The sequence below is a fragment of the Balaenoptera musculus genome, chromosome 8, assembly GCF_009873245.2.
Source record: "Balaenoptera musculus isolate JJ_BM4_2016_0621 chromosome 8, mBalMus1.pri.v3, whole genome shotgun sequence".
NCBI lineage: Eukaryota > Metazoa > Chordata > Mammalia > Artiodactyla > Balaenopteridae > Balaenoptera > Balaenoptera musculus.
Genome location: NC_045792.1, coordinates 108,723,501 through 108,792,988, shown reverse-complemented (window position 1 = coordinate 108,792,988; position 69,488 = coordinate 108,723,501). Strand labels below are relative to the sequence as shown.

Below are 69,488 nucleotides of genomic sequence, written 5' to 3'. Positions count from 1 at the left end.
AATGTCATCAGCTCTGAGCCAGACCCAGAAACGGCTTTCCGGGGAGGCCGCCCTCTGGCTCCCCAAGACCAGCCATGGGGTTAGGGCGAGAGGAAAAAGTGAGCACTGGGTGAGGCCGAGCCTGTCCGCTGCCCATGGCTGCAGACGCCTTCACACGGGTGCTTACCCACCCGAGGTTCGGGCCGCGTGCGGGGCCCATGGGAACCATGAGTGGGTCTGAGCAGAAACCCACCCCATCCCATCTCGGACCACGCGGCCTGGAGGGCCAAGACTCTCCCTCCTGCTGGCCACCCTGAGCAACCCCTCCCCTCCTGTCTCCCGCCTCCCCTCCTGTCTCCCCCTCCCCCTCCTCCCCCTCCCCTCCCCCTCCCCTCCCCCTCCCCTCCCTCCTCCCCCCACAACCACCTGCCTCCCCCATCTTCTATCACCAGCCTGTACCTTCCAGCCACCTCTCTCCACGTTGGCAGTAGGCACCTTGGCCTCCACCTCCCCAGCCCAAACCCCCAGTGCCCCATTGCTTCCTGCTAAAGGACTCCCAGGTCCCCACTGTTGGGGACCAGCTGGCAGGTGGGTCCCACTGCTTTCTCGGCATGTGGGGGACTCTTGTCAGGCCAGTGGGGAGCCTAGGGCCCATCCAGGACCCCTGTGGGCAGAACCAGAGGGCTGCCAGGGAGAGATTTAGGGGACCAGGTACCTGGGTGGGGCTCCTAGGTCTCTCAGACTCAGGCCAGAGGTGCCCACTCGAAGGTGGCAGGTGAGGCCAAGCCCACACCTGGAGGACACCCATGGCCAAGACCCTGACCCACAAAACTGCAGGAAGGGAAGCAGGAGGGGAGAGGAGTGGAGGCCGGGCCCAGGAAGAAATGATGCTCAGGCCGGTGGAGGGTCCCCTCCCCCCGGCGGATGGAGGGTGACCGAGCGCCCAGCTGGACTGCGGGCCCCAGTCCCTGGGGGTGTGGCTATCAGGTGGCGGCCGGCGCCGTGCCCACCACGCCCCACAGCTGCCATTTGTCCTTCTGGGGGCTTCCCCCCCACCTCCCCCTCAGCACACCCCACCCAGGGCTCCACCCGCACAGCCAAGGCCCCATCTCCCTGCACCCCATTCCCTCCTGACCAGCCCCCCACCTCGCATCAATGTGGCCAGCCCAGGTGTCCCGGGTCCACGATGGGCAGCTGCTTTCTCAAGGAGAGGTATTTCCGACCCTGGCCCGGCCCGGGAGAGGCCTTCCCAGGGGGCCCGGCTTCCCCTTCCTCACTAATCCTGTTTCCTGTGTTTATCCCGCTGGGCCAAGAAGGAAGCTGCCTCGGAGGCCATGGGAGGGAGGGTCCCGCAGGGTCGGGGGCAGCATGGAGCGGCCGGCGCGGGCCCACATCCCCGGAGCCATCGGGCGTCTCAGGGAGGGGCTGGGGGGCAGGAGGGACCTGAGGCGATCGAGGAGAGTGGCTGGCCCAGGACAGCGGCTGAGGGTGCCCGGCCTGAGCGGTGGGTGGCCAGCTGGGCGCGGGGGCTCCGGCTTAGATGGGAGCCGCGGGGTCGCGGGTGCTTACACATGAGGGACTCTGGCCTGAGCCACACTTGAGTCCCCAGGGTTCGCTCAATCCTTGTGGCCCCAGAGCTGCAGAATCCCTGCAGGACTGACATGGGGCTGGAGCCTGGGGGCTCTCATGGCCTCCAGCCAGGGACCCAGTCCCAGGCCCACCTCGGGGCAGCTCTGGGGGAGGCCCTCCCACCAAATGCCACCCCAGAGCCCTACTGTTCCCCATTAGGGCAGCTTCAGAGATCCCTGGGGGGTCAGTGCTCCAGGCCACTCAGGGCAGGGGAGGGTCTTGTCCAAGGTGGAGTATGCAATCGTGTCTGACAGGGAAGGCATCTCTAGTCAGAGGGCATCTGGACCCTTTACCTGCTCCGGGCTCCAGGGTCGCCAAAGGGAGGGTCAGGGCCTGAGGACCCTGCAGCGCTGGGGAAGGAGGGCGGGGCAGATGCCCAGGGGCTATCTGGCTCCAGCCCAAGTGGGGTCCCTCCTCACCAGGGTTCAGGCTCAGGGCTGGAGGGTCAGTGCCAGCCCACAGCCCCTGGGGATGCCCCCTCCTCAGCCAGAGGCCAGAGGGCCAGGATCCTGCGGCAGGCTGGGGCCCTTGGTCAGATAATGCCTAATTGTCCAGTTTAAGCCCTGATTATCTTCGAACTTGGCCTGGAAAAACAGGTCTGGCAGGGAAGCGGCCAGGGCGCTGGGGTTCCGGGGGGAGGGTTGAGCTCCAGGAGGGTGCAGCCCGGCCTGGAGGCCAGATAAGGCCTGAGGCTGTGGCCACTCGAGGCTGGTCCAGTTCTGTGACTGAGTGAGTTACCAGATATGGCCCTGGAGAGGGGTGCAGGTGGGTGGAGACCCTGCCCCCTCCCGGTCCTAGCATCCAGAGCAGGGCGTGGATCCCGCGGCCCCCAGGGAGGCCCTGGGGACTCCCCCGTGCTGGCAAGGAGAGGACACTTGGGCATCCCTGAGACCCATGGACGGGAGGAAGGGAGGCTGCCCCAAGGGTGACAGGAGGGTTCAGGGTGCCATGGCCCGAGCGGGGCCCTTCCCGAGGGGTGAGCTGCAGCCATGGTGGGTGATACCGAGCTGGCTCCCTGGGCCATGCCTGGAAGCTGGGCATGGGGGGGGGCGTGCCCAGCCATGGAAGGCTCTGCATGGGAGTGGGTGTCTCAGGAGGGACAGCCTTGCGCCTGAGGCTGGCCAGACACGGGGCCAGATGGAGCCACCATCAGACGCAGGAGAGGATCCCGAGTGTTCGGGGGGACAGGCCGTGACAAGGCCCTGGAGGTGGGGAGGCAGATACCCGATCCCCGGCCCCGGGGACCCCTTGGGGGTCCACAGCCTCTGCTGGTGGGAAGCCCGGCTCTGCTGACTCGGACATGGGCTGCTGGCTAGATGGCCTGGCAGCCCGGGTGGATGTGACCAGGAGGTGGCCTCACCTCCCACATCCGGCCGGGGCTGTCAGGGAAAGCCAGAGCCCTCGGGAAGGCCACTGAGTGCTTCTAGAGCATGGGGCTGGGACACCACCCTGCCGGCAAGGGGGGCTTCGAGTGACCCTCCAGGGTGCCACTGTGGGCAGACGTGCCCGAGCGGACCGGCTGCAGCCATCCTCCCCCTTCCCGTGCCTCATGCCCCCCGGGGAGGCCTTTCCATGAAGCTGGAGCCAAGAGAGGGAGGGAGGCGTGGCAGGACCACGCGGAGCGGACCTCACCCGCCAGCCCACGAGGGACTCTGGGGCAGCCTGCAAGAGGCCAAGAGTAGCCACAAGTGCCCACAGCCTGCACCGGCCTCACCCAGAGGCCACCAGCTGGGTGACCAGCGTGAGCTGGTGGCGGGCATAGGAGGCGGGCAGCGGAGAGGTGGGTTTGGGGGACGGGAGGGAAGACCCCGCCTCCAGTAGTTCCCCTCCATCCCATTCTGCCCCTGCCCGTCCCAAGCCGGTCCCTCCCTGGGTTAGGGCCACCTCAGAGCAGCCGAGGGCCTCGTCCCACCTCCCGCCTCCCCCAGACTTTGGGGAGACTCCTAAGAAGGGAGATTCTGGAGCCCCTGAAGTTATACCTCCCGGCCTTTGCCGGGGACCGGGTGAACTGCTTGGCCTTGTGGTGAAGGTGACCCTGGCATCGTGGCCGGGACAGGGCCCGGCTCTCCCACCTGTGTGGGGAGGTGCGTCACCCTGAGGGTGGGAGCGACCACTTGCCCGAGGTCAGGGGGGCGGGGATTCCCACCCACCGGCCCACGGGGAATCTGGAGCGGGGGGCCTCGGGGAACACACTTTGCAGGGGCACCTGTCGGGGTTACTCAGGAGGCACGGCAGCGAAGCAAGGGTCCCCACCAGCTCAGAGGACGCCCCAGCTTCCTCTCCGTCCCCGTGGGGGCGCTGCCCGCCCCGCCCAGCCCGGGCCTGTGTCCTGCTGGAGCCGCTCGCAGAGACCGGCACACTGCAGCCTGACCCCCGCACCCTGGGCTCAGGGCCGTGTGCCGGCTGCAGAGATAGATGGAGGAGGGCCCCTCCGCCCGACCCGGACCAGCCCCCCGCAGTGGGCAAGCGAGGGCAAAGGGAACCCCTGAGGCCTGTTTGCTGTCCCAGCTGGGCTGCCCGTGTGCCCCTTCCTCAGGCTGCCCTGGACCCTGCAGATCTCAGCCAGACCTGAGTCTCTCTCTGCAGCCAGGCCCTGGGGGGCAGGGGGACAGAGAGCCTCTCTTCCGGGAAGGCATGTGGCTTCCATTGCCCCCAGCTTTTCAGGGTCAGCTGGGTCAGGGAGGTGGGGGGAGCGCCAGGATCCCATCCCCCCCCTCCTCAAGGGAGCCTGATACTCCGTCCCCAGAGTTCCGGGCTCTCGCCTGCCTGGGGGCCCGCCACCACTGGAACCCTCTTCACCTTCTCTCAAAGCACAGTCTGAGCTAGAAGGGGGCTCAGTGGGAGGGCGATGGGAGACCCCCCGAGGGGATGGGCTGGTGAACTCCACTTCCCCCCGCCCTGGCCTCCCACCCCACACGCTGTGGGGAGACTGCGTGTCCTTCTGTCCCCTGCCCCGGGGAAGGGTAGATGTGTGTGACCAGCACCCCTCCTCCTGCCCCACAGCGAGCCACCAGCTGTCCCCTGAGACCGTCTCCGGCCTCTGGCTCCTCAGAAGCCCCTGCCCGTTGGGCCTAAGTGCTCAGGGTGCTTCCAGCAGCTCATGGAACCTGGGGTGCACGTGCTCCCATCTTTCTCCCCAGTGAATCCTCATCACCGGGACGTGGTCTGCACACCTCTGGGCCACACTCCACGATCCAAGGCCCCTGGAATGGGCTCCTGGGGTCCCCAGGCCATCCAGGCACTGTCCTGCTCCCCAGCTGGGGTGGAGTGGCCGGCAGGCGGGGCAGTCCTTCCCGGGACGTCCCTGCCACGGAGGCCTGGCGTGCTGGGGAGGCTGTGGGGCGGTGGGTGGCCTGAGCCTCCTGGCCTCGCCCTTTCTTATCAGTGTCCAGTGTTTAGACTCAGGCCTGGGGGGCTTAGGGCCCAGCCGCCTGGGAGGCTCGTCCCGCAGGCCCAGGCTCAGGGGTTCATGCACCGTGGGCCTCAGCCTCTGCTTCCGGGGAGGCCAGGAGCAGTGCCATGTCCCCCGAAACCTTTAGCCAATGTGAGAGCGAAGGGCGTGGCTCGGGGGCTGCTGGGGCCCAGCCTGCAGCTGGAGTGAGGGTCCTGCCGGGGCCAGATTTGGGGCTCCCTTTGGGACTGAGCGGCCGGTCTGCTGGGCCAAGGGGCTGAGGGGTCTCTGTGGCCAGCAGGAGGGTCCTGGGCTCAGGGAAGGGGAAGAAGGCAGGGTCTCACCTGGAAAGATCTGCCCTCTTTTCAGGCCTCTGGACAGCCAGGCAGAGAAACCAGAAGGGAAGGCCCGACTTGGGGGATGGTGGGGAGGGGGCCGGGGGTCCCTCCCGCCGCCCCCCCCCAAAAGCCCCACCTCAGTGGCCAAAGTGGGTGTCATGATGCCCACTGACCTCACGGGGGCGCAGGAGACAACAAAATTTCAGCTGTTCTGGGGGAAGGACATTTGTGGCCTGAGCCTTTTGGGCTGAGCCAGTTTATGGGGGACCCCCAGCTCTCTCCCCAGTATGCGGACCCCTGCCCTCCCCTCACAGCTGCTCCCAAAACCCAGAGCTTCCTGACAAGCATCTCCCTCCTCTGCCCCCGCCCCTGCAGCCGCTGGCCTCTGACCACGTCCCCTCCCCGCCCTCCCCCTCCACAGGGCCAGGCCTCGGGAGAGGAGAGCTGCGGCCCCGCCCTAGACTGAGCTGGGGAATGAGACCCCAAGGCACGCAGCTCCACCCATTCTGTGCGTTTGGGAGGGGGCTCCAGGGGCACCCTGGGGTGGAGATTGGGGGGCAGGAAGGAGGGGACTGGGCAGTTCTGGGAAAGGCCTGGGAGGGAGGGAGGGAAGGGGTGTGGCCATTGCCGGGAGCCTGGGAGAGGCAGCATGGGTGAGGCTTGGTGGGGAGGCCCTGAAGCTGGTTGGAGGCCCTGGGTGGGGAGCCATGGAGGGTTGCTGAGCAAGGGCAGTGGGGCCAGAAGCAGGATGGGGAGGCCGAGGGGCGGTCCTGGGGCCTCTGCCCCCGAGCTCAGCTGTCGGGACAGGTCCCGAGGCATGCTCCCCAGGTTCTGGTGGGCTCCCAGAGCCTCCTAGCCTGTTGGGTGCATGGGGGGCGGCTCACCCACCACTCCCGGGCTTGTCAGACTCAGCTGACCTCTGCGGATCCCCCCCGAAGGGTGCCTCCTGCGGTCCTAAGCAGACGTCCCTTCCTCCCAGGCCTGGCTAGGCTCTGACCTGGGGCCACATTCTCACGGGGGTCTCCCCAGAGAGCGCCAAACACACCTTGGGTGGGGGGCATGGGGTGGGCAGCCAGCCCCTTCCGCCTTCCTGCCTGGATGCTAGGATTTGGGGCAGAAAGAGTCCAGCCGGGGGCGAAGGAGTGGTGACGGGCTCAGCTGCTGAAGCCCCTCCGCATTTGAGGAGGGTGAGGGACAGGTGCTGGGGAGCCATAGCAGGTTGCTGAGCAAGGGCAAGGGCAAGGCCAGGGGCAGGGAGGCCAGCTGCAGGAACTTCAAGGCCCTGGGCCAGACACAGTCAGCCTGAGGGCCTGAGGCCTGGGTCAGGGGGCAGGACCCCAGCCCACCAGCCCACCTCAGCCCTATTCAACATGTCACAGGGTGGTCCTGAACCAGAGGCTGTTTCAGCCCGACTCTGGCTGAGTGGGATCTGCCTCGTGAGCTATGCCTCACACTGGCTTTCCCCACGGCCCTGTGGGATGAGGGCACGGCAGAGGGAAACGGGCCTGGAGGGCTCCAGCGGGCGTTCCCAGGCCAGGCCTCGACTCAGATCCTGGGATCACTGGCCGGTCCCTGGGGCCAAGGGGTGCTCCCTGTCCTCTTCATGCCCCTCCTCCCCCGGCCTCAGTTTCCCCATCTGCTCTCAGCTCCCGGCCAGGGCTTGGCACTGGCTGCGGTCTGGGTGGAGCTGGGAAGCCCCTGGGGAGCATCCCTGCGGTGGGAGAGCACAGGACAAGGTTCTGTCACTGTCACTCTACTTGAGAACAGGTGGCCCAGGCCCAGTCCCGTGCCGCACAGAGGGCGGAGACACTCGTGGGGTCCCAGCCCCTTCCCCATAGGAGAGGGCTGCCCGGCAGTCCTGGGGCTGGGCCGAGACCCAGGGGCTGGGGCGGGTTGGGGGCCGGGAGGGGACCTGATGGGTGTGGGCGAGTAGCCTTGGCAGGTCGCCCTGCTGGCCACGAGGCCAGAAACGAGGGGCCTTTTCGTGGAAAGGGATCAAAAGCTACGTTATCACATTTGTTTTTCTCCAACCTTTGCTTCCTGGCTTGTGCAACGCCCCCTCCCCGCGGCCTTCACCTCTGCCTGGGGTGACAGCTCGCAGGTGCCCCCGGCACCCGCCTGCCTCTGGCAGCTCGAGGGGCGCTCTGAGCCCCCGGGGGCTGCGGGGGAGGGAAGCTGCGGGCCACCTGCCCTGTCAATCAGCCGCTTTCCTGCCCCAGGCTGGCGGCAGGGCCTCTGCGGGATTTCTTTGCAGGCTTAGCCGTGGGCCGGGCCGGGGCTGGGCAGGCGGGTGCGTGTTTGCGGGCTGGGTGGGGAGGCGCCCCGAGGTCAGAGCCAGGTGGAGGCGTGCAAGTCTGGGTGTGTTGGGGGCGGTTTTAGGAGGGGCTGGTAAGGGTCCTGAGTCTTCTCAAACCTTCATCCTCCTAGACAGGATCTGGCTTGTGAAGACCGCCCAGAGGCTTTGGGAGCCAGATATGGAGAGGGCGGGGTTGGGGGGAGAGGGTGCGGTGGGGAGAGAGGCTCAGATTGGGGGAGAGGCCCAGGGAGAGTAGAGGCCCAGGTCCGGGAGGCTGAAGGTGGGGTTGTCTGTCAGCAGCAAGATCTGTTAAGGCACAGGCGGGGAACTCCTGATGTGTGCTGGCGGATATGGGGTCCCGGTCGCCCCATCTCGCCTGGACCCTGGCTCCTGTCCCCAGGCGGATGGACTCCTGGGTTTGCCGTGGCTTTGAGGTGGTAGATATTTAGATGAGAGAGCGGGGAGCGAGGCTGGGCGCCAGGGCCCCGGGCCTGGAGGCAGTGGGCCTCCTCCTCACTCTCCGCTGCCGCTTCCAGACCGTTTTTCTCGTCCCCTAAGACCTCCCAGCCTTGAGTCTCGTGTCATTACCAGGCTACAGACCCCGCCTTCCTTGCCCGTGTCCCACCCAACCTCAGGTCCCCCCACGTTCCCTGAGGAGTTGCCTCCCGCTCACCTCTGCCCTCCAACCCTCCTCCTGCCATGATGCTGGGTGATTCTCACTGCGCACCCACGATCATTCCAGAACCTGAGCCCCGCGTGCCGGGGAGTGTCCTCTAGCCTTGCCCCAGCTCCCTGGGGCAAGAGCTGACCCCTGTGCCTCTGGCCCTGGTTCCACCCCTCCTTCCCCTCGTCCAGGACCCAGCATCCTGCTACCGCCTGCTTCCCCACATCTGTCCTCACGTGGCATCAACTCCAGTGCAGCAGTGTGGTCGTCTGGCACACATCCTCAGCCGCCCCTGGACCTGGGAACCCCTTTGTCCATGTGGACCACACCCCACCCCCCAGCTGGGGCACCCCAGTCTGTTCTCTGTATCTGAGTTGTGTTTTAGATTCCGCAGGTGAGTGAGATCAGACGGCATTTGTCCTCCTCTGTCTTAGTTCACTGAGCACAATGCCCTCGTACCCTACACTCCATTCTTCATTCTCAATACTCCATGCTACAATATTAATACTCCATACTCCATACTCCACACTCCACTATTCATACTCCATGCTCCATTTCTTATTCTCCATACTCCTACTCCATTCAATACTCCATTATCCATTCTCAATACTTCATACTCCATTAGTAATACTCTACACTCCATTCTCTATCATTAATACTCTGTACTCTGTTCTCCACTATGCATCTCCCTTCTCCATACTCCATTATTAATACTCCATGCTCCATCCTTTATTTTCCATAATTCATACTCCATTCTCCATTATTATTAATAATCTATACTTCACACTCCATTTTAATACTCCACACTCCATTCTCCTTCCCTTATTCTCCACTCTCCACACCCCATTCTCCATTATTAATACTCTACACCCCGTTCTCCATTCTTATACTCCTCTGGGTCCACTTGTGCCCCTCTCTGCTGGAAGGCTCTTCCATTCCTCCCCTTTCTCTCTGGCTCCGATGCCTCCCCAGCCTCCCGCCCAACCGGGGTCTGGACCTCCGCTTTCCCTGTTGCCCGCCCCCACTCACCCCTGCCTTCCCTCCACTGCTGAGGATTAAACTCTCTGTGCTCCTCCAAAGCCAATGTCCAAGAGAGAGCAGTTCACAGCCTCTCACCTGCACCCGGAGCCCCCATAAAGGGATTAGTGCCCTTGTGAAAGGGACCCCAGAGAGCTCCTTCGCCCCTCCTCCCACATGAGGACGCAGCAAGAAGGTGCCGTCCTGACCAGGACCCTGAAAGAGGACCCTGCCAAGTCACCATATACTGGCACCTTGATCTTGGACTTCCAGCCTCCAGTTTTGTGAGATATAAATCTCCCTTGTTTAAGCTGCCCTCTCTGTGGTATTCTGTTGCAGCGGCCCCGGACTGAGACCATCACCCTCCTAACCTCCCTCCACCCCTCACCTAGACGGTCTGAGCCCCAGAATGTGCCCTTCTGAGCATGGGGTTGCCGACCCTGTCCAGTCACGGTGACCTTGGGGGGGAGGACCAGCGGGCACACACACGCTCACCTGAGTCCTGCACACGTCCCCCCAGGGCCGCGCTGGCGGGCAGCAGCTTCCTACCGCTGAGCAGACCTGCTGACGCAAGATGTCAGCCCCTCTGCTGTCCTGCTGGTCCCTGCATGCAAGGAGCCCGAGGGACCCAGGTGGCAGCCATGCCCTGTAGTTCAGGGACCCAGCACGCCCCAGGCCAGTGTGGGGGGATGGAGCACCAGCCCTGGACGGGCTTTGGGAGGGATGGTGAGAGGGCCGTGGGCCCCCCCGCTGCTGCCACCCCTCAGTTCTGGGAACTACGCATTTTCCCATTGGGAACATTGTGCCACATGAAGGTCTCTGATATACCCCAAGGATCCCCTCCAACAGGCTGCTCCAGCTGGGCCTTCCATGCCACCTTGGACGTGGCCAGGGAAACCCCTGGTGCGGGCTGTGCTGTCTCTGGAGAACGAAGAGGCCTGCCAGGCACTGAGTGATTTCTTCACAGGGGAAGCGAGACACAGCAATGTTTATTCTGAAGGTGTCCAAACATGGCCCTGACCACGGGGCCCCTAAAAACTGCTCCAGGGTCAGACCTTGAGTATCCGCAGGGCTTGTCTCACACCCACCTGAGCACTCGGGCTGCCTCCCGCTCATCTTTCCCCATCAGCCGTTAGTAATCACTCATTATGATTGTTAATAGACGATGAATGATCAATGACTAAGATCATTAGTGTTCAACTAGTGATCAACTGTCTCCCCATGCTGTATGGGAGCTGTCTGGGCACCCAGATCTCTTCTGACTACCTTTTTGTTCTTAATTCTGGTAATATACACATAACGTAAAATTCACCATTTATCCATTTTTAAGTGCACAATTCACTGGCATTAGGTACATTCACATTGTTGTGCAACCATCATCCACCTCCAGAACTTCTTCATCTTCCCAAACTGACAATCTGTCCCCATTAAACACTCACTCCCCTCCCCTCCCCCAGCCCCTGGCCCCCACTATCTACTTTCTGTCTCTATGGATCTGACAACCGTAGGTCTTCATGCAAGTGGAATCAAATAGTATTTGTCTTTCTGTGTCTGGCTTATCTCACTGAGCATAACGTCCCCAGGGTGCATCCGTGTTGTAGCCTGTGACAGGCTTTCCTTCCATTTTAAGGCTGAGTAATGTTCCATTGTGTGACTGCACACATTTTATGAATCTGTTCACCCATCAATAGACATTGGGTTACTTCTACCTTTTGGCAATTGTGAATAATGCTGCTGTGAGCACAGGTGTGCAAATACCCGCTTGAGGCCCTGCTTTTACTTCACTTGGGTATATTGCAGAGGCGGAATTGCTCCATCTTAGGGTAATTCTGTGTTTCATTTCCGGAGGAACCATCATACTCTTCCCCACGGTGACTGAACCGTATTCCATTCACATCTACAGGGCACAAGGTTCCAATTTCTCCACACCTTTGCCATCACTTGCTTCCTTTTCCTTTTTCCTCTTCTTCTTTGTCATTTTTTTTTTTAATAGGAGCCATCCTAATGGGTATGAGGTGATATCTCATCGTGGTTTTGATTTGCATTTCCCTCATGATTATGATGTTGAGCATCTTTTCATGTATCTGTTGGCCATGGTATGTGTTTTTTGGAGAAGAGTCTATTCAGGTCCTTTGCCCATTTTTAAATTGAGGTATTTGGTTTTTTGCTATTGAGTTGTATGTATTCTTTATATATTTTGAATATTAGCCCCTTATCAGATAGATGGGTGGCAAATACTTTCTCCCACCCCATAGGCTGCTTCCTCACTTCCGACTATCTTGGGAGATGGCCCAGAAGCACCTGGGCAAAGTCTTAACTGTGTATCGTCATCCATCCCATGGGGCTGAGAACTGCCGCTGACCCTCTTCTCTAACCAGCTTTGACATGAACGTACCTGACTCCGACCAGGGTTCCTGGCCTTCCCCAATCATTAGAAATTGATAAGATGCCAGACAAGAAGTTCAGGCAAAGCTTTATCGGGGCTCCTGCGGCTGTAGGGGGGAGCAAAAAGAAGTAACAGCTTCTATTGATCACTCCCCCCGGGGCGGGAAGGGGGCGAGCTGGTTCCTTATACGGGGTGAGGGTAGGGGTGTGTCCAGGGGTCGGGCTGGAGGGGCGGCTTAGGTGGTCTGCCCTCCCCCTTGGTGGTGTTCTGTGCAGGGGGCATGTGCAGTACCCTGTTTTTCTCCCAGCTCTTCAGAAGTGGCAGTTGGGTTTTTTGGTCTTTTTGTATCTGTTCATCGATGATTTGCCCCAACTGCACAAGCACACAGTTATTTTTAGTCCCTTATAGTTTCTTTGTATCTTGTAGCTCAGAAGATGTTTGTCCAGGTGCAAGCACTGCAGCAAAGGGTCCCAGGTCCCCGCCTGTCTCATACCCACTAAATCAATAGTCATGCATCACACAGCCAAGGCTTTGGCAAAGACACATGCCTGGCACATGACCAGGGACGCTGGGGGGCGGAGCCTGCAGTAGGTGACAGCCATTCTGCAGGACCCATCATTTCTACAGGACCAGACCAGTGAATAACATGGAAACATGGTCAGTATCACCATACATCTTGGTCAGTGGCACGAATCTCTGCTGCTCCCACCAGGACACAGAATGCTTCTGATTCGCCATCGTGACCAAGAAGAGTTTTGGGGTCTTACATTTGACCTTCCTCACTGGACCTTTGAGAGTGACCAGCTGTTGGGATTACTAACTGTCAAATATCTCAATGTCGATTATAAATTCAGAGACCATAAAAATGACCACTGGGTGGGTCCGTGAACCCAGTGGACCCAGTGTAACTGGACATTGACCTGGACCCCATTTATTTCTTGACCCCATAGGCCTCCAGCCTAGCAGGGAACCACAGCAACTCTTCAGGGTTAGGGTATGGGTACCCTGTGTCCTACAGCCCTACAAAGTAAGGGGTCCCCTTTCCCGAGCACAAAGCCACTCGAGTGAATGGCCATGGTTACTTTTGGGGAACAACCTAGGAACCAAGACCATAGTACTTGCTGTGATGTGCAGGGCCCTTCCCCTCTCCAAGCAGCAGGTTCTGGGTCTGAAAACAAACCCAAATCCAGCCGCAGGTCCAGGGCTGGACTTTTCGGTGGGGCAATCGCCACCTGCGGCCTCTTTCACCTCCATCCCCAGTCCCTTTCAAGAGCGGCTCTCTTGAGATACAGGCAACCTTCATATGTTTAAAGTTCACAGCCTGGTAGGTTTTGACAAATGTCAAACTTACCCGTACATATGTTGTGTAAACCGCGGCCACAGCTGGGTGGTGAATACACCCATCGCTCCCAAGGTGTCCTGGTGCCCCTCTCACCTGCCCCCACTGTGGACCTGCTCACTGTCGCATTTTCCAGAGTTTTCTATCCATGCAATCATGCAATGAGCACTCCTTTTTCCTTTGGCTTCTTTCATTCAGCGCCATCACTCTGAGATCCGTCCCTGCCATTGTGTGTACCAGTAATTCATTCCTTTTCATTGGTGAGTGGATTCTGTTACATGGATTTACCCCTGTTTGGTTTTATCTGTTTGTCTGCTGATGGACAGTTAGGTTGTCTCCAGTTTGGGGTTTTTACAAATAAAGGTATTATGAACATCCACGTACAAGTCTTTACGGGGACACACTTGTTTTCTTCTTGGGTAAATACTGAGATGTGGAATGATTGCGTCATATAGTAGGTGTACGTTTGACTTTTTAAGAAACTGCCACATTGGAATGTAAATTGGTGCAGCCACTATGGAGAACAGCATGGAGGTTCCTTAAAAAACTAAAAGCAGAGCTACCATGTGATCCAGCAACCCCACTCCTGGGCATATATCCAGAGAAAACTCGAATTCAAAAAGACGCATGCATCCAATGTTCACAGCAGCACTAGTTACAATAGCCAAGACATGGAAGCAACCTAAGTGTCCATCGACAGATGAATGGATAAAGAAGATGTGGTACATATATATACAATGGAATATTATTCAACTATAAAAAAGAATGAAATAATGCCATTTGAGGCAACATGGATGGACCTAGAGATGATCATACTAAGCGAAGTAAGTCAGAAAGAGAAAGACAAATATCATATGATATCTCTTCTATGTGGAATCTAAAAAAATGATACAAATGAACTTATCTACGAAACAGAAACAGAATCATGGACATAGAAACAAATTTATGGTTACCAAAGGCGGAAAGGATAAATTAGGAGTTTGGGATTAACAGATACACACTATTATATATAAAGTAGATCATCAACAAGGAGCTACTGCATAGCACAGGGAACTATACTCAATATCTTGTAATAACCTATAATGGAAAAGAATCTGAAAAGAATATATATATGTATGTATATGCATATATGTATATATAACTGAATCACTTTATTGTAGCTAACACAACATTTTGAACCAACTATACTCCAATTAAAAATAAAAAAGACACCACCACCCTGTGTTGGGAAGTGATTGTCCCATTTGCACCCCTGGCTATGTGAGCGCTTCTGCTTCTCCACATCCTTACCTGCGGTTATGGAGGATCTACCTCATCTTAGCCAGCCCAGTTTCCTGATGACTAATCACGGGACACATCTTTGCATGTGCTCATTTGCCAACTGTATATCTTTTTGGTAAAGTGGCTATTGAAACCTTAGACCTGTTTTTAGGTTGAATTGTTCATTTTCTTATTGTTGAGTTTTATGAGTTCTTTATATCTTCTGGATACAAGTCCTCTATCAGACATATGGTTTGCAAACATTTTCTTCCCGTTCATGACCTGATTTTTCAGTCTCTTTTTTTAAACTGAGGTATGGTTGACATATAACACAATATTAGTATCAGGTGTACAACAGAATGATTTGATGCTTATATTTATTGCAAAATGACCACACAATAAGTCTAGTTAACATTCATCACCACACACAGTTACAATTTTTTTTCTTACAATGGGAGCTCTTTAAGATCCACTCTCTTAGCAACTTGCAAATATGCACTACAGTGTTATTAACTATAGTCCCCATGCCGTATATTACATCCCCAGGACTTAATTATTTTATGACTGGAAGTCTGTACTTTTTGACCCCCTTCACCCATTTCTCCCACTCCTCATCCCCTTCTTGGGGCAGTTACCAATCTCTTCTCTTCTTGTGTCCTTTTCTCCACGTCCTCACCAACACTTGTTATTTGTTGTCTTTTTGACGATAGCCATTCTGACAGCTGTGAGGTGGTATCTCATTGTGGTTTTGATTTGCATTTCTCTGATGATTAGTGATGTTGAGCATCTTTTCATGTACCTTTTGGCCATCTGTGTATCTTCTTTGGAATAATGTCTATTCAGGTCCTCTGCCCATTTTTTAATCAGATTGTTTGGGGTTTTTTTGTTTGTTTGTTTTTTGCTTTGCTATTGAGTCGTACGAGTTCTTTATGTATTTTGGATATGAACCCCTTATCAGATATATGATTTGCAAATATTTTCCTCCATTCCCTAGGTTGTCTTTTCATTCACTGCTCATTTCCTTGGCTGTGAAGAAGGTTTCAGTTTGATGTGGTCCCACTTGTTTATTTTTGCCTCTGCTGTTTTTGCTTTTGGTGTCAGATCCAAAAAATCATTGCCAAGACTAATGTCAAGGAGCCTATGTTTTCTTCTAGACATTATGGTTTCGGGTTGTACATTCAAGTCTTTAATCCACTTTGAGTGCACTTTTGTGAAGGATGTAAGACAGTGGTCCGATTCATTTTTTTTGCATGAGGCTGTCTGTTCAGTCTCTCAACAGTATCTTTTTCTTTCTTTCTTTTTTTTAGATTTTTTTGTTTGATGTGGACCATTTTTAGAGTCTTTATTGAATTTGTTACAATACTGCTTTTATTTTATGCTTTGGTTTTTTGGCCCCGAGACACGTGGGATCTTAGTTCCCCGACCAGGGATCGAACCTGCACCCCCTGCATTGGAAGGCGAAGTCTTAACCACAGGACTGCCAGGGAAGTCCCAACAGTATCTTTCACAGAACAGAAGTTTTTCATTTTGATGAAGGCCAGTTTATCCATTAGTTCTCTTATGGACTGTAATTCTGCTCTCATATCTAAGAAATCTTTGCCTAACATCACAAAGATTTTCTCTTATGTTTCCTTCTGGAAATCTTATAGTTTTAGGTTTTACGTTCATGTCTATGATCCATTTTGAGTTAAATTTTGTGTATGCTGTGAGGTAGGGCTTGCAGTGGGTTCGTTTCTAGAAGGTACACAATTATTCCAGCATCTGTTTGTTGAAAAGTCTATCCTTTTTTCACTGTGCACCAAGGTCAGAAATAAATGGTACATAATCTAATCTATACCTCAATTTAAAAAATCAAGAGTTCTGCACCTTCAAAAAAATTAAAATTAAAAAATAAACAAATGGTACATACCTGTGAGGACTTATTTCCGGGCTCACTCTGTTCCACTGGTCTCCTTGTCCAACTTTCTGCCAACAACACACTAAGAACTCTGCTGTTGGAGAGTGTTAGTCCTCCAGCTGCTGTCTCTTTTTTCAGAGACATCTGACTTTTCTAGAACCTTTGTATTTTCGTGTGAACCTTAGAGTCCCCTTGTCCATTTCTGCTGTGAGGACGGCTGCATTTGGGATTGGGGTTGCACCCAAGCTAGAGATCAGTTTGAGGAGAAATGACATCGTAACATTACTGAATCTTTGGACTTGTGAAAACGTGATATCTCTCCATTTATTTAACTCTTCTTTCATTCCTCTCAGCAATATTTTGCCGTTTTCCATGAACAGGGCTTTTCCATCTTTCATCAGATTTATCCCTAAGGCTTTCATACTTTTTGATGCCATTGTAAACATTTTCCGGTTCAGGTTCCGCTTGTTTGTCACCAGTATTTACCCATTTCATCTAGGTCATTAAATCTGTTGGCATAAAGTTGTTTCTAATAGTCCCTCCTTACTCTTTTAATATCTGTAGAATCTGTGGTTGTCGCCTCTCTCATTTCTGATATTTGGAACTCATGTTCTCTCCATCTGTCTGTCTCTGTCTCTGTCTGTCCCTCTTCCTTTATAAGGTCCTGCATGTTCCAGGCTGGGTGATGCTGTGAGTTAATGCTTGTTATAGGCTCGGAAGCCAGGAAAGGACACAGCTCCTGACAGAGAGAGTGGCTGCTCCTGCAAGCTCACAAAGTTCAGTGCAGCCTGGAACTCAGCGTCCTGGGGGCGTCCATCCAGCTGCCCTGACTCCACCCATCAGGCTCCCAGGTTTTCCCAAGCAGGGCCGTGACTTTGGTCTAACAGCTGAAGGCTCAGACACCTGATTGTCACATTGGGGCTTATCTCCCGCTGTAGAGGCTTGTCTGTGAGCCGCAAGGGACCCGCTTTCACACTCGGTTCTCAGTCGTGTGCGAGTTGCCCTCACGTTTTCATGGTCCTTCCAGCGCGTAACTTAGTCGCAACCACATATTCCGTTGTCCTCAGGTCATCACCCCCACTTCATCACCCTGGCATTCAGATGTTGGAATCACCACTCAGGCGACAGAGGAAAGATGAGAAAGAGAGGCAACACTGGTCCCAGGGCCTCTCCCAGTTCTGTGCTCTGAGCGATATTTCTTTTCCTCTAATTCCCTTCTCCACTGCGCAGGTTTCATTCTGCAAAGGTGCATTATTTTCATAATCTAAAAAAAACAAAACAAAAAACAAAACTCGGTCTCTTTATAAAACACAAGAGGAAGTAGCCTTAGCGAGAAAAAATATTAATAATGTGTGCGAGTGACAGTGTTGCAGAAGTGTCCCCACAAGTCGCAGTGCCTGTGGGTCACCCCACCCCTGCTTGCGGGGGCCCTCGGAGCTCTGACACCACCCCCCCACCAAGCCCTTGGGGCGGCCCTGGAGGTGGGAATCCGTTAGGAGAGGCGGCTGCCGTATCACACAATCCACGTTTTCCTTCCAGCTCACGTAACGGCTCAGGTGGGTGTTCAGCAGGGCCTCCAGGTGGTGATTCCGGGACCCAGGCTCGTCCCGGTGGGTCACTCTGTCCCCTTCCATCGGCCTGTGGACGAGACGGAGCATCTCATTCCGATGGGTGGAAACCAAGGTGCTCATGGGCTGCTCCCAGGATGTCCTTTGCCCGTGGACTGGGTCACATTCAGGGCTGGAGACTGGATGGGAGAGCTGACCCATCGGGGAGACCTGGAGCTCTGAGGGTGGGCGATGTCCACCAGCAAGGACAAGAAGAGAACCAGGTCCAAGTGCGGAAGACACAACATGTTTGGGGGCCATTGAGAAGAAGGCAGTGAGGGGTAGCGTAGGAAAATGCCACCACCGGCTTTGGCCACCAGGTCCGTGGAGACCCAGGAAGGGCACTTAGAAGAAGGTTCCAGAAAGAAGAGGAAGAGGACAAGGCAGCTGGGTAGGGGGTCAGGTGTGGGCAGGGGTGGAGAGGAAGCAACGATTTATGGCTCAAAGCTACATGGAGGGATTGGCCGAGACCTGGGGGATCAGGACGTCGAGGGCAGCGGAGGGAGGGTCCTGCCACCAGCCTGCCACCCCCGCCGCCACGCACACACTCCCAGCCCCTGCCTCAGGGAAGATGTGATGGCATTTCAACTGTGGTCTGAAACTTCTCCTTGGCTTCCGTTGCCCTGGATGTGAGTGTTTTCACCCTGGAGGTGCCGGCAGGGACCCATCTGGGCAGGAACGTGGGGGCCACATTGAGCGTGTGGGTATAGGAAGACCAGACCAGAAGGGGCTGAGTGGACACTGGCCGGGAGGGGGCCGGAGTCACTGGAGAAAAAGATGATGGTGTCCTGAAGTAGGTGCCAGCCACGGGGCGAGACCAGCCAGCTGGCCACACACTGGGCCTGGAGGGCGACACCCAGCCCCTGGGCTGTGCTGGGCGTGGATGGTGTGAATTCCCAGAGCCGGCAGCCAGGCTGGGCCATGAGCAGAACTTTGCCTCTTAAGGGGTGCCTTTGAGATGTCCAAGGAGAGCTGTCAGGAGGTGCTGGGCCCGAAGGCCCTGGACTCAGGGCGAATCTGCACACCTTCATCTGGGGACCCTACTGTTTACATCATGGTTGACATGGGGGTCTTGGATGTGATATTTCAGGGAAGAGTCTGAGAGGAGGGAAGACGGCCTGGGACAAAGCCCCATGTTACCCCCAGTATTTGAAAGAGGGGGCTGGGGAGGGGGAGCCAGAGGGAGCCCCCAAAGGGACCATGGCTTCAGGTGTGGCTGAATGACGAGGAGTTCGCCAGGTGTGAAGGGCACAGGGAGCAGGGGTTCTGGAGCAGAAGATGGTCTGTGTGAGCCACGAGCTGTGAGGGGTACCCAGGTGGAATCCCAGGGGCCCTGTGGATGCTGCCGCGGGCCTGGGTCATGGGTTGGAAGGGACCCTCTCGTGTTCTGGAAGCATCCTGGTGGCAGACCTGGGAGAGGGTGGGTGGTGGACGGCGACAGGGATGGTGCCGGACCTGCCAGGAGCCTGTACAGTGGTCCAGGTGTGAGAGACAGGGCTGGACAGAGCCTAGAGGGAGCTAGAGGACATGGCCAAGAGATGCTATGAGAGCGGACCCTCTCGGGGTGTGGGGGGAAGACGGCAGAGTGGCGAGCTGGTCAATGGGGCAGGAGCTTCCAACAAAGAGGAGCTGCAGGTGAGAATTCATCAGGAGGGGGCTTGGTAAGGTCCGAGACCCACTTGACGTCAGCCTCAGGGAGAGAGGGCCTGAAGGGCAACCCCATATTCCAGCCAGGGTGGCCAGAAGGAGCTGCCCCAGGAGAGAATAGGGGCGACAGTAGTTCCGGCTCCAGGACACACAGACCAAAAGAACAAGTGAGTGTGTAGCTCAGGGGAGGCCTGAGGAGAGGAGGCAGAGGGGTGGATGCCTGTCGAAGGTGGGGACCCCAGCGGTGCTCAGAGGACACATGAGACAGAGGTGCCCAAGGGACTGAGCCAGGGAGGTTAGGCCTGTGCCCCAGAGCCGCTGACACCCTCAGACACCACAAACTCACCTAAACCCTCTCCCAGGGAGGCCCACTGGGGCTATTATGCTCCTCTCTCGTGCGGAGCCCCTAAACATAAACCTAAACCTAATCCTACCCCTGTCCTTAACACTAACCCTAACGCTAAACTTAACCCTAGCCCTAACCATAACCCTAACCCTAACCCTAACCCTAACCCTAAACCTAGCCCTAAAACTAACCCTAACCCTGAATCTAGGCCTAACCCTTACCCTAACCCAAACACTAACCCAAACCCTAACCCTAACCCTAACCCTAACTCTTACCCTAGCTCTAACCCAGTGGGGGCCAGGCGGGGCACTGCACCCATTGACAGGTGGGGAAACTGAGTCTGGGGGGGAAGGGGCTCTCTCAGGGCTGGGGGAATCTGATCTGGCTACAAGCTAGATGTCAGGCTTCAGACCCCTCACCCTGCCGACAGCTGCCCAGACCCCACTGTGGCTTCCGTGTGCCAGTGGTGGGAGCCTGGAGCAGTCAGCGGAGGGCTGGCCTGGTGATGCAGCGCCCAGAGCCGAAGCCCCTCCGCCCCAGGTCCTAAATGCTTCTAGACCCTGCTCTGCGCGGCCTTATCTGTCCCTTTGATCCACCTCATTCATCCTGAGCCTGTCTCCCCTTCCTCTGCACGCCTGCCCTGGGGGGGCCAGAGCCTGCGGCCAGGCCCCCAGAGGTCACCCCATCCCTCCCCTGCCCACAGACAGGGGAGAGCTACAGGGCTGGGGCCAGGGGCCTGTCTTTGCTGCCTGTCTGTCCCGCCCCATCGCCCCCTTTGCCCAGGTGGGGCTGGGCCCCTTGGTGGAGGACAGGAGGTTGGAGGGGGAGACGGAGGCTGGGGGCAGCTCGGCGCTTCATCACTCACAGCCACTGGGGGCCATAGGGCAGGTCGGTGAGGCCCTGAGCAGAGCATGGAGCTGGTGAGGACCACCTCCCTCTGTTCCTAGGGTGCAGCCGGGGGCAGGGCTGGAGTCACAGGATGGCAGGGAAGCCCCATCCCCAAAGCCAGGCCCAGCGCAAGCCGGCTGCTGTGAGTGTGGGTGGGCGTCCAAAGGTTCTGCTCCTGGAACGCTAGCTCCCCACAGGTGGGCTTTGTTTTGATCACAGCTCTATCTCAGCACCTAGAACAGTGTCTGGTGTCCACTGAGGCCAAGTACACGGTGAGTGCGTGAGTGAATCAGTGAATGAATGAATGAGTGAGTGAGTTTGTCTGCCTGGGCTCGGCTACCCCCTTTCTTACTGTTCCCACTGGTGACCAGATTGGAAAGAGCAGGGGATAGTCTCCCACAACCCAGTGCCCCAACCCCCCACCCGGGGGCCCATCCCTCCTGGGGTGCTGGGCCTGCATGTCCCTGTGGGCCCCCATCTGGGGGTTCCAGGACCCTCCCTCCCCTGTTGCTGCTGGTTTTCTCAGCTGGATTTTTTTGTGCACCCTCCCTGGTCCGTGCTGAGCCCTCCTGGCCTACAGGCCTTAGAGACTCCGTCTGGGACAAGGAGGGCCCTCCCCCGAGGCTCAGGGGGCCTCCCCCCTCGCCTCGTGGTCCGGGGGTGGGGGGAGTGCATCTGGAGAGAAGGTGGAGCAGCCTGGGCTCATCATCTGGAAGACGCCCGGGACAGCTCTGGGCCACTGCCCCACCAGGAGAACGTGTCCCGCAGTGTGGACCCCCGTCCGGGGGAAGGGACAGGATGGGGGCTGGGGGTGGCACCAGCGGGGACCCTCAAGGCTCGCGAACAGGACATTCCTCGGGGCCCTGAGGACACGGAGCAGGGGGACCCACCCGAGGGCGCTTCACGGCTCAGCCTTGAAGCGCTCACCATCCTGCTGGACATTCCTTTCTAAAAGTGGCTTTGGGGCTCAGCAGACCTGGGCCATCACCGCCTGTTCTGGAAGGTGCTGCTGGGGAAAAGGGCTCTGGGAGTGGGGTGCAGAGGGTGCCCCTGAGGGAGGGGCCGGGTCATTAGTGGCTGAGTGGGCTGGAGTCAGCCAGACTCCCCCAGGGCTCTCTGACCCCTGAAAAGATCCAGAACCTTCCTTTTTTTGGGCCTGGTGAGGCCCTCTGAGGCCAGACCCTGCATGTCTGGGCCAGTGGGGTTGGAGAGGGATGAAGGCAGGACAGCCCACCCCACGCTCAGACTCCCCATGAGGCTGGGGGCTGCCAGCCGCCAAACCCAACAGGGGACAACTGAAGCAGGGGACGGAACCTTCCAGAAGGGAGTCACCACCTCCTCTTTATGCATCCGACCGCCCGGGTCTGGGGGGTCCCGTCCTGGGCCCCAGATGGGCCTCTCCCATCTCACATCCACAGGATTTCGGGTCCAGGGTCCTGTCCGCCCCCGTGCACGCGGAGGGTCCGGGGTGAGACTTCATGCGTGCCTGTGTGCGTGGTGGGGAAGGGAGGGGTCTATCTGGAGACTGTCCCACCCGCCCCACGTGTGGCCCCAGGGGATGCAGCCAGCTGGGGTGTCGGGTTTGGGTTCAGAGCAAATATTGTCCTGAACCAGTTCTGAGACGCTCGGGAGTGCTGTTGTGTGTTGTCCGCACGTGTTTGTGTGTTTGTATGTTTTCCTTGGGAGGCGCTGCATTGACTGTGGCCACCGGCCAGCCCCATGGAGGGACGCAGGGCGGCCGGCGGCATCTCGGGCCCCGACGCCCACACCTCGCATCCGGCTCAGGGTTTTGTCCGCGAGGCCCCTCAGCGCGGGCCGCCCTGTGACCAGGAGCCCTGTCTTAGCAGGTCCAGATGGAGACTCTGGTCCTGAGAACCCCGGGACTGGCCACTGCTGTAACCCCCAGTGCCGTCTGGGGGCTTGGCGGGGAGCTGGGTCCCAGGTGGCCACAGCCAGGCCGCTGGTCCACCTTGGGGCCTCGCTCTGTGGCTTGGTGTCTTCCATGTCCTTGGCCATTGCGTGGGGCAGCCACCTGCCCATCTCCCCGAGGGAAGGCCCTGGGAAAGGGATGACCTGGGCGGGGGTGGAGCAGAGGGGCCAGCCCCTTCCATCAGGCCTCCCAGGTCCCACTGACAGGGTCAAGCCGGTCCCCACCACCAAGTCCAGGCCGGAGGCAAGAGCAGCCCCTGAGAGCAGGGGTGGGAGAGAGGCTGGGACACTCCAGGGGTGGTGGTGGTCAACACTGGCACCATGTGATGGACCCTGGCCATTCCGCGAAGTACAGGGAGAAGGGGGTGAGTGGGGGGGTGGGCAGGACTCCATCTCCACTGGTCTGTTCTACAGCTGGAGTCTGAGGCAAGGACAGCACACCCAGCCATTAGGGGGGGGCCCAGATAAAGGTGAGGCAGCAGACCCACCTGGATGTAGGACCCATGATAGGAGGGGCAGGGCGGGCACCATGAGCAGCAGATTTCAGCTCCATAGACAAAAGGACCAGCCAAGAGCCATGGCCCCTCAATGCAGTAATGTGCTGAAAGCAAAGGTAGTGAGCTCCCCATGGCTGGGAGTAATCAAGCAGAGACCAGCCAGAAGTGCTGTAGGGGCACCCTCAGGGGGTGCTGGGGAGCAGAACAAACCCCATCTATAGTGCTGTGGCCAAGAGTGTCTCAGCCCTGAGAACCTGGCACATGTGTAGCTGCTCTCAGATAGCTGGGGATCCTGAAATCCAGCCACATGTGGACGAGCTGCTCCGTGTGCCTTTGCTCAGCTCCACCCTACCCTCAGCCCCCAAAAGTGTTGCCCGGGGCACCGACATAGCTCAGACAGTGTTTGTTGATTGACTATCAGTTTTTACTTGGCTCCATGGCTGTCCCAGCAGAAGCCCTCAGAAGGTTCAGTTTTTCTTCCTAAATATCTCTCCATAAGGTGTCAGTGTCCCTATAGGTAATCCCCTCACTCATGTCCTCACTGGCTGCCGGGCAGGTGGGTGGGCGGCCAGGGGGTGCTGCAGCTGGGGCCGGAGTACTGGGCTCCTGTGAGAGCTTGTGACAGCCCTGGACCTGGGAGCTCATCCCCCTTCTCTTCCCCCACTCCCATCTGTACCCCTCTTTTTACCCTCTCCCCCTGCAGCCCCAGGCCCCCCAGCTGCAGGTGCCCCGAGTCCTGGGCCCAGGAGCTGCATGCCCTCCAGTGTCCCTGCCGCACCGCCCCCCCCACTCCTGCTGCCATCAGGCCACCACACTTGGGCCTTGATCTCTGGCCCCAGGGTCCAGGAGCTGGAGGTGGGGGGGCAGAAACCAGGGAAGGGCCTGATGCTCAGAACACCACAGGGACGAGGGGCAGGAGTCTCCTCCAGGCGCCCTGGCCCTGCAGCTGCCCCTCCCCCTCCCAGGCCAGACCCCCATCTGTGTGGGCTCCATCAGTGTTGGAGGAGAGTGTTGGGGGAGGGGGAGGGGGAGGTTCGGGGAGGGTAGGGAAGGACTGCACTTGCTCCGGGAGGGGGCCTCAGGACGCAGCCCCTAAGCGGCCCCACGCAGCTAGAAGGAAGGCTGGGCTGGCAGCCCCAGCTGAAGGCCCCTCCCACGGCCAAGAGCAGTGCCCGGCAGTGACGCACGTGCCCGCACCTGGACATGGTGAGGACTGGGGACAGCCCAGGCTGCCACTGGCTTCATGGGACCCGCTCGGGGGCTTCCAGGGCTGTGTCCATTCCCTTCCACAGAAGGCTCCGGGGAGCGGGGAAGGCACTGGAGGCCCTGCCTGTCCCAGGGAGGGGGATTCACGGCAGGCAGGGACCCCTACGCTGCCTGCATCCCAAGCCACAGCTGGTCGTCTGGAGGGACTGTCCCTCCCCGAGACTCCAACCCAGGCCCAGCGTCGTGGGGACCTCCTCTGGTGGACTGCAGGTGGAAGGGGCTGGGAGCCATTGGCCCTGTGGCTGTGAGACCCTCCAGCTCTCCCCCGGCCCCTCTGCACAGCCTCCCCTGCAGGGACCCACCCACCGAGATGCCCGCGCCCACCGCCTGCAACTGGGCTCCCTGGCAGCCCCCCCGCCTGAGGCCCGGTGCTGGAGGTTCCAGACTCCCCTCCCCCCGAAACAGGTGGCTCTTTGGGGCCCCAACGCCCTTTCTGCTGCAGCCTGAAGGCCCAGGATTAGAGACGCCCCCCTCCCCTGGCAGCTCAGGCATTGTCCCCAGCAGAGGCAGGAAAAACTTCTCAAACTCATCTCCTCAGGGCGGGGTCCTTCTTGCACTGGGGGCCTCAGCAGGGGTGGGGCGGTGCCCCAGGCTCCCACCAGGCTTGGGAAAGAGGGTCAGGCCCTCAGCACCCCCGCAGTTGTGCCCCAGCTCCTCACCCCAAGACCTGGGACTGCGGCAGAGTTCAGAGGCCACGCCTACAGGGTGGCCTGGGCATCGGCGGGCAGTGTGAGGCGGGGCAGGGGGTAGGACAGGTCTCCCGCATGTTGGGTATCTCCTTCCGTCCCCTGAGGTCCACCTGCTCCCGGCTCAGCCCCGGCCCCTCAGAACCCTTGGCCTTGGGACCTGCGGCAGGCTGGATGGGTCTCACATGGCGATAGGAGGGCTTGTTGCTGGAAACGGGCATTGAATTCAGAAAAGTGTGTGCGGGTCTGTTCTGAGAGCAAAACACTGATACCCTCAGAGCCTGCGCCCCGGGCTGGCCACCTCCCCTTCCGGATGCTCTCCGGGGACAAACAGCTCGTTGATTTGGGGGAGAACATGAATTAGGACTAATTTCAGTCCAGGCAAGATCTAATCAGACGCCCGGCCCGCTGGGGAGATGCCCCCGGGCTGGGGTACGTCAGGTGGTCAGGGCCAGTTACCTTGGTGCCTTCCTCCAAGGTAAGACCACCAGTGGGCACCCCCAGATTCAAGCATCACGTGGCCCCAAAGTGGGTCGAGCGGGGCCACAGAGCAGTGTTCACGGCCACCCCTTGCTCATGTCAGATGCCCCCTTGTCCCTGTCACCAGGCAGATGTTGTCACAGCTTCAGGGTCCTGCTAGCCTCCTCACTCCCCCAAATTTGTTGATACCCAAACTTGCATTTTTCAGTCCCTAGAAAGGTATTTGAATACGGGGCCTTCCCCCCAGTTTCTGGTGGAAAATTTCAAACACTCAACAGAGACTAGAATAACGAACTCCCCTGAACCCGTCACCCGATGGTCGACACTGGACGCCAGCTTCACCCCAGCTTCGCCAGGTGTGGATGGGACCACAGCTTTCCTCCCCCAACCCCTGCATTATTTTGAAACAACTCAAAGGAGAGGAAGCCTCCTGGGAGGGGTGCACGTGGGGAGTGGGGACCAGCGAACAGATGCTGGGCCATCAGAAACGGAATGGAGGGGGGTCCACCCGAGGTGGCCAAGCTCTGTGGATGGAACGCTTGGCTGTGTCGGCGCTCTGTAGCTCAGGTCCAAAAACGGTGGGAAACTTATGTGTGAACCCGGGGGCTCTAAAAAGCTTGTGAAGGGTCTGGAGCAGCGACAGGACCACCCAGAGTGGACCGTGGATGGCAGCGGGGGTGGAGGGGCCAGGGAAGGTCAGATCCGGCGACGGTGGGGGCCAGAAGGGGCAGCAGGAGCGCCTGTGGGCTGAGCCGGTGCTCAGGGCCAGGTGGGCGGGAATGGCCAGAGGGCCTGAGGGAAAACCAAGGGCGTCAGTGGTGGAGTCTCCGCAGAGCCGATGGGGTGCCGATCTGGGGGCGCTGGCCTGGAGCTGCCGACCTCAGCCGTGAGTCTGGCAGGTGTGTTTGGTCTGGGGCGTGGGTAGAATGGTCCAGAGGGTGCTGGCTCTGAGAGTTGGAGCGTTAGGACGGGAAGAGGAGTGGCTGCCATCCCCACGCCAAGGAGAGCCCGGCGGGATGGGTGCGACACACGGGGCTGTAGGATGTGGCCGCCAGGAGGTGAGCGGTGATCTTCTGGGGATGACATCCAGGGGCCGTGGTCATCAAATTCAGAGACAGAAAGGAGGATGGTGGGGGCCCAGGGCTGCGGGATGGGGGGGACTGAGTGTTTAATGGGGAGAGAGTCCCGTTTGGGAGGACGAATGAATTTCTGGAAGTGGACGGTGGCCTTGGTTCCTCAACTTTATGAGTGTAATTAATGCCACTTAGAAACGGTTAAAATGGTAAACTACTTATTGTGTATATTCTACCACAATGGAAAGAAGGTGAAATCCACTTTGTCTTAATCTATTTTTAGATTTTTACGTGGAGATTTGGCCGGGAGCTAACTTTGGTGCAGTTAGAAAAGCTCATCATCGTTCAAGCAAATAGGAAAGCCCTTCATTCTGTGTAAACTGTGGGGAAATCCTTTAGTCTCTTGAAACCCTGTGGTATTGTGTTTAAAAGTGGTGATTAGGCCACCATAACTGCCCGGACCAAGTGCCTCTTTGAGATTTAGTTTGGTTGTAAATGTCTGGTTTAGCTGCTTTGACGGCCTGCACCAGACCAGGGCCAGCGAATGGCAGCCAGGGGGCTGAGTGACCATCATGCGTTTCGGTAAATGCCCTTTTACTGGCACATGACCTCTCATTCTGTACGAGTTACCTCTGGCTGCTCTCAGTGGGAGAGCTGAGGCTTTGCAACACAGACCCAGAGACCATGGGGCCCACAAAGCCTAAAATATTTGCCCTCTGACCTTTTACAGAAAAAGCTCACCAATGCCTGATTTACGTTGATCAAATACATAGAATACTCTATTGCCAAATATCCCCTTGGCGTTTTATCATTCTTCCTCTGGGTCACAACTAAAACTAACTGTAATAAAGCAAGACAAAATTAATAAGAAATCCAAATGCTTCATCTATAAACGGGGGGCCCAGGATTTGGGCCTGAGCAACAGAAATCCTGGTGGTCTTCCAGAGGGATCCTGTCAGAGGACGGCATTCACGGTGGGGAAGCGGCAGCCCGGCTCACGGTGGCTCGGGTCTGAGATGCTTCTAGATCCCTAAGAGGGCTGAGAAGACAAGTGGGGGGCCAGGGAGCCAAGCTCGGCGATCAGAGGGGCGCTGGGCAAGAAGGTAAGTCTGGGAGTCTCCCGCACCACGGGAGGGATTGCCCAGAGATGGAGGGCAGGAGCCCGGGGTGGGGGGCCAGAAAGGGTTGTCTGGTGGCCCTAAATGCCATCACAAGTGGCCAAGCTTTGCCTACAGGGGGGACCACGTGATGACGAGGCAGAGACTGGGGTGACGCGGCCACAAGTCCAGGCATGCCAGTCAACCCCAGAAGCCGGAAGAGGCAGGAAGGCCCCTCCCCTAGAGCCCTCGGGGGAGCTCACCAACCTGCAGCCCTGTTGCTTGGGGACAGGGACAGCCCCCCTGGAGCGGTATCCCCAGACCCCTCCCAGCAGGCCATCTGGAGAGAGACGGAGGGTCCGGGCCACAGTCCCTGGAGCAGCCTTGCCTGCCCGGCGAGCACCAGCGGATACCATCCTGGGCTTCTCAGGGGAGGGCTGGACGCACCAGGACCAGAGGACTGCGGGGTGCGGGCTGGGCTCCCCGCCTCCCGCCCATGCAGGGAAGCCACCTCCCAACCTCTGTCGCCTGCCCCCCAGCGCCCCCAGAACCAACAGCCCAGGCAAACCTGGACGTCGACCAGCCACAGCCCCGGGCCAGGAACCCAAGGAGTGGATGGCTGGAGGACAATGGGCCGAGGGGACAGAGGGCAGCTACGGTTGCCAATGAAGTGGACAAACCAGGGTCCAAGTTGACCGCAGACCCTGGGGGCCCAGGCTGGCGGGGGAGCCAGGGCTGCATGACCCTCAGGCCGAAGGGGGTGATGGGGTGCAAGCAAGAGACGGAGCAGAACCACGGATACCCCCGGCGCCGGCTCTGGCCAACCCCTCCCGCCCCTGTTTCCTTTACTGGCTTCTCTGCACCTGCGGAGCCAGGTGATGTCCTTTTCTCAGCGGACAGGACGGGTGCCCCGGATCTGGGACTCACAGCCTAGCGGACGTCCTGGCTACAGGGTCCCACAGGATGCGGCCACCTGGGTGAGCAAGTGAGCGCGTGCATGCGGGGCCCCAGGCCTCTGGGGCTCACCAGGACAGGGGTGGACTGGGTCCTGGAAACTGGGCAGTGCCCCCCGCCCCCGAGCCCCTCCAGCAGCAGACCGGCCAGCCTGCTGCCCCACCACACGCCCCGGCTTCCCCAGATGCTTCTGCTCGGGGCCACCTGGAAATGGAGCCCCATCCGGCTCATAGGGTCGGTGAGGAGGCCCTGGGGCTACCAAGCCAGCCAAAACATAATTCAGTTCATGGGCGAGAGCGCAGGGCTGTTAAGTTATAAATAGGAAGAAGCCACACTCTACCCACGTCTCTGCCTGCCCGCCTCCTAGCTTTGCTGAAGAGCCCTGAGGTCCCCGCCAGGCCGGGGGACCCTGTCCCAAGGATGCTTAGCCCCTCCAGTCTCTGCTCCCTCCCGTTGGCAGGGGCACATGCTGCCCCGGCCTCAGACTCCTACAGGCCTTGCGTGCAGATGGAAATCAAAATCAGGGCTCCTCCTCTGAAGAAAAAAATCGTAACTTTGTGGGGTGACGGAAGTTAACTAAACTTACTGTGACCACTTTGCAGTATGTACGTACATCAAATCATTATGGTGTATGCCTGAAACGAATACATTGTTATATGTCAGTTTATCTCAATTTTTATTTTATTTTATTGGGCCGCACTGCATGGCTTGTGACATCTTAGTTCCCAACCAGGGACTGAACCCGCACCCTTGGCAGTGAAAGCGTGGAGTCCTAACCACTGGACGGCCAGGGAATTCCCTATCTCAATTTTTAAAAAATTGGAAGCTGGTGCCCATGACCTTCTTTGGGCCCCGGAGGCCAGGTCTTGGCGGTACAGCCTGGTGGGAGCCCTCCCTCCGGGGCTGGGGCACTGGGGAGCCGAGGGCCAGGCTGCAGTCGCCAGGCTCGCACCCACCTGAAGTGGCATCGGGGTGTGGCCCCATCAGGAGAAGAGGGCCTGCCTGTTGTCAGCTCCGGCCGGGCCCCCCAGCCCCAGCCCCTCCATGGGGGCCTGGCCACCCTGGAGCCAGATAGGGACTCGAGGCTGCCATGGCACTAGCTCAGCCCCACCCCCCAGGGTCCTGTGGGGACATTGAGGCAGAGGTCTGGGGGCCAGCGGTCCTGCCTTCAGGGACACCCTCTGGGGGGTGCCCAAACAGCAAGGAAGAGACCTGACTCCAAGTCAGCCGACGCCCACCAGACCCCCACGTGGGTGAGCCTCTGCGGCCAGAGTGGGCAGAGGTCAGGGCTTGGTGAGGGTGCCAAGGGGTGTAATCCCCACCCCAGTACAGAAGTGGGGTCTGGGACCCCAGGGTCCCTGGGCAGAGACCTCCCACCTGGTGCCCTGTAGGTCTGCTCAGGGACCCCACCCAAGGCCTCAGGCAAGTCCCACAATGAGCTGGCCCCACCCCTCTCCTGCCAGTGACACCAGCATCCTGCTACATGGCTAGGCCGTCGGTCAAGGAGACTCCAGGGCAGGCGGGGGGCTCTGCCGGTCTCTTCTGACCCCCAGACCTCCCAACAAGGGAGCTGGGGCCTGGCCCCCCTGATTTCTCTGCAGCCATATCTACCTGGGGTTCTCGGCACCATCCCAAGCTCACAACCCCCAATGTGGAGCCGCACCCTGGATCTCTCCCGACCTCCAGACTCCGACACCCACTTCCCCACTCAGCCCCACTGCAGGGCATCAGCCCAGCACACCCAAAGCCAAACGCCCGGCTTCCTCTCCCTTCACCCTTCTCCTGCTGCGGCCCCCGGGCCAGTTTCTAGCCGGCCCCTTGCTCATGCCAGATCCCCAGAGCCAGTCTGGGTCCTGCACACCAGCAAGACCTGTCACTCTGCCTTCAAGACATGTCCAGCATCAGACACCTGCCACCTGCCACGGCACGCCGCCACCCGCCCTTCAAGCGCATCCTTGGGCAGCAGCCAGAGGGTCCTTAGTAAAACGGGGCCAGAGCCCCTCCGCTCCCAAGTCTGCAGGAAGAGCAGAGCCCGGGGCCTGGGCCACACACGGGTCCCGAAGAGCAGCTGGCAGGGGCGAGCTCCCGGAGGTGGGAAGGGAGCCGCCCAGGCCGGCTTGGATGTCCCCCGCCCCGCCCGCTGTCTCCCGCTGCTAGAAGCCCCAGCCCTGCCCAGGGCACCCACCCACCTGGGGGCCGGCTCCTCCTTCCTCCCTGCCCACCTCGGCCCTCTCAGGCCCTCATGTGCTCCTGGACTCAGCCACGTGTCCTCTCCCTGCACCCCCTCCCCCGTGTCCTCCCCAGCAGACCGGCCCTCACCACCCACACCGAGCTCCCAGGGGCGGGGCCCAGCCTGCCCTGCCCTTGGACATCCTCCGTGCCAACACCCAGCACCAAGAAAACGCAGAGAACAGTCACAAACGCAAAAAGACGGACTATCCCGGTGAGTATGGAGGGAGCTGCTGGGGCGGGGCGGGACCCCTCCCCCCAGAACCGGCCCTTCTGGGCTAGCTGAGTCTCCCCAGGGAGTCTGCCCTGGGGGGCCCAGGCGGAAGGCTGCCGGGGGAGGCTGGACCGGGGTGAGCTGGGCGCAGCCCCCTGTCCCGCCGAGGGGCCGCTTGGGGCCCCGCGGGCTGGGGGCTGCCAGCCTCCCCACGTGAGCCACTTCCCACCCGTGGCTTGGACTTTCCCAGCTTCTAGGCTGGCGCCCTCCCGAGCGGGCGGTGAGGGGTGTCTGATCACAGCTGGTACCCCGGCCCCCTCCGGAGTGGGCCCAGTTCCCAGCTCCTGCCTGGGTCCCCTTACCTGTGACAGCCCCACCTCCAGCGCTGGTCAACCAGGGGTCTCTCGGGGGAGGGGCCTCGTGGAGAGGCAGCTGAGTCAGGTTCCAGAGGTGGGACGTCGGCAAGACAGATGGTGACACGGAGGAGGGAAAAACGAGCCCCTGGGAAGGTGGGAAGGTGGCATGGAGGCTGACATTTGAGCTGGGTATGGAAGGCGTGCGGGACAGGCAGCGGGAAGCAAGGAAGGAAGCCAGCGCTCCCGGCAGAGGGGCAAAGGCCCAGGGTGGCAGGAGACTGGGGCGCATGGAAGCCAGGAAGGAAGGGTGGTGAGTGCCCAGAGCACCAGGCCAGGGGCCTTGGACCAGAGCCAAGGGCGCTGGGGAGCCACAGAGGGCTCAGGAGACCAAGCAGTGGCCCTCTCAGCCGGAGGGCAAAGCCTGCCTGGCCACGAATCAGCGATCGGCAAGCGCTCACTGTGGTCCCACCCACGGGGTGAGACGTGGCACCTCATCTTAGGAGCGCCCAACCGACCACAGCAATGGGTATCGCCCTCTTAAAGTGACAGAGCCCCGCGGGCTGGCCCGTGGCCGGACACAGGAGGTGGGAGTGGGCCGGAGGGCAGGCGGGCAACGGTGAGGGGAGGGGGCACTGCCTGGGCAAAGGGCAGAGACAGGAATGTGCAGGGCGTGTGCCCAGGGAGGAGCCGCCAGACTTGGCCGGGCCCTGGACGTCCGGAACAGTGGGAGCAGCCCGCCGCCGCTGGCCACAGGCCCGTGGAGTCCTCGTGGCTCCCAGCCCAGACAGCTCCCAGACACGCGGCCCTGGGGGGCGTCCTGCGTTCCCTTGGCGCCTGGCCTCTGAGCTGCCAGCCTGGACCTGAGCTGGGTGGCACAGAGGGGACAGGTCAGCCCTGCCCAGGGGCCTTGGGGCTACCATCTCCTTGCCAAGCACTGCCCATCCATCCCAGAGGGAAGCTGGGAGCCGTCACAAGCTAAAAACTCGCTGGTAAACAAAATAGGAGGTCTGATTGGGAAACGGAAAGCTGAAATCCCAGAGGGCCCCCAAATCGCCTCAGTGGGTTTCCCCGAGTCTCTGGGAACAGCAGGACTGGCTCGGGGCGGTGGGGTTGACCAAGGGCAAGGCCCTGGATGCAGAAGGCAGGGATCAGACCCTCCTGCGCACACGCCAGCCCCGATCACGGACGCCAACCTGCGAACAGGTGGGCCACGGGACCAGAAGGCACTGTGTGAATGTCACTCGAGGCCGACCCCCTCCCTGGGGTCCCCAGAGGGGCGTGTTCCCTAGCCCTGACAGGTCAGCCCACCCTGGAAGGGTGGGGCCCGACCAGAGCACATCACTGGGCAGAGAGTTCTGCGGGGCTTGGACCCCACTGTGCCCCAGTGTGGGTGCCACGTCACCATGGGGCGCCCAGCCCCCCTCAACCTCCCTGTTCCCCCAGCAGCCCAACTTCCCGGTCCTATGGGAGCCCCTGGCCCTGCCCCCCAGGCCGCCCTGGACTTCAATGGCCTCACCCACCTTCCCGCGAGGTCCTGCCTTCCCGCTGACCCCAGGCCCCCTCTGCAGGCCCCAGACCCTGCCTCTGCTCCCCAGCCAGCCTGGTCCCCACCGGTGTCAGCTCCCAGGCTGCCCTGCCTCCAGTGGAGAGGGCCCGGCCCTCCAGCGACCCCCCACCTGCTGGGAGCTTGCACCCCGCTCACAGGCTTGTGGAGCCCCTGCCGGGGGAGGGGCAGCAGCGGCCCACACCACCCGCTCCAGCGGCCTCAGCCCCCAGCAGTTGCCCACCCGCCAGGGAGGCAGTGGCCGTCGTCAGCGGGGCCCCTTGCCCGCAGCCTATGGCCGGGCCCAGCGCACCCCCTGCACCTCCCCAGTCAGTCAGTGGCCAAACCCAGCCACTGCCCTCCCTGAGTGCACGGCCGCCCCTGAGGTCCTCACCCCACCAACAGCCGCCCTCTCTCCTGTCTCCCAGTGTCCCCTCTCAGCTGCCCTGACCAAGGGCCAAGCTCCCAGCAGGGCCCCCCCGTCTGGCCACCCTGCTGCGCCCACCGGCCTCAGAGGGACTGAGGTCCAGGAGCCCCTGCCTCGCGACCATACCGGAAGACTTCAAACCTCTCCCCCTAATCCTTACAACTTGGATACTGCCACAGAGACGGGGAGGGTCTCAGAGCGGCTTGTTTACTTCTCCTGACGGGGAGCTCATCCTCTCATAGCGTGACTCTTCGATTGTTAGAAAGTTCTTCCTGCCCTCGCTCCCCACTCAGGGGTGTCTCCCAGGCCCCACGGGTCTGGTTACTGGGGGAAGCGGCAGCATAGATTTTGAAATCCTTTTGAAAATGTTTTTCCTTTGTTTTGTTTTATTTAGAAATTTCCCAAATTTTTACCAAGTTAAAGACACAACCACAAGAATGTGTAGCCTGGGTGGACGACTGGCATAAACAACCCCTCCCCCACTGCTCAACCTCCCCCCAAACCGCTGCCCCCCAACTCAGCAGCAAAATATGCCAAACATGTATAAGAAAACAGCAGTGCAAACAGAGCTGGGCCAGGGGCGCAGAAATGCACACGCACGTACACACGTGCACACATTAAAAAGCACATGTGCACCCATATGTGTCCATGAAAACCCACATACAAACATGCAGGCATGCACACACATACCCACACACACACTCCCATGCGTGCACGTGCAAACATACGTATGCACATGCATTCACATACACACGTACAAACACACATGTGCACACACAAACATATACAATACACACAGCACACACTCCCATGCGTGCACGTGCAAACATACGTATGCACATGCATTCACATACACACGTACACACATGTGCACACACAAACATATACAATACACACAGCACACACTCCCATGCGTGCACGTGCAAACATACGTATGCACATGCATTCACATACACACGTACACACATGTGCACACACAAACATATACAATACACACAGCACACACTCCCATGCGTGCACGTGCAAACATACGTATGCACATGCATTCACATACACACGTACAAACACACATGTGCACACACAAACATATACAATACACACAGCACACACTCCCATGCGTGCACGTGCAAACATATGTATGCACATGCATTCACATACACACGTACAAACACATGTGCACACACAAACATATACAATACACACAGCACACACTCCCATGCGTGCACGTGCAAACATACGTATGCACATGCATTCACATACACACGTACAAACACACATGTGTACACACAAACATATACAATACACACAGCACACACTCCCATGCGTGCACGTGCAAACATACGTATGCACATGCATTCACATACACACGTACAAACACATGTGCACACACAAACATATACAATACACACAGCACACACTCCCATGCATGCACGTGCAAACATACGTATGCACATGCATTCACATACACACGTACAAACACATGTGCACACACAAACATATACAATACACACAGCACACACTCCCATGCATGCACGTGCAAACATACGTATGCACATGCATTCACATACACACGTACAAACACATGTGCACACACAAACATATACAATACACACAGCACACACTCACATGCACATAAAAACACACACATAAGCACACAAACATACAGGCACACACACACATACACACGAACTTGAGCACACGCACGCGCACACACACACACTGCTGTGGGGCAACCCTTTCCGCAGTCCAGGCTGCAAAGTAGAAATAGGTCCCGGTGGGCGTCAGTTTGCTGGGTCCAGCCCCACCGTGGTCCCTGCCCACAGTCGTTTGCCCTCTCGCTGCCTCAGTTTCCCCATCCCTCCCCCCATCCCTCTCCAGGTCCTGTGGAGAATCCAGTGGGACCGGGGTGGCAGGTGCTGCAGGTCGGCACGTACAGCCACGTGATGTGGGTCCTCAGAGCCGGGGGTCCCGGGGCTACTCCAGGGCAAGGTGGGCACCCTTGGGCCTTAGCAATCCTGCCCTGGACAAAGACTCGACCATCAGACCACGGAGGACCCCCTTCTCAGAGGCCGCTGGGACCCCAAGGCCCAGCCACAGCTTCTGCCTTTAGAGCCCCCCAGGCTGCACCCCCGAGGGGGCCCAGCTCCCACTAGGAGCCTTCCCCATCCTGCCGTGAACCGCCGCGACCTTGAGAAGCTGCCCTGACAGATGGCCTCTGGGAGCTGGCTGGGCCCACCGACCTCACCCCCAGGGTCTCTCCCACAGAGGCCCTGCTCCCTGGCCACGGAGACACAGCTTTAAGAAACTGCGTTGGGATTCACACTCAGGCCTTCCTGCATCAAAAACCCCTCGAACACTGCCCTGTGGGCCTGGGAACCAGCTCTGACTGTTCTTGCCCCGAGGGTGGCCCGGGAGCTCCGCTGCCCCCAGGATGACAACACTCTCTGCAAAGGGAACAGGACTGGTGAGGAGGTTTGGGGGGTGGGGGGACTTGGGGGGCCGACCAGAGGGTCTTGGAGCCAGAGCTCACACCTCCAGGATGAGGACCAACCCCACTTGGCAAGGCAGGACCGGGCTCGGGGAATTTTGCTGGCACGGGCACAGGAGGGAGAGGATCTTGGCCTTCCGAAATGTTTACTACATCAGGAAATTAATTCACTACGCACGGGATTCAGTGACGAAGTATAAAAACACACACACGCGCACTTGGGATAAATTGAGTCCAGGCCCGGTCAGCCTCTGCCCGGCCGGGGGAGGTGGGGAGCCTCGGGGCTTCCGTGGCCACAGACCACGAGCTAGGGGGTCGGGGGGGGGCCAGGGCAGGGCCACATCCCACCCCACCCCACCACGCCCAGGGCCGCCCCCGCCCCCAGCCCCGGGCCAGCAGGGCTGTTCCGAGCTGTCACCATTACACAACTCCAGACTCTGCTTCTTCATTAAGGCCCCACCGAGGGGGGCCGCTGACCCGCAGCCTCAGGAATGTGCCTTTACAGAGCCCGGGGGAGGGGAGTCGGTGTGGCCACTGCCCTGGTGGGCCGGCCCGCTGGAGGCTTTCCAGCCTGCTGGGCAAGCGAGCCGCATCAGGGGTCCACAGCACCTCAACACTGGCCGGTCTGGTCCAGGGCAGAGGGAGGCCGGCTGCGCTCATGCAATGGCCTGGCCGGGCTCTGGGCCAGGAGCGGGGGCATGGGTGCCGATGGGGAAAGAGGTATGCCCAAGGGGCACCTGAGCCAGAGGGCATTGCAGACCAAGGGCAGATGGGCCCAGCGTCAGCCGCTCATCTGTAAAATGGGATGACCCCACTCCACCTGGCAGGGCTGCTTGGAGGACTCAGGGCAAGCCCTCGGCCCTTGCCTACTCTCTCTGCCATCCTGATGCATCGGCCCCTCCGTGCGCCTGCCCGGCGCCTGGTGCCTGCGTGCGTGCTGTTCCGGCCTTCAAAAACGCCCTTCCCTGGTGACAGCTCCCACCCCTGCCTCCCGGCTGCCCCCGCAGGCAGCCAGCGTTCTCAGGACCTGGGGGTCCACTCTCCACACGCTCACAGTAGCCCTGAGAAGACAGATGGGGAGATGCCCGCTGTGCAGATGGGGAAACTGAGGCTCAGAGGGACAGCTGACCGGCCAAGTTCCCATGGCTGGAGTCCCTCAGCCTCCTGCCAGCCTGGCCCTGCCCGTCCACCCCCTCGGCCCCCACCATGCTCACCACCACCCCTCCAGGTCCGAGGCACCATCTTTCTGAAGAACTGAGCTGAACACGCCCTTTCCCTGCCCCAGCCTCCTCCACCAACTCCCCAGGGTTCTGGGGTGACTGTGCAGGCAGCCAGGGCTGCACCCCGGACCCCAGCTTCTACTTCTGTCCCATCCCCTGGTGCCGCCATGCCCGCCCCCACTCTCACCGTCTTGGGGTCCCAGACGTCGGCCCATCCCCCGCACAGCGATGCATCACCACACCTGGTCGCAGCCCCTCCTCCTCTAAGCTGGGAGCCCCCGGGGCAAAGACGGCTCCCACGCCCCACGTGGCCGGCCAGCGCCGTGGATGCCTGAGAGGTGAGAGGCCGCCGAGGAGCCTGAGGACTGCTGGGGACCCCCCCACACTCTGTGGATGCCGTGGCTTTGCCCTGTGGCTGCAGGAACCCAGGGTGCATGCTGGGAGGGGCTGCAGGTGGATGGGACGGCTGTCCAGCTGGCATGGGTCCGCCTACCTGCGCACTGCAGTCACGCCCAGCCCGCTGGAGAGGGAAGAGCCACGTGGCAAAGGCCTCAAGGCCGGGCAGGGAAAGGTGGGCATCTGCTCCAGGCCCTGTGAGGCCAGGGACGCTTGGGAACCTCGGGGCTCCCGGTGGGCCTGGAACAGAGCAGAGGCATCAGCTTTCCCAAGAGACACGACCCCCGCGTTCTCCATCTTGCCAGCCAGGTACGGGGCGGTGCTTGGGGCTCAACACCCTTCAGGCGAATGGCGGACGCCTGCCCATCTCGGGCCCCAGCATCCGAGGCCGGCCCAGCGAGAGCCGGGGCCCCCGCTCTGGAGCCTCGCTTCACCCTCCTGCATGCCCCCTGCGCCGGTGACAGGTCCTGCCTCTCTCTGGCATCCACCGGGACGTTCTGTGCTGGGGCCGGCCGGGCGTCTCCAGGAAAGCAGGGCTGGTTTGCATTTGATGCTGTGGACAAATCAGCCCGCTGGGTCGACTTGACTGTAGGAGCGCGGCCTGGGCCAGACCGACGGGACTTGCTGGGCCAGGCTGGGCTGGTGGACCGGGCAGCACCCACCAGGGCGTGCGGCTGCTCCCAGCTGTAACCCAGCCAAGCGGGGCCCAGCCCAGTGAGCCAGCGCAAGCAGCCAGGCGTGGGTGGAGGGCCCAGAGCCTCCACTCCAGGCTGGCCCCGGGCCACAGCCCAGCAGCACCCAGTGGACCCTTGGCACGCACCCGTGCCAGACACGCCTTTCTTCTCCTCGACCCCATGGCTTCCTGCTCCTCCTGGCCCTGCAGCCAGGTCCGCCCAGCCCTCCGGGCAGCCCGAGGCTCCCACTCTGCCCCGGCAGCTCAGAAACCACAATCTCTGGGGACCTTCCAAACCCTCGACCCCTGTCTGCTGCCTCCCTGAGCTAGGGGCCCAGATACGGAGCAGGCTGGCCTGGGGAGACCCAGGAAACATCTGGACCCACGGAGAGCCGTTCATAAGTGAAAGAGGAGGCGTGTGCACGGGAACGTCTGCGCGGCGAGCACCGCCCTCGTGGCGCGCCCCGGCAGGACCACCCGCAGGCTCACTGGGGCCCTCGTGGGGTGTCGCAGCGGGCCCCCCCAACACACAGGGCCCTCCCCACCCTGCCCCCTGCCTTCCTCCAGCCTTGCCAGGCTCCGTGTCAGGGCTTGTGACGGTCCCTCCGCCCTCACCAGGGTCCCCGGACCTCAGGATGCTCCTCTCCCTCCTGGAGCTGCTGTGAGCCTCACGTGGACGGCCCCGCCCCCACTCAGCTCCCCCCACGGCAGCCACGGCGGTCCCCAAGCGTGCGCTCGGGCCTCCCCTGCCAAGAGCCCTCCCGTGCCCCCAACTCCCCCAGAGTCAAATCGGACCCCTTCCCAGGGCGTCCCACCCGGCGCCCACTCGCTCAGGGCCCTGGCCACATCCCCCCCACTGGTCCTCCACCGCATGGAGCCCCCCCGCCACGGAAGCCCCTTTCCCCCCATTCCTCCCAGGGACAGCACCTCCCCCCCCCCAGGTCTCAGCTTAAATCGCCTTCACGCAGGGGGACCCACGCAGGGGGACTCACGCAGGGGGACCCACGCAGGGGGACTCACGCAGGGGGACCCACGCAGGGGGACTCACGCAGGGGGACCCACGCACCGGCCGTTCTTCCTGCACAGGCTTGGCGGGGAGGGTCAGGAAGCAGGCCCCCAGCGCCACCACTGGTGCTGCCCTGGGCAGTCCACTCAGCCTCAGTTTCCCTGCCTGTGAAGTGCGGACGTCCCTAACACCCCTCGGAAGGGTTGGGTTGAGCGGCAAATGAGTTAATAAACAAGATGCTTAGAGCAGCGATCGGCTCAGCAGAGGCGCAATGGGGTGTCGGAGGTCAGTTATTCGTGTGTCTGTCAGATATCAGGTGCCAGGGCCCGTCCCTGGGTGGAGGCATCAGGGCGAGACTTGAACACCTCCCCGTGGACATGGGGCAAAAGGCAGCCAAGGGAGCAGGTTCTGAAGGTTGGGGACCAGCCCGTGTCTCTGAAATCCAAGGGGCGTCCAGGGCAGGCAGGTCCAAGGGGCCAAGAGAAACATCGCCCGAGGAAGGGCTGGTGAGGGCCCCTCCCATGCACACCCCCCAAAACCAAGGGCACAGAACCCCAGATGTGCCGCCAGAGCCCCAAGGGGTCTCTCCTCGATGTGGGGGTCTGCCTGACTCCAGCAGGACCCCAGGCCCTCGGCAGGACCGGAGCACAGAGAGGGCACCACAATGGTCTTCAAGGCTCCTGACAGACTTGAAATGGAAAACTCAACTTTGTGCTGACTACCAGGTGGGGTTAAGAAACCCTCTGCCATGGGGGGGCGCGGTGGGAGGGCAGGGAGGGGCAGGGCAGCCTGGGGATCTGGGCATGGCACCAAAGACAGGAGGCAGAGGGCCTGGGACCCCTCCCCAGTGGGCACCCGGCCCCCCAGGGGGCAGCTGCCAGGCCAAGCAGCAGAGCTGGGGAGAGTCTGGCCCATCCTCGTGGCTACCTCCTTCAGGCCTCCTGCCCACCGCCCCCCCCGTGACACGTGAACATCCACATTGGGCGGGCCCCACAAGCCAGTGGGGTACACCAGGAAGCCCCCCATCCTCCCAGCTGGGGGTGTAGCCTCTGTGCCCCCAGCTGCACTCTCTTCAGTCTGCTCCGTTTGCCCTGGGCCCTTGTCCACGTCTGCATCTTCTCCTTTCTGGACTGAGCATCTTTTGGGCAGGGACCAAGTGAACCTCATTTCAGGACAGCCGGTGCCAATGACGGGGCATCAGAGCCTCCTGCCCGGACGGCACTGGAGTGAGGGTAGAACACAGGGCACGCGGACGCTCGCGGTCAGGCATCCAGGTCCGGCTGACAGCAGGGCCTCCTTCCTCCCTCTCCGAGCTTCACCTGCACTCAGGGTTCCCATCCCCAAAGCCTGGGCAGCAATTTGCTGTGCCCACCACCTGCCGTCACCCTGTCCTTGCTGGGTCAGTGCCCAGGGAGCCAGACCAGCCCCGCTCTTGATGAGCGCCCTGGACCCTGGGAAGCGGCTCGGCTGAGCCCGGCACACCCTCCCAAGGGCTGAATCCACCCTTGACCGGCCAGCGGGCCGTTACCTGGGGCCACACCGTGCACGCTCCCTCCTGGAGGTGTTGAGTTCCTCTGGTACTCCTGGCCCCCGCCGGGTGGAGCCTGTGCCGACCCGGAGCCTCAGTCCTTCAGGAATGGCTCTGGTACCTATGGCTTTCACTGCAAAGTGAAATTAAACAACCCCAGGCTGCCCTGCCAGCTGGCAAGGGCACTCTCATGGGGAGTAGCCTCTGGGTGCCAAAGGGCCCTCTGGTGCCAGGCTGCTGGGCTGGGCGCACCCCCTGCACGCTCCTCTGCCCACTCACCTGCTGGCCACGCCCCTCACCGCCGCACCTGTGGAGAACGCCGGGCCTGGCAGCCACACGCCGATCTTGCCCGAGGCCAGTACCAGGCAGCCTGCTCGGCTACTCTGCTTCCCTAACCGGCGCAGGAGCACGAGGTGGGGGGGCATGGGAAGGCTGACTGGGGCCCCAGGTCAGGTGCGTCCAGGTCACAAGGCCATCCACTGCGTTGGCCACACCCGAAGCCCTGCCGGAGGCTGGCCTGGGTGGGGGCTGGGGGGCAGAGCCCTGCCCTCCGCCATCCGGGCATTAATTCCCAGGGCCCTGGGCTGTCACCAGCCTGCCTCTGCAGAAAGACCCAGGCCCCAGGTTCCCCTCTTAGCACCCCCTGCCTCTAAAATGTCCTGCTTTTCCATAATTCAGGACTCACTAAGCCTGGCCAGTCTCCACCTACTCGCGTATACACTGAGTGGCACCTCCTGTGTGCGGGGCTCCAGGTCTGCGAGCCCGTGACTGAAGAGGCTCCGTCCTGGCGCGGAGCAAGGGCTCTCCAGGGCAGAGCCCAGCCCACCCAGGCACAAGCAGACGTGTTTTCCTCAAGCCAGCCAGAAGCCCGAGCTGAGGGCCGCCCTCCCTGAGCCCCGGTGGCCTTGTCCCCACACTGCTCAGACACCTTACGGTGCAAATGTGTGGGGCAGGTGCCAACCCCGGGCCTTGTCACCTCAGACACTGACGTCACTGCCTGCTGGGGGCGGCGGGGGTCACTTCCCAGGGCCAGACGGGAAGTCTGCCCAGCACAGGGAGGGAGGCGCCGCCAGGCCCATCTCCCCGCCGGCTCCATCCCCGGAACCATGGTCAGTCCCCACCTGCTCCCTCCTGGTCTGCGGGCCAGCCTCAGGCAGCCGGTCCCCAAGTCACGGCCCTGAGGACAGCTGCCAGACCCACACGCTCTGTTGAGGCCCCAGGGTCCAGGATTTGAGGGGCAGGGGGTCTTGGGCCACAGGTCAGGAGTCCCCTTGGACGGCTTCTGGCCGCTGAATGGGGACTGGAGGTCAGGAGTCGGGGGCCGGTGACAAGGGGCTTCCAGCATTCCCCGTCCAAGGGGCAGGGTCACAGGATGGGGAGGACAGGGCTAGAAGAGCAGGCTGTGCAGATACAGGGGCCCGGCAGGAGGACCAGGAGGACCCGAGAGGCTGGCGGGGGTGCCTGGGGTCTCAGAGACGGGCTCAGGCCAGACTCAGAGCAGAGGCACCCCGCCCTGCAGACTCGGGGAGCAGAATCAGAGCCTCCCAGACGCCGCACACCAGAGGAGAGCCTTCTCCGGCAAAACGTCGCAGCAGAGGGTGCTTGGGGCTTGGAGCAGGGCTCCTGGGTTCACCATCTTCCCTCTGGGAACCTTCCCCTCTGACAGCACTCCCCTCCCTCCCTCCCCACCTCGCAGAGCTGCTTCTGGCCAGCCGGCCCTCACACCCACTCTTCCAGGAGTGGTGAGGAACCCCTAACCCCCGTGGGCTCCCAATCATGTTCAGTCTTTTGGCCTGGACCGGAAGACCCTCAGGCTCCACTCACCACCCCCTCCCTCTCCAGCCACCATCACAACCGGTGCAGGCCTGGACGTAAACTGCATGCCAGCTCCAGCCACGTCAGACTCCCTGCAAACCCGAAATGTCAGACAGGGCCTCCCTCTCACCTCTGTTCCTTCTGCCTGGAATGTCCTTCCTGCCTTCATGTGGCAGACTCCTATTCATCCTTCAAAACCCTATTCAAATGGGATGAGCGCTCAGTACAACAACCATATAATTAACTGTCCCAACCACGATTCTTGAGAGTTAAGAGGGGGCCCATGAGTGCTTATGCTGGGACAATAGACATAAATTGGACTTGTGGCCACCTACCTACCATCCAAAGCTCTGTTTCTACCTCTAATCTGTGCAGATAGTTCCAGGGACTGGGGCACTGGCTGCTGGAGCCTGGGGCTACAAGATTCCTTTCCTGGAATGGACTCCCAGGAAACAGGGCCCCCGGCACAACCATCTCCACGGACAGCCTTGGTGTTGCCATCCCAGCTTCTGCCCGGGACACTTTGAAACTGCTGAATCAGGAAGATTCCTGCTCCCCACTGACCCTCACAGAAGTCTCAGCAACTCATTGTAACAAAGAGCTGGCTAAGACCAGAGGAATGAGATGCTTTTTCAAGGTCATGCAGATCCAGGAGAGACCCTTCCCCACTGGGATCCTGGCCCCCTTGGTGCCCCATGTATGTTTCTGTCATCTGCATCATGGCAAATGGAAGGTCTTGACGGTACAGCGCCATGTCCCAGCCCTGGTCCCAGACATGACTCACCATAGTTCAAAATCTACAAGCCACAGACCCAAGGGACAAAGTGAGGCAGCATTTTACTTCTTGGCCAGGGAATTTATTCAAGATGTTTTCTTGGGAATGAGCTTCCAATTTTCAAACCAAGATGCTACAAAATTGTGATGCTACAAATTGGATGGGTGGATGGATTGATGGATGGATGGTGAATGGATGGTTAATGGATGGTGGTTGAGTGGTAGAGGGATGGATGGGTGGTTGGGTGTATGGATAGAGGGACGGATGGATGGATAGAGGGATGGATGGGAGGATGGATAAAGGTATAGTAGAGGGATGAGTGGATGGAAGGATGGATGGATGGTTGGATGGATAGATGGTGAGTGGATGGATGATGGATGGCGGATGGTGGAGGGATGGATGCGTGGGTGGAGAGAGGGATAGATGGGTGCATGGGTCAGTATAGGTGTGAGGACAGGTGTCGACATATGAATGACTAGGTGGGTGGATGAGGGGTTTGTGGGCACCTGGAAGGGTGGGTGGGCAGTTGAATGGAGGATTGAACGGATCCTTGATTAGCACTTTCTTTGCCTAAAGGGCTGTAAGTCTGAGTCATGGAGAGCGGCTGGAAAGGTACCCTCCACCCTGTGAGGCTGTGGCTCCGCGCCGCGACTCCCAGGGCCGTACATGCCATGCGGCTTCTCAATCCCCAAATAAGGTGGACAAAGTCCACTCTGGCCGCCCAGGGAGCAGGAAGCCCGGGTGGGGTGGGAGGCCCTGCTGCCGGGGCTGAAGTCAGTTCCTTCTTCTCTAAACAATGGGCCTGGCCTGATCCTTGCCCTCCGCCGCCCTGCCCCACCCAGGCCGCCTCCACCTCGATGGGGTGCTGGGGCCCTCGGAACTGGATGCCGGGGGGCTGGGCGTGGGGCAGAGAGCAGAGAAGCGTCCGGCTGTGGAAAAGGTGCCGTCCCTCCGGGCCGAGGGCCGTGGCCTGGCTCCTGCTGCCCTGGGTGCCCCCAGGCTTTCTGCAGGTGTTGGAGGGGGTGCGGGGCTGCCTCCCCCGCAGCGTCCAGAACACCACTCGTTTTCTTCTCTGTGTCTTTTTCCCTCAAGTCACTCATTTCTCTCTCTCGTCCTCTTTCTGTGGCCGCCCCAGCTCCCGCCCCCTGCCCCTCCCCCACCACGGCCAGTCTGGGCTGTGCCCCTCCCACAGACCACCAGTTGGCAGAAGAGGAGACTGGCCAGTTGAGTAGAGTTCAGGCCCCACCCAGATGCCAGAAGAGGGCAGAGGGCAGGGAGGGGGAAACTGAGTCAGCCCAATGTCCACGGCGTCTGACAGTGTCTCCTAGGGTTTTATTACTCAGCTGGGAATCGCCTGGACCTGAGCCGGGGCTGGCAGGGCTGCCCGACCTTGCTGCCCAGGCCACTGCGCCCATGACCCCCAGGAGAGAGGGCCCTACCCCAGGACCCCCTGACCCCTGACCCCCCACTGTCCCTGACCCCCATCCCAATCCAGGCAGAGGCCAAGCCACCGGTCGGGGGGGGGGGTCCCGGTGTTGACTAGGTCAGCTGGTCTGGGAGGGTCCAGGACAGGCAGAGTGAGGAGCCCAAGGGCTCCAGCCCCCTCGCTACCTGCCCAGCCCAGAGCGGGTGGGGGGTCACAGTGGAGGTATCTTTTCAACCCACTGCTGCTCTGCCAACACTGCCGACCCACAGGCACAGACAGTGCTTCTGGACGGTTGTCAAATCAGTGAGTGAGTGAATGAGTGGATGGATGATGGAGGACGGATGGATGGATGGTTGGAGGATGGATGATGGATGGACGGATGGATGGATGGACGGATGGAGGATGGATGGATGGATGGATGGATGGATGGATGGATGGAGGATGGAGGATGGATGGATGGATGGATGGAGGATGGATGATGGATGGAGGATGGATGGATGGAGGATGGAGGATGGATGGATGGATGGATGGATGGATGGAGGATGGATGATGGATGGAGGATGGAGGATGGATGGATGGAGGATGGAGGATGGATGGATGGATGGAGGATGGATGGAGGATGGATGGAGGATGGATGATGGGTGGAGGATGGATGATGGGTGGAGGATGGATGGAGGATGGATGGATGATGGATGGAGGATGGATGGATGGATGGATGGAGGATGGAGGATGGATGGATGGATGGATGGAGGATGGATGGAGGATGGATGGAGGATGGATGATGGGTGGAGGATGGATGGAGGATGGATGGAGGATGGATGGAGGATGGATGGAGGATGGAGGATGGATGGATGACGGATGATGGATGGAGGATGGATGGACGTGTATGATTGGACAGCAGGGCAGACAGACAGAGGCACAGAGGAGCAGCACCCCATCTTTGCCTCCTACACTTGCGCTCTCACACACACACACACGCATGCGTGTGCAGTGGGCCTCCCTGGTCAAGGCCTCCAGAGTGGTCCTTCCTCAGGGCTTTAGTGATCGGGCAGACCCAGGGCCAGGGACCCTGAGCCCCGCCCAGTGGCCTCCGGGTGCCTCCTGCCCCCGGTAGGGAGCCACACGGCCCGCGCACATGGCCTCCCGCACCTGCTAATTCCCTCTGATCCTGGCAACGTCGAGGTGAGGGCGTCCGCGGGGACCCCAGGCAGCCCAGAGGGGAAGGGAACCCCAGGCAGGCCTCGCTCCCAGGGCGACTCCATCCAACGCCGGGACCCGGAGAGCCTGAGCTCTGCGGCGACCAGACCCCAAGCAGAAGGGTCTCGGGGTCTGCTCAGCGGCAACCCCAGCCGACATGCGGCTGCAGGCCCAGCCTGTTGCTAGGATTAGCGCTCAGATTAGCCCACCAAGTTTCCAGAACCCCGGGTGTCAGATTCACCAGTGCTATAGAAACCTGGCTGGGCTCGGTGGGCGGGACTGGCTCCCGGGGGGCCTCCCCTCCAGGCCCAGCCGCAGCCCCCCTCCAGGAAAGGAAGGGCCCCGGGGCAGGGACCAGGGCTGCCTGGGCCTGAGTTCCCACCCCCAGCCCTGCTGGGCGCCCTCCTCCTCAGCGCTCCTTGCCCAGGGAAGTTTTAGGTTTCCAGAATCAGCTGTTTTCCAGATACTGGAATGAAAACTAATGACCGAATCGTTCTGTGCCTGCAGTGGAAACGCAGAGCACTTTCCTCCGGCCCCCCCACCCCGACCCCCACTCCTTAATGCAGAAAATATCTGAGCCGATTTACCCTGTGGGCCAAAGTGTACCTTGGAACCTCACTTCCCAGGCCCAGCCCAGGGGCCCCTCCTCAGATCCCCTCTTCCCGCAGCCCCCCTCCCCGCCCGCCTCTGCTCTGGGCAGTGCGTGGGCCAGCCCGGCCGGCCAGGAGTCTGGGGCCTGGGGCCAGCCCTTGCTGGTGAGGCGGCCAGGACGCGGGGCCATCAAGGGGGGAGGCCCTGAGAGTTCCTGCAAACACGGCGAGGCTGGCCCGAAGGGGGTGCCCACACCAGGGCGGCGTGGGCAGAAACAGCAGCCAGGGCCCGACCCCTTCCCCAGGCCACCTGTCCGGGGCCCACACGGCGGCACCATATACCTACCGCCCCCTTTCACTGACGTCCCAGCATCTCAGAGGGGCCGGCTCCAGCCCCAAGGCAGCCCGGCCCTCTGCTCCGTGAGGGCAACCGCATTCCTGCAGGGGCTCGGGACAGGCCTGGGGCTCATCCGTCCCGGGCGCCTCCAGCCCCTCAGCAAATGCCCTCAGCTCCACCTCCAGCGCCCATTTGACCCCAGCCGCAATCACCTGCTCCTCAACACCCCCAGTGCCCCGGCCCCTTTGGTCGGTTGACTCAACATCCAGAGGGCCCTTTGACGCTGAAATCAGACCCTCCACTAGCCCCTGCCTCAGAGAAAAAGGCACATCATCTCAGAGCTTTCCAGGCCCTCACCAGTTCCCCGGGGCCTCTGACAGTCTCTGAGCCACCCTCCCTGCCCATGTGGCCTCACCACTCTCCCCCTTCACCACCCCCCAGAGACAACGCGTCGCTGTCACGCAGGACCTTGTACCTGCGCTCCTGCCAGTGCTCAGTCTCCCCCCGGAAGCCCACCTGGGTATTTAGTTGTGGACGGACAGATGGATGGAGGCATGGAGGGAGAGATGGAGGGATGGAAGGAGCGGTGGAGGGGGCGGATGCATGGGTAGATGCACGGATGCCTCCTGTCCCAGCCTCTTGGCCCTGACCTCCCACGTCTGTCACCTCCAGCTCCCTGCTTTTCGGCTGCGCACAACCCTCCCCCACCCCGCCCCGGCTTCTTAACCTCCAGAAGTTACCCACAGGTTGGGTACTTAGAATGTTCTCTTTAACCCCTTCACCCCCACCCACATGCATAGACCCAACCCTTCAAAAGACGCAGACCCACTCTGTCCTGCCGTTTCCCAAACCCTCCAATCCTCCCCCACCTGCACCCCGCGCTCTGCCCCTGCGGTAAAGACCCAGACCCTCATGGAGACGGGGCCTGCCCAGCTCCATGCTCCTGGAGCCCCTTCACCCTCCAAGCCCCACTGCAGGGCTTAGCACATGCTCTTCCCTCTGCCCCAACAGGTCCTAGTTGCCCCGGGCAACGCTGCATCTCCTTACCAGCTCAGGTAAATGGCCAGCGGGATCCTGGCCTGCCACAGGGCCAGGTCCCGGTCCCCTGCTCTCCAGTCTCTCGTTATCACCCGCCGACCCCCCCACCCCTGGTTATACTGCAAGCTGCGTGAGCATGGAGTCCTGCTGGTCTCACCCCAGGCTGTGTCCAGCTTCGGAGAGAACCAGGCCTGTGTGGGGTCCACACCGGAGGAGACGGTGTGGATGAGATGGCGGAGGGCGATGCAGCGGGGTCTCCTGACACGTGGGGATCTCGCCTCCCCACGAGGCCAGGGCTCCTTGACTCCCCAGCCCTTTCCTTCCTTCCTTCCTCCCTCCCTCCCTCCCTCCCTCCCTTCCTTCCTTCCTTCCTCCCTTCCTTCCCAAGGAGCATCTCAACCCCTCCACTCTCCCCATCCTCCTGCCCCCACGGCCCCATCCCCCTCCAGGTCCTGGCCTCCTGTCTCCCTCCCTGGCCCTTCCCGCCCCCAGGCTGAGCCCTCACTCCCCAGCCCAAGCCCACTGCATCCCCTCTGTCCTCCATTGCCTCTCCACCTCCACTGACGCCCCTTCCCCCTCTGCCTCTGTCCAGAGACAGGCTCAGATCTCCCCTACTTGGGAGGAGTCCAAGCCCAGTGCCGGGAGCAGAGTATGCCAGGAGCTCTGTTAGGGAGGCTGTGAGGGTTCTGGGGTGCCCCTGCCCCCTGCGCCCCTCCCTGCTGTCTTGGCCGAGAGGTCCCCCCCTGGTGCCGCCCCTGCTGAGGGCCGTCGAGGCCTTCCCCTCCGGGGCCCACCTGCCATTCGAGGGCCCTTCTCCCCGTGCTGACCGTGGCGTGGGAAGGGTCAGAGCGCTGCTGGGCCCTGCTGACCAGGCAGCCGGACGGAGTGGGCTGCTTCCCTGGCCTCGCGGCCCAGCTTTCCCAGCACAGAGCCAGTCCCGGGCTCCACCGCCCTCCCCGGAGCCCCTGGCCCGGCGCTGCCTGCTGGGCAGAGCGCTTACAAGTGACGCCCGTTATGCAGGGAACGTCATAGGGCCCTGGGGCCAGAGCCGAGCGGGGTCACTTTTTTTATTCAAAAGCAAAACCTAAACCAAGAAAACAAAGTGATTAAGTTTCTCCTCGGAGCGACGGGCCTCGCGAGGACGGGGCCGCCCAGCTCCCTGGCGCTCGACCCTCCGCCACCACCGCGGGAAACGACCGGATTCTGCACACAAACAGGAAGCAGCTGGTTTTCCCCAAACGTGAGGCCTGGGCTGGGTCCCCAGGGCGCGCGCTGCGGAGACGGGGGGCCGGAGCCAGGAGCTGAGCTGGGTGGGCTGCCCACGTCCTCGAGGGAACCGTCAGGAGGGACCCCCTGGGCTCGGTCCTGGGCCAGGGAGACAGGAGGGGGAGGAGGGGGCTCCCGCACGCGTCCCGCCGCCACCGCGGGGCTCAGTCACCCCTCGTGAGCCGCCCGAGGGCACGTGAGGTTAAGCGGGGCTCCGTGGGGGCCGGGGGCAGGGAGGCTGGGCAGATGCTGGACATACCCCGGGAAGGCCTCCTGCGAGCCGGCAGGGGTCCACCCCGACACCCCCGTCCTGCCTGCTGCTCCAAGGCTGGATTCGATCCTGGGCCAGGAAGAGGGGGATCTCCCCCTCCCAGCCCTGGGGTCCTCCCGGGGCCTCTCTGTGGAGTTCTGCTGAGATGAAAAACTGGGAGCAGCCCAAGCAGAAATGTGTGCAGCTGGGAGCACGTGGGCTCGGCCCAGCCCCGAAGGGCGCCACCCCGAGGGAGGCCCCCACCTGACTTGAGGGGGACACCGGGGTGTCCCAGGAGGAAAGCCAGGGTCAGGGGCTGGCAGGCGACTGTCAGCCTTGGGCAGTAGTGAGTTTCCTGTCACGGGAGTATGTAAAGAGAAGCTCACACAGGGAGGCCCCAGGCAGAGTGGACAAAGCAGGCCAGGGTCTGCATGGACCCCCCCGAGAAGCTCCATGGAGACACAGGCTGGGGGCGCCCATGGCGGGGACAACATCGCCGGGACACCTTGCTCACCGTGCAGCGCTCAGAGGGCACTCAGGGGCGGAGGCCGAGGTGGTTCTGATCCGGCCCCTCGTGGGGAGAGGTTCTGAGTGTGGATCAGGGGCCAGTTGCATGGGACTGTGGGCGGTCAGGCACACGTCCATGTGTCTGTTACACTTCACCCGAAACTTACAACAAAAAAGACTGCTCGGTCGAGGGATTCGGCCTGAAGGCTCTGGCCGGTCCTGCCGGGACCCGAGAGCCAGTGTCTCATCCAGTGGGCTCTTCCCCAGACAGAGCGAGCTCCTGGGGTGGCCAGGAAGCCCTGAGCTGGGGAGTGGGCTCCCCACTTTCCCTAGCGGGCCAAGGGGCATGACGGCCCCCCCTGCCCATGGCTGCACCCCAGCCTGAATCCGCATCTCAGGGTCAGCACGGGGCGGGTCCTCCACACCCTCCCTGGGCCGGAGACCCTGACCCCACCGTGGTGATACTGCGGGGTAAAGGAGGTCCCTCTGAGCCAGGTTTGGGAGACAAGTGTCTTTAAAACAGGGTTAAAGAAGAGGCCAATTTTTCAGGAATGTTCTCAGATAGCAGGGCAGAGCGGGCTTTAGCCCGGCAAGACATGAGAACACGTCCCAGGGAAACCATAGTTGGGACCGTGTGCCACTGACACCAGGATGGAACTGTCACCCAGTGGGGACAGACGGGATCTGGTGACAGACCCAACTGTTTATACAGGGAGCATTAAAACCACAGAGAAAAAGGACATCGCAAAGTTACAACGGCATACGACCCACCAAGCCCTTCCGACAAGGGGCCAAAGAGGAATTACCTTCAAAATTGTCTTGAGGTAACTCCCTAGTAATTTGAAGTGAGATTAGATTAAAGAGAAAACCTATGTTTATAGGAAAACCTGCACACGGATGTTTACGGCATCTTTTTGCAGAACCGCCAAAACTTGGAAGCAAACAAGATCCCCTTCTGTAGGTGAATTAGATGAATAAAGTGTGGACCATCCAGACGATGGAATATTATTCAGTGATAGAAAGGAGCTATCAGGCCATGAAGAGACACGGAAGAAATGTAAATATATACGACTGAGGGAAAGAAGCCAGTCTGAAAAGGCCACATACTGTATGATTCCAACCACATGACGTTCCGGAAAAGGCAGGACTATGGAGGACATTAAAAGGGTCAGTGGTTGCCAAGGTTTAGGAGGAGGTGAGGGATGAACAGGCAGAGCACAGAGGGTTTTCAGGGCAGTGAAGCTATTCTGTGTGTTACCATGATACTGTCACGGTGGGTACATGCCCCTATACATCTGTCTAAACCCATAGAGTGCACGACCCCAAGAGTGAACCCTAATGTGAAGTGTGGACGTCATCACCAATAATGTCTCAAAATTGCTTCATTAATTTTGACCAATGTCCCACCCTAGAGCAAGGTGTGAATGACGGGGCCACTTTGTGTGTGGTGGGGGTGAAGGGGTAAGGGTAACCCCCTGTACATTCTGCAAAATTTTCCCATAACCCTAAACAGGTTCTGTCCTCGTCCGAGGGCTTTCTGTCACCGATCTTTGAAGCCGCTGGCTTCATGGAGCATAGACTGTTCACACGGCCCACCTGTGTGAGCCCTTTGCTCCTATGGTCTCTGTCTTGTGCACAGGGAAACTGAGACATGGCAGGTTTGAACCCAGAGCTGCTCCCCAGCCCAGGCCCTGTGAACTCTGTTCCCCCTTATTCTCTCCTCGGGACCCCTTTATATTCCTAAACATTCTGGAGGATGGCAAAGAGATTTAGTTGATGTAGGGTTGCACCTGCTGAGATTTGCTGTATTAGAAGATCAAACTAACGCATGAAAATGTTCTGAAATATTTACATTTTTAGAAATTTTAAAAAAATTCTAAGTGAATTAAAAGTCACAAAAAGAGGGACTTCCCTGGCGGTCCAGTGGTTAAGACTCCACACTCCCACTGCAGGGGACACGGGTTCGATCTTTGGTTGGGGAACTAAGATCCCGCATGCTGCAAGGTGTGGCCAAAAAAAAAAAAAAAGGTCATAACAAGATTCTCCATATTAACATAAAGTATATTTTTAAAAAAAAGTAACTAAGCTTTTCTAATCAAAACACATTTAGTGGGAAGAGTGGCATTGTTTCAGGCTTCAAAAATCTCTGCGGCTATGGGGAGAGGAGGGCTGTCACGCGGGCATCTTCATGCGGTCCATCGCAACACAATGTGGTGTTTGGGAAGAAGGAGAGTCATTTGATGGACTTCTCAGATGTGCCTGGGTTTCCTTTATGATACTACACCCAAACTTGACAAGAGGTGGGTTCTTAAAAGTGAGATGCACTGTGGGGTCTGAAACCCCGTCAATGATCTCTCCAGACGCTGTTATGTGAAAACCCATCCATCTAGGAGGCGAAGGAGATGGATAAACAAACGTATCTTGGCACCTAGATTGGGAACCAAAGGAGGATGGGGGTCGGAAACATGGGTGAAATCCAGGTGAAGCCTGGAGCTGGATCAGGGACCTTCGCCGTCTCTTACTTGACACATGTGTAGGGCGATTCGGGAACTCTACCACCTTTGCAATTTGTCTGTTAATCTAAAATTGTTCCAAAATAAAGTTTCTTGGAGGTAAAAACCCACTGGTCTGTCCTGCACGCTCAGAGGACGTTTTCCTCTGCGTGGTCACTGGGAAACGCCAATCTCCGGATTAGGCAGATCTTCCAAGGTCCACGCTCTCCACTGTCGTGAACAAAAACTCACGTTCATGACCATCACCGCCTGGCTCCTCAGGGGCCTTTCAGGATTGCAAGGCTGTCCAGTTCAAGGTGGCAGGTGCACGCTTCCCAAAGTTCTGCTTTCTGCTTGAAAGTTCAAAGGCGATCACCAACAACAAACGCCACGGGCTGTTTTCCTTGAGGCGACAGGATGGTCCTTCTTCTCCGACAAAGCGGCCAGCACAGGAGTGCCGGTGGCCAGCTGAGTTTGTAACTCAGACCGCCACACAAGGGCCGCTCCTGGACAAGCCGGGTCCTTCCTTGAGCGGCACAGCACGGCACAGCAGAATATTAAGACACACTCCAGGGTCCAGCTTAGTGGGATTCATCAAGTTGACTGCTTCACCAGGTGCTGCCAGCCTAGGTGCCTCCTCTGACGCTGCCTCTCGGACTGGAGCTCCCCGTGCTGGGAGCCCCTCGCTCCAGCCCCACCCCGGCCCCCAATCCACGCAAACGTCCCTCTTGTAAAGATTCCTGGTGGAAGAGCAGCCCCGAACCCACCCTCCACCCGCCTTCCCCGACTCTCCTTCCTCCCGATTCGATTCTCCTCGGCCTTCAAGGCTTTCTCTGAGCCTCTCCTCTTCCAAGGAGCCCTCCCTGACCGGCCCCACCTAGAGGAACACACTTCCTGGAGCTCCCACGGCCCATCCTTCCCCCCAGTGTGTTCCTGGCTCCCCCCCCCCACGTCGGGTGTGGACTTCTCGGGTGCAGAATCCCCCACTCCCCGACGTATCTATCTCCCCCTTGTCCACCCTGAGGTTCCCCGCCCCGCACGCCCGTCGCTGCCCCGTGAGCCCCGACTGCAGGCCTGGCAGCGGCCGGACTCCTTTGGTTCTGGGAATTCTTTTGACCCCCCGGTGAACCGCTGAGAGCAAACACTGGCCTCTGTGCTAATTACAAGCAGAGCGTGGAGGGAGCGAGCGACCCTTGCTGAACGGCCCTGTCCCGCGTCCCTCGGCCCGCGCAACTTCCTAGAATGTCACAGGGAATTAGGCCTGAAATCCCCGCGCGCTGGGAGGGGTTTCCGTGGAACTCATGGTGGGCAGGAGTGACCAGGATTAAGGGGCCTGAGCCCCCTCAGGCTTCCTCTCCCGGGAACCCCCAAGGTCGGGCGGGATGGGTGTCGAGTGCTCCAGGGGCCCTGCCCGAAAGCGGCCCCTCCTCTTCGGCTGTGCCTGGAAACATCTCTTGCCAGCAGGGCCCCGTCGCCCACAGGACGGGGTTCCTAGCCCTCGACACTGAGCTCAGGGCATCTCCCAGACACCCCCGGCCTGCAGGACCCCGCCTGTACGATGCCTCCGGGTCGGGGTACTGGCCCTGGTGGGAGGGCCCTGGTCCAGCTGAGAGAACAGACTTGGCGCTGACCTGGCCCACTCCTTCTTCCAGGCCCAGTGGAGGAGACCTGCCTGTCCCGTGACCCAGGGAAGGGACCCTGGACACAGGGACACGTGCCTCCTTCCCTCTGGGCCCCTCCTCCAAGCTCCTGGAAGTGTTTCTTGGGCCCTGGATCTGGGAGATGTCTGGAGGGACTCCAGGGCACAGAGTGGCTTCCCCAGGCAACCTTGAGTGACCCTGACCTTCCTCACCATCTCCATCTTCTCACCTGGACGACAGGGCGGGTGACCACAGAGCCTGCCTTCCGGGGGTGTTGAGAGGATGCAGGAGGGTGTGTACAGACAGCCCAAGAGCAGCCCTGGCCCCGTGAGCTTTGGAAACATGCCGATAATTCTCACTCTTCACGTGAGGGGTCCAGGAGAGTCTGGGGGGATCCGCAGCAGGTTCTCTTCACCTCTGCACCTGTGGCGGGGACAGTTACTCAGAGCTGGAAGTGAGGCTGCACCCAGCAGGGGCTGGAGATCCGACCCCACACCCCAGCCACACTGGTCCCCAGCTTGCCCTGGGGTGGCGGGGAGACAGCAGCGGGGTCCAGAGCGCTGGAGCAAGCTGAGTCTGGGACTGCCCAGGAGAGACTGGCCCACAAGTGTGTCTTGCCTCAGCCTAAGGAGGCAAGAGGAACTGGGCCTGACCCTCGGCCTCAGGAGGGAGCCTGGGGACAGTGAGATTGCCAAGACCATGAGCCCCCTTATTCTCCGAAGCCCGTCATCATGTAATCAGCTCATTAAACACCTTGTTAGTTGTCCAGCTCTCCCTCCAGATGGTGAGCTCCCAGGGCAGCCAGCCCACCAGTCTACATGGCAATGGCCAGCCTAGGGCCTGACATCGGGCACTCAGGAGCTATCGATGACCATTGACGAGTCTTGACGTTTCTCAGGAGTCCATCTGCAAAATGGGGGGAATGCGCTCCACTTTGAGGATTAAATGATAGCACACATGTACACGGGTGCAAGAAGTTTCCCCAGTTGGTGGAAACTTCCGGGTGAAGGCTGACTTGTAAGTAGTAATTCCGGCCAGAAAAAAGTCACCTCGGGTGTGCAAGGTGAGAGAGATGGGAGTTGCCAGCACCCAGAATGCTGGCTTGGGCAGCTGAGTGGCTGGGACAGCCATTCCCTGAGACGGGGAACCCAGAAGGAAGGCCACATGTGGAACGTGAAGAATTTCCGGTGCTACTGGGTAAATGAGCAGACACTGGATGCATGGTCCTGACCTTGGGCAAGTGGAACCAGGACCCATGGTTGAGGGTCTTCAGGATGTATGTGCTCACTGAGGCTGTGGGAGGATGCCCTCCCCCAAGGGGAGAAGTCCAAGGAAGGAGAGGAGAGAATGTGCTAAGGTCAGGACAAGGCAACCAACACTTCAGGAAAGGGGGACCGAAAAACCCCCAAAAGATGGACAGGGAAATGACCCCGCAGCCACAGCAGCCAAGAGGAAACCACGTCTGAAGCCTTGAAAATATGGTTCCATTGTCTGTTGGCCTCCATGGTTTCTGTTGAGAAGTCTGTCACCTTCAACACATTGTTCTCGGTTATGTAATATGTCCTCCTTTCAAATCTGTCTTTTTGAATTTTCATTTTCATCAGTTGGACTTCAATGAGCCCAGGCATGATTTTCTTCAAATTGATCCTATTTGGGGTTTGCTGAACTTCATGAATCTGTAAGTTTATATTTTTAGTCAATTTGGACAGGTTTTAGCCATTATTTCTTCAATATTTTTTCTCCCCCATTCTCTTGCTTCTCCCCTTCTGGGACCTTAATTACCCATGTGTTAGACATTTTAATACTATTCATGTGACCCTCAGTCTCTGTTCTTTTTTTAAAAAAAATTTTTTTTCTCTTCTTCTTTGCATTGGATAACTTCTATTGACCTATCTTCAAGTCCACAGACTCTTTCTTTTGTCATCTCCATTCTGCCACTAATATCATCCAGTATTTTTTTTTTAATTTCAGAGGTTGTATTTTTCTGTCTTAAGCATCCACTTAGATATTTTTAATATTTTCTATTTGCTGAAATTTTCTATCTTTTCGTTCATGTGAATGTGTTTTCCTTTATCTTCACTGGCATAGTTATCATAGCTCTTTTAAAGTCCTTATCTGATCATTCCAGTATCTGAGTGACCTCAGAGTTGGTCTCGGTTAATTGTCTTTCCCCTTGAGAGGAAAACACATGTTCCTAGCCCTCAGGCATGTCATGTAATTTTGGATTGTATCATAGACTTTGCGACTGTTATGTTGCAGAGGTTCCCCAAGCCAGGAACGTGAGCAGAGTTTATACATAAAATTTGTAATGTCCCCTCTCTGGCTCCTTTTGGGACTCCCATCTCACTCACCGACAACCTTGATTGCCCCAGGCACCTTCTCCTGGTTCCTCCAGCCAGAAAGATTGGGATTTTAGATGCCTGAACGGTACTGTGACTGCCCTTCCAAAAATGACCTGCTTTTGCTAACTAACTTGCTAGAGCCCTTGGGTAGTTTTTTGTTTGTTTGATTGTTGTCCAGGTTTATGATTGTTATGTTCAGGAGGGCTTGTTTGTTAGAAACTTACTAGTCCATACAGGAAGGGTAACCAAGAGAAGTTTCAGGATGGGGGTGGGGGTAGGCGTCAGCAGCAGCAAATGCTCCTGAGAGGCCATGTCTTATAAAGAAAAAAGTGTCCATTGAATTTGGCTGCAGGGATGTTGGTGGTGCTGATGAAGAGAGTCATGCCAAGAGTGGTGGGATAGCAGCGTGGGATAGATATGGCAGGGTGAGTCATATATATCCTCTCTTGTGTTAAGGAAATTTCTTTTTATTCCTAGCCTAGTAAACATGTTTTATAACTGGTAGTGCAGGGGACTTCCCTGGTGGTCCAGTGGGTAAGACTCCACGCTCCCAATGCAGGGGGCCCGGGTTCGATCCCTGGTCAGGGAACTAGATCCCACATGCTGCAACGAAGACCCAACGCAGCCAAGATAAATAAATAAATAATAAAATAAAATATTTCGGGGCTTCCCTGGTGGCACAGTGGCTAAGAATCCATCTGCCAATGCAGGGGACACGGGTTTGAGCCCTGGTCCAGGAAGGTCCCACATGCCGCGGAGCAACTAAGCCCATGCGGCACAACTACTGAGCCTGTGCTCTAGATCCCATGAGCCACAACTACTGAGCCCGCAAGCCACAACTACTGAGCCTGCGAGCCACAACTACTGAGCCCGTGAGCCACAACTACTGGGCCCGTGGGCCACAACTACTGGAGCCCATGCATCTAGAGCCCGTACTCCACAACAAGAGAGGCCACCACAATGAGAAGCCCATGCACCGCATCGAAGAGTAGCCCCTACTTGCTGCAACTAGAGAAAGCCTGCAAACAGCAACGAAGACCCAACGCAGCCAAAAATAAATAAATAAATTAATGAATTAATTAATTTTAAAAAGACACTATACACTGTAAAAAAAGAAAAGCTACACATATAACTGGGAGTGCACTTTAAATTTTATGGAACATGTTTGGGCACTTATCTATATTACTATATGGCTTTTCTTCTCTTTTCTATCATACGGCCTATTAACGTGATGATATTAATGGATTTCTTAATGTTGAGTCATTTTTGAATTCCTGGAAGTAAACTCTACTTGGTCATGGTGTATTATTACTCTAATTCAATACACTGCTGGATTTAATTTGCTCATTCTTTTATTTATAATTTTTGTGTCTATCTTCACATGTGAACTTGGCCTGTGGTTTTTCCTTTTTTTGTACTCTCCTGATTGGGCTTTGGTATCAGGGTTACGTGAACACAGAAAATGAATCAGAATTTTGTTCATCTTCTGTGCTTGAAGCATTTTGTATAGTATAGGAATGATCTTGAACATTGAAAAAAAGAACTTACCCATAAAACTCTCTGGGCCCTGTGCCTTTTTCTAGGGTAGGATTTTATAGCTTTCAGTTGGCAACCTGTTTATTGACAGGTTTAGATATTCTAGGTCCTTAAGACAATTTCCAGATACATATTCAGTTAAACAAGACCTTTAAATTCCATTTAATCAACAAATATGTTTCAATTCCTATTATGTTCCAGACTCTAAAGGCAGATATATTTCAAACTGAATCAGCATATAGAATGTCTATGAGGATAGACATTCAGTAAATTTCAGTCTCTTTGCTCTCCTCCCTCCTCCCCGACTAGGGATGTCACAAATGACAACACAGTAGATATCCGTTGACCTGCACTTGCCTTATACACACCCACATGTCAATTCATACATATATCTATCCCTGTATCTACCTATTCATCCATCCATCTATCCACCCACGCATCTACCCACACATACATACATACATTCATATGTACATACATATACACATACATACATCTACCCGTCCACCCACTCACCCATCTGTCCATTCAGGGCAACCACACTGAGCCTCTACTCTGCAACAGATACTGGTCTAGGTATTGGGGTCCATGGAGATATAAGCTAAGTGCTTAAGTGCTGGAAGACCAAATAAAGGATCAAAATGGCCCCAGGAGGCTACAATATGAATAGAACTGAACGATATAAGATGCTGTGCTGGGGTCCAGAGTGGCAGACTTGAGTGACTGATTTCGAGGTGGGTCACCCCACCTGAGCAGGGTGGGTAGTTTTCAGCTCCTGCTTGGAGGAGGCAGCCTGGAGAAGGAGAGGTCCAGGGTCCCAGGTGAGAAGCCCCCTGGGGGGTAACTCCCCTGACCTGGGCATGCCCTCAGCTCTGCTGTCCCTGTTACCCTTGAGTTGACACACCAGGTTCCTCCTTCACTACGATTGTCTTGAGGGCAGGAATGGAACCTTATCCGTCCGTGCTCCGGGGCCTTGCTCAGAGCCCGGCACCAACGTTTACTGGATAAAAGATGAGGGAAAGGAGGACCAATGGCTGGGAGGCAGTGCGCGCTCACACGGATGCTGTAGAGAGCTGGGTAGGGCACTGCCTCAGCATGGTCTGGGTTTCTCCCCCTCCCGCTGAAGCTCCGCACGCAGGTCCCCGGCGGTGGGAGATGCCCCCACAGCCTCAGCTCCCACCTGCTGGAACACCTCAGCCCACGAGAGGCCTGGAGAGCCTTTCTTCCCCACAGCTGCCCAGCAGGGGCGAGACCCTGGCTGGGGGGCATCCCAGGCCCCTGGGCTCCAGGAAGGTGGGGGTGGGAGCGCTTGTTCTCACTCCTCCCCCTCACCGGCTCCGCTGAGAACCAAATCGCCTTATCAGAAACTCCCTCGAGTGACTGGTTAACCAAATAGCTAGAATTCCTGCTCAGAGGCACATCTGTTCCTGATCGAGGGGAGGCCAGGGATGACAAGGAGGGGAGGGGGGAGCTGAGGTACAAGGCCAGGCCTTCCCCAAATGATGCTCGGGCCAGACCACGGGGAGTGGGGTGCCAGCCTGGCAGAAGCGGACCGGATTGTCTCCAGGGCTGGGGGCAGGACAAGCCCCCTGCCTGCACCACCCGCCAACAGTGGGGAGCTGGGACCTGCCCACCAGGGTGGGAGGGAGAGGGATGGGAAGCACCCCCCCCTGTGCACTGGCTCAGGGATGCTGGGCCACACCGAGCTCTTCCCAGTGGGCGTGCCTCCCCTCGGGGCTCTGCCCCCTCCACCTCCTAACGCACCCCCAACCCTCAGGCTCCAGCTGGTCCCACGCTTAGACCATCCCTAGAACGGCACCTGAGCGGCTTTGCTCGTGAAGACCCCAGGTCGTTCCGAAGCCGCCCATGCTCTTCCCTCTGCCCAGAATGCCCTTCCAGCCTCAGCGCCCGGCCAACTCCTCTGTGCCTTCGGTAGCAGGGTCTCCCCATCCAGGTGGTCCTCCTCGGGTACAGGGGTTCCCAGGGCGCCTCTGCCTCGCCCCCGCTGGTGAGACTGTGGGTCTGCCCCATGACACCCGAGCCCTCCGCCCAGGAATTCCTTCTTCGTAGGCTCTGGCCCCCCGGCCCCCAGCGCAGAGCACGAGATAACGGAAGGATGAGAGAGGCCTCGCAGGGAGAAGGCAGAGGAGGAGGAGACAGGCTGAGGCCGGAACAGAGGAAGGGGTGAAGAGGGAGGCTGTGAGGGGGAACTGCACACAGCCGTCAGAGTGGGACGGGCCAGTCCCTCCTCCTGGCCAGAGCACCTCGAGGCCTGCCTGGCACCCACCTCTGGGCTCCAGCGTGGGCCTGGCCCCGCCAGGGCTTGGGAGGAGCCCTGCCTTGCTGTCCCCCAGTCTGGGCTGGGACCGCCAAGCTCTACACCTGCCACTTCACGGACACTAGCCTTCCTGGGTGCCCGCCCCCAGGGCAGAGAATGTGCCCCCCACCGCGGGCTCCACGCTGAGCCGGGTGAGGGGACATGGGCCCTGGGCGTTAGGGCAGGGAGGAGCGGGGAGAAGGGGGTGCCGCGCAGGGCAGGCGGGTGATGGACCAAGTCCGGTCACCCCGCAGCTCCGTGCGAAGGGGTGGGAGCTGGCGGGCTGACAGCAGACTCCGGTGGGGACAGCATCTGCCCACCCCCCCCGGGCAGGGCTGTGTGGCACCCCCAGTCCAGCTAGACGGAGGGGCACCTCCAGCCCCCAGCGGCTCCCTGTCACCGACACCCCGGAAGAGGCAGCGTCCCCTCACCCCAGCCTGAGGAGCCCCCCACCTCGGCCAGGCCCCGCGCCCCTTTTGCGCGGCCGCCCATCGCGGAGGGCCCGGCCTAGGGCGAGGGCCAGTGTAAACAGATCGTTTCTGTCTGCCTGGGGGGTGGGGGTGGGGGAGCTGTCTTGAGCTTTGTTATGTTCTGAAAAAAAAGGCAAAAAATGTGGGTCACAAACCACAAACTGTTTTGCTTTCGGCATAACTGGCACAAACAGGCATTTTCTCTGTGGTTTCTGGCCGCTGAGGCCTGGGCTGTCTGGGGCTGGGGCGGGAGAGGCTGGAGGCTGCGCTAATGAGGCCAGAGGGGGCTGGGCAGGTAGGGGCCAGGCCTCCCGGGGTGGCCTGTTGGCCTGTGGCCCCCCGGGGCGGCCACACCTGTGCAGGAGTGCCAGCTGGGTGCCAGGCCCAGGCAGCCGGGAAGAGCGGGGACCCCGGGAGCCAGGACCAGCCAGGCAGGTGGACACAGGTTGCTGGGGGTGAGGCCTGGGGCCCAGGGCCACATGCGCGCTTGCCGAGGCAAGGAGGCCTGCCTCCGGGCAGGCGGGGTTCTCCCCTGAAGGCCGAGCGCAGACGGGGCTGCGTGGCGAGGGGTCCTCAGGGGTTGGTATGATGGGGCCCCTCCCCACACCCTCCGGGGCCTTCTCCCCGGCTGGCTCTGCGCTGGGGGCTTCGCCGAGAGCTCCGGACAGCTTGGGAGGACCTGACAGCAGGCGAGATGATGCACCTGTGGTTACGGCGTGTCTGGGGGTCACAGGCAGGGGCTGCATATGCCAGGCCGCTGTCTACACGGGAGGGGCAGCTCTGGACCTCAGAGACCCAGGAGCGGGGTGAGCCAGGACAGCACAGAATGATGGAGAGGGCATGGGGTGGGGGGTTAGGGGGCCCAGGAGAGAGCAGCTAGCCTGTGTGAAGCCTGAGGGGTGAGAGGGTGGGGACCGAGACACGACCCACCGAGAAACCGGAGGGTGCCAGGTGCTTAAGATCCCAGGAAAGCTGGCCTGGGGTTTGCACTCTACCTAGTGGCCCACGGGAGCCATGGAGGGTCCTAAGGGGAGAGCAGCAAGCTATGGGCCTGCAGAGCAAGCTTGCTTAGTCGCACATGGAGAGTGTCTGGAGCAGAGACTGGAAGCAGCGTCCAGCTTCCAGTGGGCCTTGGCGACCGACTGAATGTGGCGGGAGGGGGCAGAGGACCCTGCAGCAGGTGTGGGGTGGTGGCCATGAGCGTGCTCTGGTCAAGGGTCTGCAGCACATTGAGGCAGCCGAACAGGCCCCAGCAGGTGCCATGCTGCAGCTCAGGTGAAAACACCAGGTGGAGACACACATGGGGTCAGCAGCGGGGAAGCAAGTCCAGTGCCTCCAGCTTAGCAAACTCAGTCTCCTCCCATGGCTCACGGTCAAGCCTTGGTGTCCTCCCGCCCTCCCCCTGTCCTCTCCACTCAGCAAGTGGTCGGGGGACCAGAACACACGGATTGCTCCTGAGAGGGTGTGCAGGGCAGGCCTCCCCGAGGGGGTTGCAGTTCAGCACCGGGTGATGAGGGCAGGGCCCAGGTGGATGCCGGCAGGGAAAGGGGTCCAGACAGAGGCAGCCCATGCAAAGGCCCTGAGGCAGGAACATGCACGTGTGTTCAACCAGCCCAGCGGTGGGTGGGCCAGGGTGGCCTTGCAAGTCATCGCGAGGACTCGGTTTGTCTCCAGGGAAGCCAAGAGCAGAGGTGGGACCTGGTCTGATGTTTTTTTAAATTTTATTTATTTATTTAATTTGGTTGCACCGGGTCTTATTTGTGGCAGGTGGGCTCCTTAGTTGTGGCATGCAAACTCTTAGTTGCGGCATGTATGTGGGATCTAGTTCCCTGACCAGGGATCGAACCCAGGCCCCCTGCATTGGGAGCTCGCAGTTTAACCACTGCGCCACCAGGGAAGTCCCTGGTCTGATGTTTTAAAAGACCACCTGGGCTCCGCTTGGAGGTCAGAAGTGGAGACGGGAAGGGACCATGCTGAGGGGAGGTACGGGCGTGGCCACCTGCTGGGTTCACTGCAGTGCCCTCGGCCTCTGGAACAGGGCCAGGCAGAGGAGGTGTGCCCTCGTGTAACTCGTTTCCTCAGCGACCACAAGCTGGGTGGCTTAAAACTATAGAAATTCATTCTTTCTCAGTCCTGGAGGCCAGAGGTCTGAAATCAGTTTCACTGGACTCAACTCGAGGCGTCCAGGGCCAGGGTCCTTCCAGAGGCTCTAGCGGAGGGTCCTTCCTGCCTCATCCAGCTTCTGGGGGCTCCTAGCTTGTGGCCGCATCCCCCCAATCTCTGCTCTGTCTTCACACGGCCCCTCCTCTGTGTCCTTTCTCCTCTCTGCCATGGTAGGAACCCCTGTCCCTGGATCTGGGCCCTCCCTAAATCCAGGATGGTCTCACCTCCAGATCCTTCACTTCGTCACATCTGCAAAGACCCTTTTTCCAAATCAGGGCCTATTCGCAGGGGTTTAGAACGTGGACACGTCTTTTTGGGGAGGACACCTTTCAGCCCACCCCCGTGGGTGCCCATAAATATTCCTTGAATGAATGACAATAGCCTCTGACCTCATCTCCCACACTTCCCCCGCGCCCCCCGCGGCAGCCCCATCCCCAGCCCCGGACCCCCCAGGTCCTGCTTCACCCCTCCTCCCAGGAGACCCCACCCCCACCCTCACCTCCTGAGTCACTTTCTCCACGAGGTCTAGCCGCTGGAAAAAGCACCCCAATAATTCCCTCCGTAACACCGAGCCTGGGGTGCCCTGCACGTGGGTGCCCATCCACACGTGTGAATGAGTGGATGAGTGAATGGATGAATGGAGCCCCGGGGTAAGCTGAGAGCTTGCAGAGCGGGTGGAGAGACTGGGCAGATCCAGGGCACCTGGGACACGGCTGGGCCAAGCAGAGCGGAGTGGGGCCAGTGATGGCAGTGGGGGAGGCTTGGGGCTAACTCAGGAGCGCCGCGGGAGGGCTGGCTGTGCCCTGGTCATGGCGGTCTTGGGGAAAGCAGGGTGGGGGCAGAGGCACGGGGGAATGGGCTGCAGTGAGGGTGAGCAGGCTGGGTGATGGGCCAGCTGGGAAGGGCAGGGGCTGCCCAGAGCTGGAGGAAGGGACACCCTGGCCCAGCATCCCAAGGGTCCCGGGAGGGGCCCCGGGCAGGGCTGCAGTGGACCTTTCGGGGGTGGGTCCTACCTGGGGTTGGCAGGAGACAGACTCCAACCTGGTCTGGGGGTGGGCAGGGCTGGGCAGAGGGTCCCGAGCTGGGTCCACACCCCAACCCCCCGGGAGTGTCTCAGCACCTCCCTGGTGGGGGGGCCCTCTGCCCCGCCCTGGCCCCCAGCCTCCCCTGAAGGGCCCTGGCTGCCCAGAGGGCACGGTGCCCCCCCACCCAGCTCGCTCTTTCCCACTCTCCCAGCCCTCCTCATTCTTGATCCCGCCTCCTCCAGGCAGCCCCTCCCCACCCCCTGGCTGAGTCCTCAGGGAGCGTGGGCAGCATGCCTGCCCCTGGGGACGCCACCCAGACCCCAGAGGCCACAGCCCAGCACCAGGCCGGCAATAAGTACCAGAGATGGAGTGAGCGGATTCAGGTGCAAGGCCTCCCCTAGCCCAGAGAGAGGCTGAGAGCCCTGGGCGCCCACTGAAGGCTGCCCAGCCCCCGGGCACAGCCCACCACCCTCTCCCCACTGGGCACACCTGCTGACCGAGGGCTTGGGGATAGGTGGGGTGAGGGGAGGGCCCGGGTAGGCCTCGAGCATCTTGGATGCCAGCCTCACTGCCTTCTGAGGAGCACGAGGGTCCTAAAGGTCAGTGGTCAGGGTGGTCTGGGCGGCGGAACAGGGCTGAGCAGGGGAGGGGGTTTCCAGTGCCCTCTGATGCGGCCTCAATCTTGGGGGCACGGGGAGCCCGTCTGCGTGTGCAGGTGGGCACACAGGTGACATGAGTCCCCAGGTGTGGGTAGCCCCGAGTCCCCATCTGTAGCAACAGCTACAGTTTCCGGAACCTTTCAGAACCTGGCCCACGCCCTTCCCCCTGTCCCCCGAGGCTGGGAAAATTCCCTGGGGTTGACAAACAGCGAAGGCATTTTAGTCCTCATCCGTGGGCTCTTGGAAAAGCCCCCTGGGACCCCCCCACCCATAGCCTGGAGCCCTGTCTTTGAGGATTTGGTCCCTGAGATGGTCCCAGAGCCTCCCGAGATCCACGAGAGTGGTGGCACCACTGGTGAGAGCTGCGGGCCTTCGGGCTGTTCTCCCTGCACCCCATCACTATTCCATGAGCCCTTTACACTGCCTTCACTTTTTCTCTATTTTGTTTTCCTCTTGCTTCTCTGATCGAATGAATTCTGCTGCCCTGTCTTTGAGTTCACAGATTTTTTTCTTCTGCTTTATCTAGTCTGCTGTTGAACCTCTATATTGAATCCCACAGGGGCCCAGAGGAGGTGTCCCCACCTCCAGGGTCTTCCTGCCCCCCCTTCCCACCTACCCTGCCCCCTCCCCAGGGCTCAGACCTCCCCTCCCTCCCTCCACCAGGTACCCAAGTGAAAAAGCAGAGGACTCAGAAGAAAATAAATTTAAATGCTTTATTGGGATTGCGAGCGTTAAAAGTTAAAGACAAAACCCAAGCTGTGGATTCTGCCAGAAATAGCATGTTAGGGGCAAGTGGAGGCAAACGCGGCCGCGGGATAGACCGGGCGGCAGGTGACACTCGGTGTTCTGCGCGTGGGGGTCCTCAGATGGTGGCGTAGAGACCCAAGAGGGGGTCCTGCTGAAGACAGCTGGGGGGACTCGGGGAAGAGACACGATGGAGGGCCACAACCAGGGCATGGAGGTCAGAAGGGGCCCGGGTCGGGATGGAGCCGACCCACAGAGAGCTGCTCACTGGGGGACACAGAGGAGCCTCGGCAGACGCCCCCGGAGCCCCCACCCGATCGAGGCAAACGGAACCCTGGGTGGGTGGCGTCTGGCTGAGTGGGCAGGTAATTTGGGGTGCCTCGAAGACAATTTGGATCTCAGGCCAATCTGTCCGGCTTCTCCGATTAAGACAATTTGGCTCTTTGGGCTTCTGTCCAATGGTCCAAATGGCCCACTCCCTGGGCGCTTGCCGGGGGACCCTCTGTGCCTTGGGTGGGCTGGCACGGACCGCCCCCTGGGTCGTGTCAGCCCCGTCACCGGGGCCCAGAAGCTTCGGGCCTCTAGATTGCTAGTCGGGCTGCCGTGCAGGGGGGCCGCACTGGGGGCAGAGGCGGGGGTGAGGTAAACCTCCCAGCCGCCCGGGTCCCTGCCGCAGCCCTAGGCGCTGAGATGGTGGCTGGGTCGGTACCGCCAGACCCAAGGGCCTCGGGGCCCAAGCGACCCCAGCTGTCCGACACACTCGCAGCTCTCCTGCTCTGCGGGGCTCGTGCCCTCCGGACCTCTCCTACTGCCCGGCATCACCCCACCTGGTCACCAGGAAGCCCCGCGGAGCTCCAAGCTTCCTGGGGCCAAGACGGGGCACTGAGGAGGCGGGCAAGCTGTCACCGAGGGGTGCGGGGAGGGCTCCCCAGGTGCGCGGAAGGCGGCCACCTGCTCCCGCCCGATGGAGCCCCTGGCTCACACATCTGTAGCCCCTTCCCCCCCGGCCGGCTGGGCCAGCCGGGGGCCCCACCTTGGTGGCCTCCGAGCACCTTCCTGACACCTGAAGAGACGCCTCCCTGACCCCTCCTCCGCCCCTCAGGACCCCCGGGGACCAGCCACCGTCCCCGGGGGCCAGGCCAGGCAGCGGCCGTCTCCATTCCCCTCTGACTTCTCGGGGGGCACAGTGGCCAGCACCCCCGCGGAGGCTCCACTCTCCACTCAACCCAAGCGACAGGGACAGGCAAAAATCAAACCAAGGGTGATAAATGGCGGAGGGCAGGACGGCGGCGGGCGCCGCGCAGGTGACGGGTGGTTGGCTTCATGCGTTCCTTGTCCTTGGTCACTGCCCCCCTGTTACACGGGGAGGGGAGTAAGTTTAATTTGGTACATGAGCGCATAAAAAGCTAAGGAGGGAATCAAAAAAAAAAAAAAAAAAAGGAAAAAAAGCCCCAGGAGAAGCCAATTAAAGGGGGGAAATAGATCAATTGGCGTCAATTTGGGTTCCTGATTCGATCTGTAATTCTGCACGTCTCCTCGTCAATCCTTCCTCCTGACCGTGTTGTCCAAACCTTTGCTGGACCACTTCCTACCCCAGAGCATCCCCCCCCCAGCCCCCACTGCCCCCCCACCCACCCCACCAACCTCCAGACTTCCCACACTCCCCATCACCCTTGCCAGCCTCCAGGGGGCCCTCGTTTCTGACAGGCTCCCCCAGGAGGCTGGCAAAGATGACCCCTAGGTGCGCTGGGGGGGTCCCCAGATCTCGCAGGAGCACACCTAGGGGGTCAGGCGACGTGGCAGGGCATGTCTTGCTCGGCCACAGCCATCTCCAGTCTGGCCAAACCCGTTCCTCGCTCGGCACGATAGTAGGTGCGTGGATGCCAGTGGGGTCTGGGGGCATCGGGACTCTCACTGCAGGTGCTGTGGGGTCAGGACGGGTGCCGAGAAGGAGGGGGGATCTTCCTCATCTCGGAAAGATGGAACCACCCGCGCCTGAGCCTGGGACACACACCCTCCCACCCTAGGGCGCATCCCAGGGGACCGGAGGGGAGCACAGGACGTGAAAACCTCATTGCAGGGCAGCTTAGAGAAGAATTTGGGAAGGAATGCGGTCTCATCTGCACGATGCTGGGTTTGGGTATCCCACATATCTGGGTCTGTGTACGTGTGTGTGTACGGATGCACGTGAGGGTTGTGGATGTGTGTGAGCTTGTGTGGATGCGTGTGTGTGAGGGTGCGTGTGTGCGAGGGAGTGTGTGTGTGTGTGTGTGCCCATGCAGGGTTGCGTGTGGGTGCGTGTGCTTTCAAAGGTGAGGATTCAGACGTAAGATTTTGGAGTATGTGGGCGTTTATGCCAATTAAGTTTTATCTGCGCGAATTCGGGTTTTCTGTTCCGTGCACTGCTCCTCGGGTCTTGCTGGGCCCCCCCACAGCTCCATAGCGGTCTCAGTGATGGAAATGAGGGGGAGGAACAGGTTTGGGTCTTTGGTGTCACACTGCCAGAGCCCAGCGAGGGTTTGGTGAAGGAGGGAGATGGCTGGCGAGCAGTGACAAGTCTACCTGCAAATTTGGTGCCTTCCTTTCTCTTGGATGGTCAGCTCACAGCCAATTGAAGTCCAGGTCCGAAAGGAACGAGAAGGAAGGGTGGGGGCCAAATTCTTTTATTTTGCCAATTGTTTTGAAGCCAATTTATTTTTAGTATTTTTTTTCAGCTAATTGATTTTTTTTTTAGGGTTTTCTGGAAAGCTAGTTAGCTTTTCCGGTGTTGCTAAGAAGCCAATTCATTTCAAGGGGGCCGACACGTTTGTGATTGCAATTTTGGTTGTGTAATTTGGGGGTAATTTGGGGGTGACAATTTGGAAGAGAGAGCTAAAGCCAATTGGTTTTGTACATTTTTAAAGATTTTGTTGTGATTCCCTTAGCCCGATGGAGGGGGCCGAGGAGAGACCAGCCTGACGTGGGGAGGTTGGGGCACGGGGGCCAGGTCGGGGGAGCCCGCAGACAGGACGGTACAGAGGTTTCAGAGGTGGGACCTGATGGAAAGGTCCCGGTCAAGAGGAGGTCACGAGTGGATGGTGCCACTTTGCAGAATTACGACAATTTGGCTCACTTCCGATGGCCGGACGCCTCAAGAGAGGCGCCCCCGTGGGCGGCGGGGTCCTGGGTGGGCAGGGCGATCAGGGGACGGTGACGCTTGGCCTCTCTGAACACCTCCAGCTCCTTGGCGAGCGTGCGACCCCGGCGGGCTCGCAGGAGGGCAGGCAAGCCCCTGCGCAGGCGTTGGGCGGACTGCTTCCAGGTGTCATATTGGAAGAATTTGCCCACGGGGTATCTGGGGAAGTTGTCCTGAGAGGGGAAGGGCCGGTCAAGGGGTGCCTGGCCCCCAGCCCCTGGCCCCAAGCCACCCAGGCCCCGGGGGGACATCTGGGCAACCTGCTGGGGGCTGTCCCTAAACCTTCCATCGTGCCTGACGTGTGACAGGTCAGTAACTCCCCCAGCTTCTGGCCAACGCCACCACGGGGGTGGGGGGCACGTGGCAAACATGTAAAGGACTCCCTAGCCGCGCTTCCAGCTAAGGAGCTGCCACGCCCTGGTCCCCTGGCTTAGAGGTAACAGCCTCGACGGGCTCCACAGAGAGGGGAGGGTCCCGGAGACCCCGGTTTCCCTCACAGGGGCCGGGCCGTCCATGGGCTCAGAGCTGGGGGCCGCCCACGGGCCCAGAGCTGGGGTGCCATCCACGGGCCCAGAGCTGGGGGCCGTCCACGGGCCCAGAGCTGGGGGGCCGTCCACGGGCCCGAGCTGGGGGGGCCGCCTTACCGGAAGCACGGTCGGAGGGGTCGACACGTCCCTCTCGGACTTGGCGGGGGTGGCGCAGTAGGTCTCCAGCAGGGCCAGGTCGCAGCTGCGGAAGCAGCACTCTTCCACGATGCCACGGCTGCGGCGGTTCACGCGGCTTGCCGGCCTGCCTGGAAGTCCCACAGGAGGAAGGAAAGGGCACGTCAGCACCAGTGCCCCAGGGGGCTCCCCAGGGTTCCTCCAGCCAGTCCCCCACCCCTGCCCTTGGGACAGGATGCCGGTCACCTTGCAGGGACAGCCAGCCTCGGCCTGGAGGGGAAGAAGAAAGCGAGAGGGGGGCGCGCAGGGGCCCCAG

General features: G+C 59.6%; 2 protein-coding genes across 8 annotated transcripts in view; both read right to left on the bottom strand.

Annotated features, from left to right (window-relative positions):
- Window positions 1-17,497: 17,497 nt before the first annotated feature.
- On the bottom strand, window positions 17,498-37,836 carry LOC118899626. The gene is made up of 4 exons (XM_036861387.1): window positions 37,637-37,836; window positions 37,386-37,474; window positions 31,472-31,955; window positions 17,498-17,834 (listed from the first exon to the last, which is right to left on the bottom strand). Exons 1-4 carry the CDS (start codon window positions 37,834-37,836, stop codon window positions 17,498-17,500), a joined length of 1,110 nt encoding a protein of 369 aa, XP_036717282.1.
- Window positions 37,837-67,983: 30,147 nt separating this feature from the next.
- IGF2 (insulin like growth factor 2) overlaps window positions 67,984-69,488 on the bottom strand; it is a 15,862-nt gene continuing 14,357 nt past the window's right edge. For 4 of the 7 annotated variants that reach the window (XM_036860924.1, XM_036860926.1, XM_036860921.1 and 1 more), the window contains 2 exons: window positions 69,155-69,312; window positions 68,039-68,683 (listed from right to left, as the gene is read on the bottom strand). In XM_036860924.1, coding sequence (XP_036716819.1) covers window positions 68,444-68,683; window positions 69,155-69,312 — 398 coding nt within the window. In that variant the 3' untranslated portion in view covers window positions 68,039-68,443. Of the gene's footprint in view, window positions 68,684-69,154; window positions 69,313-69,488 lie in introns of all 7 variants that reach the window. The other 3 variants (XM_036860923.1, XM_036860928.1, XM_036860927.1) reach the window with 2 other exon arrangements.

Coding starts and splice junctions, on each gene's coding strand:
- LOC118899626 (XM_036861387.1), bottom strand. CDS start 37,836: ATGGAGAACGCGGGGGTCGTGTCTCTTGGGAAAGCTGATGCCTCTGCT. Junction 37,475..37,636: donor GGCGTGACTGCAGTGCGCAG/GTAGGCGGACCC, acceptor CTCACCTCTCAG/GCATCCACGGCGCTGGCCGG. Junction 31,956..37,385: donor GGAGGAGGGGCTGCGACCAG/GTGTGGTGATGC, acceptor TCCTAAGATGAG/GTGCCACGTCTCACCCCGTG.